The sequence below is a fragment of the Ceratosolen solmsi genome, unplaced genomic scaffold (assembly GCF_000503995.2).
Source record: "Ceratosolen solmsi marchali unplaced genomic scaffold, CerSol_1.0 scaffold11, whole genome shotgun sequence".
Classification (NCBI taxonomy): Eukaryota; Metazoa; Arthropoda; class Insecta; order Hymenoptera; family Agaonidae; genus Ceratosolen; species Ceratosolen solmsi.
In genome coordinates, this window is record NW_011948416.1 from 11,027,676 (window position 1) to 11,099,764 (window position 72,089).

At 25.1% G+C, this 72,089-nt stretch overlaps 2 protein-coding genes across 2 annotated transcripts in view; one reads left to right on the forward strand and one right to left on the reverse strand.

Annotated features, from left to right (window-relative positions):
- Positions 1 to 3,272: 3,272 nt before the first annotated feature.
- Positions 3,273 to 8,666, reverse strand: Rh5 (Rhodopsin 5). Its single transcript, XM_011495887.1, has 8 exons — positions 8,581 to 8,666; positions 6,283 to 6,474; positions 5,291 to 5,506; positions 4,979 to 5,109; positions 4,516 to 4,688; positions 4,233 to 4,390; positions 4,070 to 4,165; positions 3,273 to 3,546 (listed from the first exon to the last, which is right to left on the reverse strand). Exons 1-8 carry the CDS (start codon positions 8,664 to 8,666, stop codon positions 3,423 to 3,425), a joined length of 1,176 nt encoding a protein of 391 aa, XP_011494189.1. The 3' UTR covers positions 3,273 to 3,422.
- Positions 8,667 to 62,490: 53,824 nt separating this feature from the next.
- LOC105359319 (uncharacterized) overlaps positions 62,491 to 72,089 on the forward strand; it is a 123,658-nt gene continuing 114,059 nt past the window's right edge. Inside the window, exon 1 of the mRNA XM_011495888.1 lies at positions 62,491 to 62,702. The gene's annotated coding sequence lies outside the window, so the exon portion shown is untranslated. The remainder of the gene's footprint in view (positions 62,703 to 72,089) is intronic.

Genomic DNA, 72,089 nt, shown 5'->3' on the forward strand with positions numbered 1-72,089 from the left:
GCATAAAAAGAATTCCTCCGTTTCATATAATTGAAGCGAAGGCCGGTAACATAAAAAATTAAACTCCATAACGAATTGCTTAACCAACTAAATTATCGATTCATTCTCCAGTCAATTTATTAGTCAATCTGACCATATAATACGAGAGTTTTGTATTCAATGATCCTACCTAACTTGTATTATGTAGGCTTTGTGAGGCTTCGACGCCACAATTTAACCAAAAGCCGTCTTCCGTTGTCAGATCAAATTTATCGCTTTCGTTAAATCAGTAATAAGTGGAGTATACTGATCTTTATCACGATAGCTTATAATTTAAATTGGAGTGTGGAAATGTGAGAAGATAGCGATTAATTAGATTAAAATCCAAGTGCACGTACGCAATCTACTTATTACCAATATATAGCGATCGAGGGCGAATTGACTAAAAACTTATTTGTTCTAACGGCAGGTTCAAACAAAAAAAACAAAAAAAAAACAGAAGAGTATCTATGAAGCAATTTCTCGTTTCTTCGCGCGCTCTTGTATGGGAACTCTTCGAATCTTGTTACAAGCATTGTCACACATTGTCATCTGAGTGGGAATTTTCACTCCACCATGATAATAAATTATGCTCGAATGCAACCATTGACCCCGCGGAGTCACGATGGTTTTGTTTGGCGTTTACAATCAGGACAGACTCCTTCGCCATAAAATAAGACCAAGTCACGCGGAATGTCTTCACTTTGTTTTATGATGATACAATAAACGTACACAGTTTTATCTAAGTGTTTTCACTCATACATCTTTAAAATCAACGTACATGCTTAGGAGCAGAAAAAGAAAAATCACTGCTTTCATAAATTTATTTTTAACATGAGCACCTAATTTTCGAGTGATTAATGTTATATTTTCACTTTTATGATTCATATTCTTTATGATTTAGATCGTTGCTTCGCTTTTACCACTTCCATTACTTATCCTGTCTCAAAACTTGTAAGTAGTAATCTTCAAGGCTTTCAATCATGAAGTATTTGATTCACTTATGTAACAGGATATCTCTGTTTTAATTTAATGGACATTACGTCCGAATGAAATTCATGCATAAGTTGCATATATTGTATAAGTTATGTATACAATTATCTAAGTTATCCAAAGTACATCATAATATCCAAAATTCCATTCGGGGCTAACCGGTTTTTCAATATTTGAATATTAAAGATAGTTATTTGGTATTCATAACATGCAAATTGTAATTATTATGAACTTATAATATTCATACGATAATTAACTCCTTATCATAATTAATGAATTAAATATATTATAATATTTCAATGACTCTATGTGGAAATAAATAATACATGTTCTATGATATTTTATATAACGTTTTCGTATTTATTAAAAAAAAAGGTAACTAAATGTCTATCTTATCAAAAATTTCTTTCAAATTACCACTGTAAAGATAACCCATTCTATTTCGGTTTTTTTTTTAATTTAAATACAAATTCATGAATACGTAAACAAAAATGATTAATATAATGTAAAGTAAATATCATTTAATGTAATAATACTTAATAGTAGTACTTTTCCATTATTATTATAGTTGTTCATTCCACCGGCTTTATAGTTTTATAAATTTATAGTTCGACATCTGAAATTAATTTAATATTTTTATAACTGAAATTTATAATTAAGAATTTAAAAATAATGATTGTTTGATTTAATAATTTTTTCACTCTACGTTATACTTTTAGATTTCATCTGAAACGTATGACTGAAAGAATGAAATTATATTCCAAAGCTGACAAATGTATATTAATGTACATGCTACGTATTAAATAAAATTGTTAAATTTTATCTCAATACTATCTTCTATATAGCAATATGTTAATTAATTTATATGGAATTCAATTTTATTGAATTTCAAAGATTTAAAAAATGGTAAAATTATAAAACAATAATATTTAGTTTGTTACACTTGAAAATATATTTGAAAACATAAGTTTATTGTTTTATTGTATTTTAAAATTTTTAATTTTTTTTATAAATAATAATAGAAATAATAATTATATAAAAGAAATATTTACTCAACATATGCTGAACAATTATCTACAAATATGAATTAATTTGGACAGACCAAATTTAATGAATGCTTAGTTCATTTCATAAATGTATGATATGAATACAATTAATATATTTATATTTAAACATAATTATATATATATATATATATATATATATATATATATATCCATAGCAATAATAATCTAAAGGCAGAGAAAATATTTTGCAGTGTATTTATTTATTCATATACTTAAAAGTATAAATGCTTAGAAAATCTTTTTCTGCATTGAATTGTAGTTTTAATTTAACAATTATAAAGTGATCGGTTATAAAATTAATAGTCATTATTCTATATTATTAGTAATAGATTAACGACTGATTATTAAAGAAGAATATTTCAAACTATTTTTTCAAACTATCAATTTAGAGAATTTTTTGTCAAACTATTACTGACATAAGCTGAATTTTTTAATTTGCAGTTATCAATTTATTTTGAAACTACATAAAATTTTATTTCTTATTTTAATTTAAAATTGTGATGATATATTTTTTTTAATTCATAGTTATTAAATACTAATTGAGAGCGTGAAAAAAAAAATTAATGAGAAAGGTATTTCGGTTTGCACAGGAAATTAAAAAATTTCCTATTCACAAAGTAAGATTTTCTTGCAACTTATACAAATTTATGAATACATTCTTTATAATAACTTAAAAAAACTTATGATACACTTTTCTAATACTACTTACTACATTACTAATTATCCTATAAGTTTATTTAATTCGATATTCAACTCGTTCATACATCCGCTCATAAAATACAAAGTCTAATATTTCGAACAACTTTATAATTATTATCGAAATTGTATCATAATTGCTGTACATGTTTGAAAACAAACTATTTTAAAAAATCAAGGTTAAATATAAATATAAAACAAGAAAAAGTTCGAGCTCAATATCTTAGTCGATATAATGAAACTTTTTCTTAAATTTTTCATATAATTTATTACTATTTTACTAATTACGAACATTGAGAGAAATTGTCTTCCATCGCCCTCTGTTCCCAAGCTGTTTATACTATTATCCTTGCACTCTATCCATGGTAACATTACTTATCTCGTCCTTTACCTGACCCTTACAGTAGCATTGAATTTTAAACCTCATTTCAAGCAAAATTCGCTTTATTCGCTAAATCTTATTATAAGTGCAATTATTAACACCAGTTTGACATTTTAATCGATTTTTGTGTCTGGCTTCTTTTATTTTATTCCAGTCTAATCTACGGTTGAGAAGTAGCGAGATACTGTCATAATAATCGTGTGGTGGCCGATAATCATAGATCTCGCCTTTGCCAACCGTAGACTACCCCTCGTTTTGCTTAATGCTTAAGGGTCATCGGCTTTAAGCTTCTCCGTCGTTACGGAAACAGTCTCTGCGGTTGTACTAGCGTTGCCATCCGGTTCGTTGATGCCCATCCATTGGCAACGCTTCGTTAGCTCCTGTCGGTATCTGTTATGAAAGTGACAAACATATCTTTTAAACACTTTCGGTCATAGATGAACTTTTACATATTTAACGAAAGATGGTAATAGATACGTATTTGATAATTGTATTTTTCTATTTTTTAATTTATTAATATGACAGAGACGATTATCGAAGGTGCTTAGATTTTTATAGTGCTCATTAATTTGGAGAAGGAATACGTTGAAATTTAATTTAATAAGTTTTATAAGCAGCACGGGTTACGTACTTCTAATCGAAATAATCTAATAAAAATTGATTCAATTGAGAGAATTATTGCCTGGAATATTAGGAGTTCCGTTTTTAGATTCAAATAAAACAGATAGAACGAAAGAGAAAAAATGATTGTTTATACGATGCAATAAACACAATTCATGAGTATAAGTATTGAAAATACATTATATTAAAGTACACGATAATTATTCTACTAATAAACTTACATATATACATTAATATTAAAGAAATTCCTATTTTATTTATTTTTAATGGCACCTTCGCATGTTTCTGTTACCTTGGATGATTGATTGCGTATACCCAGGGATCAATGCAAGATACGACCTTTGCAAATACGGCTGGGAGCATACTCGAAAATGGAGTTATTAATTCTCTGTGTAAAAACGAAGGAAGAAAATTTGAAAGATTCCTGAATTATTTATTACAAGTGTAATTCTTACCGGTTGCCAAATGTACCGATCATTGTTACAACGGCGTACGGTGTCCAGGCACAAACAAATAGAAAGAAGATTGTAAAGGCAACTTTGGCTATTCTCATCTCGACGCTTCTCTCTTTATCTTGATTGGAAACCAGAGATTTAACATTCATTTTTTTAGCCTACGTAAATTAAAAAAAAAAAACGCGAAAAAAAGAAAGTGTTTTTGTAGTGAATGACCGCATCAGGATTGCTGCATAATATCGCAATTAAATTTGGTTGGTGAATTTTCTTCAAGGAAACTTACCTGCTCCCGAAGCATTTTCTCGTGTCGCTTAACGGATTTAATTAATTGCGAATAAAAGTAAATTATTAAACTCATGGGTATGCAATAAGACCAGCAGAAAATTGAAGCTACGAATACTTTAGTATCCGGATCATCGGTCAAAAAATCGAAGCTGCAAGTCGTCAAAAATCCCTCTGTAATTTGGCAAAAATAAATGTGACGTTCAATTATTGATTTATTCGAATTATTACATTAAAATTCACTGTATATTATAATGAATTTGTTATCCTTTAAAATACGAAAATATTTGTAATATTGCCCGGGAATAATCATTGAGTTACTTTGAGCATGCAAAGTGTTGAGAACAAAAGATTTAATTAATCGCAACAGGCTATGTAAATGTTAAAATCGATAAATTTATAAGGAGTGAAAAAAATTAAAGGACTGAAAAATGAGGCAAATTCGCAAATAAATAATAATTCACCTGTGGCATATCGGCCCCAAATTTTGGCGAAGGGCAGAATAGTGAAAGGCATCGACCAGAACCATGTGAATGCCACTATAACGGCAGCTTGCTTACCGTTTAGCCTTCCGTCAATTGGACAGGAAATAGTCCTAGTGAAGAACGAGAATGAACCTGTCGTGCACTACATTGTGCATTTCTTAAGGGAATAAATGTTTGTTTTTTTTCACTCGCGGATAATGATGAAGCACGCAGTCAGACAGACACGAGCCCACGTAGCTTCAAGAAAATAGATAATTGACAGTCATTGCGTAGAGCTCGTAATGAACGTACCTGTATCGATCGTAGGCAATAGCCGCATTAGTAATGGCCGAACCAATTCCGGAAATACTGCCGAGCGCTGCATAAATGTCACAACCTAGATTCCAACCGATCATTCGCTCGACAAAGCTATTTGCTATTAACATTGGTATCTCCAGCGCCATCACGAGATCGAATAACGCCAAATTTATAATAAAGAGGTTCGAGGGAGTTCGCAATAGTTTTGATCTGAAATTCATTGAAATGTTTATGAATTATTTCTTACGCTCCATTATAACATGTCTGGAACACGAATGAATGGATTCTGGGAATGAAAATTTCACACATATAAATATATTTGCAACTACATGTTATGTAATTGTTAAAATAATTATAATGATTAATTTTGTACGATTTATAAATATTAAAATAATATTTGCGAATTGCGTGTGTGAGGGGTGGTGAGGAGTCGATGGAATATTATAAATTATAAGGCCAAAATTACCAAAAATGTATTTTACCATCGTCAAATAAATCATTAATTAATAATATTCCCAAGGAATGAGTTTCAATTTATGTGTCATTTAAGGGACAAATAATTTTTGACAATTCGGCTTAATAATTCGGCATATTATATTTTAAAATTCGAACGCACATTTTCCATTAAAAGTTTACGTAACGATGTCATTTATACGGCAAATGCATATTTCACATAATTTAATTATTTCTATATCGCTTGAATGAATTTTCTAGTCTTTATATTTATTCGAATTTTGAGGAAAATCTCCGTTACACCTATTAATTATTAATTGTATTATTTGTCTATTGCTTTTGCTGCCTAATTCTTTCATGTAAAAATTTATCAATAATTTATTTACATCTTTGGATTAAAAATCAACCTATTATGTGCGCACATTTTCCCATAAAATTTTATCGTGACCTTCTATTTTTAAATTTCCTTCGCAAAGACTTTCACATTTTTTAAAGCTCAAATATGTGCTTTGAATGGGGATTTTCATAGTTACGTGCTAAATATCCAAACGACGCAACCGTTGCCGATGAATGACATAACGAGCAACATGAAGTAAATTAGAGCGAGACCGATGTGCCAGTACCGCCCTGGTGCTAAAAATCCACGCCAATGGGGGTGAACGATGTCCATGTGTTCCGGTGGATGATTCCAGCCGAGTAAATGTTCCTGCACTTGTGGTACTTGGCTTTAAAAAAAGCAAAAACAATTCTAATTATTATTACATACTTGATTGGTTATATAAATCGCATTATTTATATTATAAATTCGGTGGTATTTTGTATTAAAGTTAGTATTATACGATATGTAGCCACGTAAGAGATTATCTTTTTATTTATTTATTTATGTTTTTTAAACAATAATATATCGCATGATCACACATAAATTGTTGTATCTAGATCGCAAATATATTACATAACATATTAATGAAAATTTTTAATTATTTTTTTATCTTCAAACTTAATACTCCAAAATTAACAAAAATTCACACTCCCGTACTTATTCTACATCATGTATCATTTGTTATACACTGTAGCTCTTTAGAAGATTTTTATTTGCTTTTTAATAATGGAAATCGGTATAAATGAGCAAACGAGGTAGGAATACATCTTCTTGCCGTATGAAGAGGTGAGGAAAGTGTGAATCTTGTTAAAAGTGATAAACTCGTGAATGATGGGCACGAATAGTTGGGTATAAATAATAATCTTTACCGACTAAGGTAGAATTGTAAGTACGGTAGAACTCAACATTCAGCTGTTTGTTAATGACTCTAGGACAAATGTACTACACTCGAAAAGGATTTTTTTTTATTTTTTACTAGAATTATGGGTCGAGGACATATCAGAAACCCCAACTCGCTAAGCGAGAATGCGACTGTAACTGTTTCGTTGGTCTGTCTAGCAACTAAGGGCTTCTCTTAACTTTATATGTACAGTAGCGCAAGTTGAGAAATACTACTCCAACTGATCACAACTGTCTTATCATTAAGCTGGTTGGAACAGGACCACAAACGAATAGGCAACAAATCGATAAAAGACCAACTCTATAGATATAATACAATCCAAGATTATAATTTATTCTATTAGACAAGTCGAAGCAAAGAAAAAGAATTAGTAATGAAGTTTTACGAAATATATCTTCCTAGACGTCATACATCCAGATTATACAAAAAGGTATTATAAAAGATATTGTTGTTTCTATCCCTGAATTTCCTAAAACGTCTTTTATTGATGATGATAGAAAAACTTGATATTAAATATTAACATAACTAATCACAATTCATATGTAAATGACAAAATTATTGCCAAGTGACATAATGGATAGATTTTATAGAATTAAGAGAGTGCAAATGTCTACAACGATGCCAATCTATAATTAAACTCTCATTCACATGATCCTTTCGCTCTTTTCTTAATATGAAATAAAAAAACGTATAGCACTCGTCTGAAAGAAGAGGCCCAACAATATATGATCTATTAGGGACTATTCACGAAAGGACAACATTCTTTCTTGATACATAATTATGGATGTCCAATTATGGATCAACTGACTGTCTATGGAGTCAATTGGCTGTTCAACCGATGACACTTGTGAATATTGGTAATGGAAGTAAGTTTTGTCCTAGGATATCGTCATAAGTATAATCATGTGGAGCAAACTGTGAGATCCGGCTAAATAAGACCTTGGAGATGAATAAAATGAGTTGTACTTGAGTAAGTAGTCGAACGTATACTCTATTAAATTTCTGCACGGTACCTATCCGTCAACTAATTATATTAGAATCACTATTGCTACCATAAACCTAAATCTTGACTTATATTGTGATTTTTATACGATAAGTTTTTGTAACAATGCACCATATTTATAGGAAAAGATGAAATACGGTTCAAACGTTAGGAATTAAAAATGAAATTAATAACAATCAAAAGTCCAGTGTTATATGAAATATAAAAATACTTATAACTTGTAAATAAATAAATGTGACGTAATAATGTTAAATACTTTATGCAATATTACTTTCATTGGCTAATTGATATCTAAACTCTTTGAATGCGATGATTTTACTCTTCAATAAATAAGTTGAATAAGTATTCATTATTTTTAATATAATAAAGTTCACTCTAGAAATAATAATAAATTGACAATATTTCATTTTGGCACAATGTGCATCCATTACACACAACTTTGGGTAATTTTAATTAAATACTAATGGAATATGAGCTGTAATATAATTGTGCTTTAAAAACAATCATTGACTATTTGAAACAAAATTGACTATTAGAAAGCATCTTACCCAACACCAGCGACTCCCAGTGAGCCCAAACCGCCCATCCCCACAAACGCCATAGGATTCAACATGCGACTCTCGTTGAAATACATTCTTCTCTATTGGTCACGTCCCTTTATTCCTTTGGTCTTTCTGTGTCCTCGGTATTCTCACTCCTCCAGATAAGTTACACTAACCCGTATAGTGGCTGAGTTGCTGTAATTTCAAGATAGCATTGTACGACGTTCTTATTTCATTGTTAAGATTTGCGGTAAAGTTATTTAAGTTAATAGCTTAATTACGTTCATTTATAAAGAATTTTCATTCTCCTTGTAAGAATGTGATTTTCGATAAATAAGTTCCAATCATACTACATTAAAGCGAATTGAAACGAATCTCATAAGAATTATTGATTAAATTAATAAATTCTTGGTAGTATATAGTGTAGGAAATAAATTAGTTATTTGAATCTAATTTTAATTAATAACTTCGGCATTATTAACCAACGCCTCCTTCAATTAATTTTGAATAAAGTTTTATTATAATACGATAAGACTATTTCCTCTTAATATAAAAACTTATATTCGTGTTTAAACATTAATGTTCAACTAAACTTGGTGCAATTTATAAATAAATATATTATTATTTTAATTTTTATTTGGTATTATGTTCAATTACGTAATACATTAATTTGTATCTGTGTATTATTAATATTAATCAATGAATTGTATTAAAATGTCACATTATCGTCATAAATATTTTCACAGTATGAGTTTTAATACCAAAATAAGTACTTATTTAATTTATTTAACAAAAAACCAATATTCCTTTATAAACTGTGCATAAGATGAAGGCAAATATGATTGTCAGCCACGTTTTCGACAATTAAAATTCACTTAACACAATACTACACATATGTAACTAATTAAAATCTACATTAACTTAATATTCTCTATACGTACGTTTCAATGATAGAAATAACAAAACAAAACAAAAAAAGCTACGACAATCTCACCTCAATAGATTCTTTGTGGCATATTTTAAAATTTCAATTTTTATAAGTAACTGAACTCGCAGGTATTTCTCGTCCGACGATATTTGTACATAAAATTCGAGTAGTTAGACGTGAGGTTGAACTTTTGAAGTGAGACGCGGTGCGAAGGTTGGGGGTACGTTCCGCACCTCACTTAAGGCACAAGCGACAGAACCATTGTCTTTTATATCAGAGCAGCATAGTTCCAAGATCAGTGCTTGCGTGATACATTAGTAAACTTAATTCGATTGGGAGGGATCGTGCATTGAAGGAGGAAACCCCTTGAATTTCTGCTGAGACAAGCTTGTCACGCGATGTTTTATTTTTGTGTACAGGCGTAAGCGCAACAAAATACGTATAACCGCGTGTCCGCATACAAAAGCCCTTCATTAGTGTGCTTGTGTCCTGCCCGCATCGCTTGTGATTTATCAGATTTTACGCGCAAATATAGAAAACGGATGTGAAGGTAAAGCATCACGACAGTGACCTCTTACCTTTGACTTATATCTAAGCTTAAGTCTTAATTGATACGTAAATAGCTTTAACGTTATAATCTTTTTGATTATACATACATTTGCTGGTAGTAAATACGCCTAATATTATGATTATTTTACTGCATTTCGTTGATTTGTATTTTTTCCTAATTTTTAATTAAAAATCATATATTCTTAGTTTAGAGACAGAAATTTATTTTTTACACAAATATTTAATAATTGAAAATTTAAATAATAATTTAATATTATAATAAATGGCTTTAATAATTTACAATATGAATTTAAAGCATACTTTTAATCGATTATAATTTTTGATTTTTTTTTTTTATTTCTACATAATTGATAACCAAAACAATCAATATATCATTTTAAAGAGAATAAAGTATCTTTTGAAAAAATTATGGTTTTAAATAGTAAACGTACTGATATATTATTGATCGAATATTTTACAGATAATAAAGAGATTTGTTGTAAAATTTTTACTCTTCAATATGATTGTATAAATTATGAATATAACAAATAATCAAGTTCGCTCAAAGTACAATGTAAAAATTAAAAAATTAACAATTTTATTTTTATTAAGCCTTAAATTAACTAAAGGTGGTGTCTTTATCATAATCATCCACATATATTTATCATTGACCAATTCTTAATTTATTCATAGATCGTTTGATAATTTCTTAAAACCATTCATTGAGCTTAACGGGACTTGCCGAATTAAAACTTGCCGTTATTTATTGAAAAGAACATGATTTTTTAGTTGCGTATTTTTAAGTAGGAAATGCAATATTCGATGATCTTATAAAGCAATAATTTAAAAAGTGATTAGAAAATATCAAACCTCTTTGTTTAAGAAATGAATGAAATTGCTTCTCACAGGATAAATTTCTTTGAATATGCCAATGTCCTTATGCAACTACAAGCCGTTAATCATTCAAATTATGTGCATAATCATGAGAAAACCATTATAAAGAAAAGTGCTGAAACATCATCCAAAAGAGAGTAGTGTTTGTTGTTGGCTCATTGTATAAAGGAAATGAAAAATATACGTACTACAGATGAAGTGTGAATCTCGAAACAGAATGCAAGCGATGGATCGATGAAGACCGTTCGCTAATTGCTGAACTCTGGTCTGGTGTTTAAACAAGGAGAACGTAACCCCTGTGAGACACGAAACGTGAAAATTGTCTCAATACGAAGCATTTTTTCCTATTCAAGAGTCTTCCTGATTATGCAGATTTTTATCACCGTATACTTTGTATCGCGGAATGTGAAGTCGGTACCTTGTTATTTTGAAATCAATCCGTCTGCTTGATAACTACCTGAGCATGCACACAGCCAGATTTGAATATTTTCCATTATCATTGGTAAATAATATGAACCGGAGTTTCAATATTTTCAAACAAAAATTAATTTAATTTCCAACGAGGACATTATCAAGAATATGCGACATAAATAAAATCGAATCATTGTGTAAATACTGTATTCGTGAAAAGCGAATCTGTCGTAACAGCTATTATTAATTTAATTTGTCATTTCGTTTAATATTAATCCAATATGTAATTCATTTATATTTCTTTATATATATATATATATATATATATATGTAAATTGTATTATTAATGATTATTATCCCAAGATATTTTGTAATTTATAACAAAATAATATTATAACGCACACAGACAATGGAAATAAACTTAATAAATACCTTGAAAAAATCTACTAACTTTTAAATTACTAATTACAATGCTTCTACAAAAAGAAAATGTTTTCATGAAATAGATAGGTTAATAGTATATACATATTTTTTCTAGAAACAATGAATCATACATATTTTAAATAGTTTCTTTTTATGATGTATTAATGTTATGTTAATAAGTGTTATGTAACATCTAATTTGCATAATCGATGTGTTTTTTTCATTAATTTTAATAATTATATTGTATAATAAGAGTGCATTAAAAAATTTATTAAACTTCGTTCGCATAAAGACAAAATGTCGTTTAAAAAATAAATATGGTAATTTTTTTAAAAACAAAACTCGTATCGGCCCCAAATCTCTAAAATATATTTTTTTAACTGAAATTGACGATAAAGTTCGAAGTAATTGGTACCTAGCATGCCTTTAAAGTAATTACCTGCCACGTCTACACTCCTTCACTCTTTTCTTCTCCCATTGCCTCACACTAGCTCGCATTCGCATTTACATATTTGCATGTAGACTATGTTATTTTACAATTACATGCGCAAGCGCCAATATTACAACTATTTTTTGCATTAATTTTCAGTTAAACTCGAGATGAGTGCAAAATCAACCAAGTACTTTCACCTCTTTTCTATCCTAATGAGTCGAAATTATTGCAATTTTTAGATAATAGAGCCTCTTAAAAGTAGAACGTTAAAAAATATCTCTTGACATAAGAAACTTCATTGGTGGAACGATTTTAGAGGTTAACATATCAGCATTTTCTGTTAAAATGAAACTTGCTATTTATTGCTAAATATATTATTACTATTCATTATTTGCATTAATAATTTATGGATGTTCATAAAATTTATTAAAATATAAGAATAATCTTAATAATATAATCGCTTCATAACTGTTCATAAATTTTATTCAAAGGCATCATTTATAGACTACAATGAATGCGATAATTTTCATTTTATTAAAGAATTACAGAAAGCATAGCCATTGATATAACTTTTTTATGACATTTTTGTTTGTAAAAATAGATTTATTTTGATATTACGTAATTTAACGGTAAATACTTTTCATGAAAAGCCATTATATATTTACCTTCACAATACTCTTCCTGTCGTACAATATCAGAGCATAATCTCTGCTGTAAAATATATCTATATTTTTGTAAATTTAAATAAAGGAGGTGAAAGTATTAGTCCTCTAATTTCTTGTTTACTATTCCGAAATTACTGATCATCATAATGTATACATATTTCTAAAATGTAAAATTTATTAAGCCTCTGTTAATCTGATTTTTAATTATTGATCGCATTATTTAACGATTAATTATATTATTAAATTTATCTCGTTCACTGCTAAAAATAGCGAATGATTCTCTAATCATGAAAATTATTTATTAATATAGTAATCCATAAGTAATAATGAAGAAATAAAATTTTGAAATAGTAAAAAACATGCGAAAGCGTGTATAGTAATAAAATTCTACTAACGAAGCACTAACGAAGAATGGAAATTAGTTACGCATAAAAGGTGTATGTACTGCTTTCAAATGATAAGAATTATTACTCAACCATCTAATACACACGCAAAAGCACACACACACACACACACACAAACACACAAACACACACACACACACACACACACATATATATATATATATATATATATTAATATATATATATTAATACATATATATATATATATATATATATATGCATAGCTGCTATGTAATTTACAAACTCTCTCATTTATTTCGGCTCTTTTCTTCAGTAACTTCTTACCTCGTTCGACACTACAAAGGAGATCAGCTCAAAAGTAGTTCTAAGAAAAATGAGAATGCGAAAAACAGAAATGCAAGAAAATAGAGATCGGGAGAGTCAATTCAATGAAATTCTTTGAAAAATCTCCATAATTTTGGAAATTGCCTTTTGATGTGTGCGATGAAAGAGTACGCATTCTTGTGTACCTTTTCCTTTTCGCGACGTTCTGCTTCACTTTATTCTTTTATTTGCTGAATTTTCTGCCTACCGTCTCATTCTTGCTTTCGCCCTATCTTTATCTAGAACACTGGGGCTTGCACTTCTCTATATTTACCTCCACTTCGTCTGTAGGTTGACTATCTATTTTTTCAAAAAGTTCTTACTTTTTGCTCTTTGATTCGCTATTTTACGTATTCCGTGTACAGAGATGCACGAGCTCACAAAATTGAATAACTTTCATGGAATCGACTAAAACTTAGTTATTTATTTGATAAGGAAGTAAAAATTGAAATAGATTATATCATCAGAAGTTAATTTTCAACTGATATTACATTTGATTAATTCTATTGATACAATAGTCGAATGCCATATTTTGTTATGCTCATTTTTTATTTTTTATAAATATTTAAAAACAAATGTTGAAAATAATTGCATTATATTAAACACAAAATTTATTATTTTTAATTATGAAACGGGTTCATTTAATATGCATTTCCATATATATTTAGAAATATATATTAAGTGTAGATGAAATTTATCTAAAAATTATCTACTTCAATTTTTCATATTCATTTTCGTATAAGATTGGTGCAATTCAGAAATCGATAAATTAGACAATTCAATTAAAATACGTCCATAATTTTTTATGTAGTTGTATACAAATTGTGCGTACAGTTTTGCGTATATCATGAAATTATAAAATTTATAGTAAAATAAAATTATTGCAAATGACACGTATTTACATTAAAAATCGTATAATAATTGTGATGTTATGGTATTATACGTATTAAACACGTATTACGATAATATTTATTGATTTCATCAATAGCCTTGAAATTATTAATTGAACGCTAAATACGAGAAATACTTAATATTTTTAGAGAATTTATTTATAAAATAAATTACTGGTTTCTAAAATTTTGAAAATATTACTGGTTATTATTATTTTTCATGTTGTAAATTAATTTTCTACGTACGTTCTTATACGTACGTATTTTATAATTTATTTTCTATCATTAGATTTCCAAAGCAATTCTAAATTCATGTAAATTCTATTTAGAATAATTACATTCATTGTTTCTCTTTGATAAAATTTTATTTTTAAAATTTATTATTCATGGGCTTTTAACCGACAAGTTTCAATTTTATATTTATAAAACAAAGCGTTGCATTAAATCGGTCAAATGAATAGTAAATCTATTGTTCCAATTTTATTCATTGTATGAGTAAACTAGTAATATGTGAGTATTAACATTTAATCAGTTAGTATTTACTCACATTCTTTTAACTTTATCGTATTTTTCTGAAAATGGAAATATGTTCAGCATTTATAACAAGAATTATATGTTTTTTATACCTTTAAAGATAGTGTAATTTTACAATTTTTACTGAAGTTGCAATTAACAGATCACTGATATATATATATATATATATATATATGATCTTTATAAAAATATTCTACTTCTATGCACTTTGTATGAAATTAGTTAATAGTACTTAACAGAATTCAACCGTTTGATTAATTTTAATTTCATTAGCAAAATGAAGTTTGCTAATAAAAGCAATTAAATTAATTTATTCAAATTACAATTATTTGCTACAGTTCATTTTCTATATGTAAATGATAAATAAAAATAGTAAATTACAAATAACGATCTATTGAAAAATATTAATTATTTTCGTGTGTGTGAAAAATTGGATATAAAAACTTATTCTTTTGCTTATATTTTCATATTCATGTATATAATTTTAATGATTAATTTTGAATTCCTAGTTACATTCATTCATTAGTATTAGTTGTTAAGTTTTTTTTTCTAACTCTGGAATTAGTAAAAACACTCCTTGCGCTGATTAGGAATAAGATAGAAACCTCCACAGTTTTGATTGGTCATTGGGATAGAGACCCGGTGGTCCCTTAACTTGAGATCCGTGTCTAAAATTGCAATTGTGTATACATGAATACATATATATATATATATATATATATATATATATGACCTTTCTTCTACGGTTCTACACTAGCTAAGCTAAGAAACAGCGTATACTTATACTATATAAATATATTATGTACATTTACCAAAAAATTTCACTCGTGAACTTGCACACACTGTTGAAATTTATACTCAATATTTAATGAAATAATTATATTATTCAACTATATATATCATTAAGTAATATTATATGATTATTAATCAATAATGAATTTCTTCTGTATTTATTTATTATCGAATAATTTTAATTAAATAAGAATTTAGTATTTCAAAATTTAGCAGCGATAAATTATTTATAAATTTCTATTGACTTGTTATATATGCACAACCTTATTTAGTGTTCGAAAAATAATAATATTAATACTAGATAAATATGGAAAATGAGAGTGGAACAGCGAATACAAAGGAGATAACGAAGTTAGCTTCTGCATCAGAAGTGGAAAAAAAATTTACATCTACAGATCCGATCGTCTGGGCGATGATCCTTCTTCAAAATATTTTGCCACAATTTTTTTTTATCATTCTCTATTATTTCTTGTTTACCCCCATAAATATCGTGCTTTAGTTCCAAAAAGCTTATTATACTTTTTTTTCCCATGTAATGTGTAATCGTAATATTGCAAAAGTTTTTTTCGCTGGTAAATGTATAAATTTATGAAAATATCATTTTGTTTGTAAAAATTATTTATTTATTTGGATAGTAAATGCAATTCAATATCTTTAACATTAATTACATTATAAAAATATATATATATTCAACAAAGCGATTTCAATTATTATTTATATCAAGGCAGAAATATATCTCGTTTAACAAGTTCATTATCAGTATTTTTAATTTTATTTTCTATTTAAGATGAAAATTTTATATAGGAAATGATTCTTATAAAATTTCATTCCTAAATATTTACAATAATATTTAAAATTAAATATAATGCTCAATTCATATTCTTTTCATTAATTCTATTCAAATACAATTATTCGTTTGAATCTGTTAACATATAAAGGCACTATTTATTTATAGTAAAATACTTAATGCAATATAATATTATCGTTGTTATATATCATTGTTATTGGTAGATATTGTTGTTATAGTTTCTTAATGAGAAAATTAATTTTATTTGGAAATACGAAAATTCATTGCTTCAAATAATCTTATACCATCATTTTAAAGTTTATTGACAATTATCTCTATTAACTCCTTTAATATTCACTCTTCAACTTATTGCTTTTTTTCTCAAATTCCTTCTTCAAGTATGAATTTAATTTTTATCAAATACTTTGAAAATATTCATTCAGTGTATAATATCGATAGCAATTATATAAATTACTCTTTTTCTAGATTTGAGCTAATTGTATTTGATGGTCTAAAAATCATAAAGCTCAAATAAATAATTTTGGCATTATAAATCATCATAAACAATAAATGCTTAAGAAAAATACAAAGTTTTATATATCGTATGAAGATATAACTGCAATTCTAAAAAATATAGTATACAATGTCAAAATACTCATTGTTAAAAGAAACATGAAAAAATTTAATGGTTGACCTTTATTAGAAAATTTGAATGCTAACATAAACATATATTGTTCGCATGATACTATCTGCGGATTACGTACTTATACTGCAGTGAATACATGCATATTAAAATTATGGATTTTACAATCACACAAAATCGTACTTTCATATTTCTAGAGGGAGAAGATGAAAAAGATTATTAAAAAAAAATTTTTTTTCATCGATCTACAATTAATATACATTAATAGAGAAGTAATATTGTACGTATGCACTTTTAATTAGTAGTTGTATTCAAATTTCAATTAAGTATTAAAATAAAAAAAAAAGGTAATTAGTACTATTAAATCAATAAATAAATCATTACGATTATACCCACGTAATAAATTATATAAATATACATTTTTGTGACATATTTAAGGAAAATCATATCTATAATGACTCCCAAGAGGACTTCAACTAGTATTGTATTGTTCATGTGCCATGTCGTGTGGAGCCTCCTTCTGGCGCTTTGAATTTGATTAATTTTTTATCTCAAAGCCTACGAGTCTCTGAGATTGAATATATGTATGTCTTAAGATAAATTTTACGGATGCTAAACTCTTTACCCAGCCATCTATCATCGTAATTCGAAATAAATTGATACATCTGAGTATATTTCTGCATATTTTTGGATTAATAGAATAACTGTTTTGTTTGAAAGTAATTTCAAATGTGCAATACTAGAAAAGAAGGGAATTGTGTTATATTCAGCTATTAACATTTTGACTATATCCATTGAAGATATATATATATATAAAGGAATTTTAGGAAGTATCAGTAAATCATACCTACAAGATATTCATATGATTTATTTTAGCGTTTTCACTCTGCTTACAAACTGCACTCTTTTGACAATCTTTTTAGTTACACTTTTTTAACTGCTAATTTTTTTTTTCAATTTAGAATTACCTCTTTCGGAATTTAAATTTTTCTTAAGTACTGGATATAAATTTGGAACTTTATACGTATATATTGAATACTGGGAAAGTACAAATAATTTAAAAGAAAAAATATTTATTTTAAATGTATGAAATAAACGACGCATACGCCCAAATACATATTTATATTGATGTATGTACCCACTTACATCTTTCCCATTAAATAAAAATTTTCTTTAATTATTCACATCTTACTTATTTTGCAAAAAAAAAAAAATATATATATATATATATATATATATATATATATATATATATATAGATATATTTCTCCGTAAGGATGAAATGAACATGAAATATTAAAACGTATCACTAAGTAATACAGTGTAATATATTATTAAAGAATGTGTTAAAAAGATGAATAGGGAAATTTTATATATTGAAGTGCATGGTATAGTATGTACCTGCTTTTCTCGACTTCAGACTGCAGAGATTATCGGAAAGCTTCTCGCCTAGATGGTAGTAAAAAACTCTTGGAAAAACCTTTCGAACATTGGAAAAAAACGCGAAGGCAAAAAGGAAAGGAAAACATAGTCGATTGACGACGCAACGTTTCGACAAGATTTCAAAAAAGAATATTCCGACCCTGTAATACTAAATTTTCATCACTATTGTCAGAATAACTATGTTATCAACGCCAACTGCATTCTATAAATGACACTGCAATACAAATATTGCCAACTGATCCATTATTTCAGGTCGAAATAATTATAGTGAAAGTGAAGTATTATCATATAAGTCAACTGTTCTTGTTTTTTTTTTTTTTTAAAGGAGAGGCACTATTGCAGTGACATTTCCTAAAATCTTTATATATAGGCAATTATTGTCCGTAAAAACATTAAATGGACAGATTTTGGATATCAAAGTATCAAATGACAAATTAAATCGATGGATGAAAGTTTCATCTACGCTTTTCTCTTTGCTGTAAATTTGCAAGCTTCAGTCATTCTGTAAAAAATATAAATCTCATATGATCTGAGAGAACTATTTACTATTTCACATAATTACGACAGTTCAGTTAAATATATCATAAATCTTGCTGTTATTCGAATTTTCTCAATGTTACACGTTTCGTAAATCATTACGTAGTTGGTTACTTTTTGCGTTATTGCAAAAAACTGATGCCAAACTATCATTATTGCAACATCCATAATGGTAGATAAAGCAATTGAAGATCGTTGTAATTTGCAGATATCGATAGGAGGTTCAAATGCTGATTTGGCGATAACTTCATCAGGATTTACGTGTATTTCCTCTTCGTTAATAGCGTATCTCATGTAATTTAGTTTCCGTTGACAAAAGTAATATTTACTGTAGTTAGACTTGACCGTGATTACTCATTTCGCTAAGCGAAGATATATTTATCATAAAAAGTTATACTTATCATAAAAAACATAGATGTGACTCACATAGACGAGTAAGTTACTAGAATTAATTAATATTTGAATTAATTTATCCATAATAAACATATCAATTTATCCATAATTTAGATAAATTTAAGATTAAAAAACTTAACTACGAACTGTCTAATAACTCGGTGAAAGCTTATTATTGAAATAATTTCTTTTGATAGTAATATAAATGCATAATTCCTCGTTTATTTTATTTTCCATGTTTTATTTATTAATAAGTGTCGATTAAATATCATCCGATAAATCTAGACCTATCAAATCTTCTTAAAAATTGGTAATGAAATAGAGTAAACTAAAATTTAGCCGAAATATAACATTGTTGGAGCAACAAGAGGATCGTCGTTTCATTCGTCGCTTCATTTAGAAGAAGTTTCGCATGAAATGAAATACACTAAATGTGCCGATGATCGAAAAAGTTCGGATACAAGTTGGGACTTCCTAACAAAAATGCTAATCTCAAATCATTCGATATTGAGAAAACGGATTCAAATGGCGATGAATTTTTCTAAATTTTTTTATGCATCAAGTACATTAAATGTTTTCCAGCTAAGAATATTAAATACTCTTAGTTGTTTATATTGTTAGCAGGCGCAGGTTTGCATAGTCTCGTTAATACTCAGCATTAAACGATAATATTGCCAAAGTTCATATTCTGCGGTCGTAGAACAGTTGCTCCGAGAGCCACGATTGTTCTAATTAATTTGACCTTTGCCGCTGTCTCTTTCTGCTGGCCGATGGTGACATCCATTTGGTGGGCACAAACGGAAGTGCCATTTAGCTGATCAACGATGGTTTCTACGATCGGCCTATTAACCGCTGTGCTCGCGTGTTCGGATCTACCCGGCATTCGTTTTAATATTATTGACGTAGTGATAAATATATTTATGACATTGAAAAAGAAGAAAATATTATATTTTATTATATTTGAGGCTTGCAGTTGCTATTTGTAATAATAATTGACATTGTTAATAATGCAACGCCTATAGAATTTTAGCAGTCACTTGTATAATTAGCGTGACATTATTACGCGAATGATCGTGATTAAGATGTGTGATTATATCGGCATTGTTCGGTCGTAGCTTACAAGACGCATTATGGGATAAATTCGCTTGAGATGAGTATTTTAGTCTAATCGTCTTAATTAATAATTGAAAGTGGAAGAATTTATCAATTAAATAATTGAAAATGGAAGATGCGTTTGGAACGCGAGATGGTAAAGATTATACACACACTGTCTCATGTGGTCGCTTTTGCAATTAATAGCCATACCGACAGATTGTAGTGTAGTCACCCTCTTTTATTTTCATTACACGTATTCTGTACGAATAATTTCTTTTCCCATCTCAATAATTTCGTTTATATACTGTAGATTACATTAATTTCATAGACGAGTTCATTATGTTTATTGTATGGATGAACGTATGTTACGGAGCTACTAAAATCTTGTATTTCTTATTGTAACGTAACATGTCTCATTCGTTTATTAATTGTAAATTTTTGCCATTTCAACACCTCTTTGAATACAATGAAAAATATGTGAAAGTTCGTATTAAGGAAACATATTTTACTAGACCACGGCACGGTCATAATTATTACATAAAATATTAGGGAAAAATTTATAAAATTTTATATAAAGACAAATATCAGACAATTGAATTCCAAATGAGAGTTTTTTTTTTAATTATTCCTTTGCCTAGAATAATATTTATAAGAATTAATCGTTAGTATATACCGAATTTAATGTAATTTATAAACTTAATTTAGAGAATCGATAAACACTTTAGTTTAGTGTTATTCCATTACTGTTATTTCATATATTGCGAATAATGTATTTGAATGAAGCTAATATGAAAATTCGAATACAATACAGTAAAATTTATTTTTGGTAATTCGAATACTGTTAAGTCAAGTAATTAATAATTCAAACTATAAAATAGCAATTAAACCATTAAACAATGTGCAGTGATTATTAAATTTTAATAACAATCATGTATATGAGTAAATAGTACAAGTTCGTATAAAAAGGATTGTAAAAATAAAATCTTATAGCTTTCTATAAAACGTAGTACTACGTGTATATTTAAACATGTAATTGTTTTAATTATATGTTTGAATCGTCTTAGTTAGAATGGTAATTATAACGAATTTATAAAAAATGAATTAATAAAAAATTATTAGACTTGATTTTTTTTTTCTGAAATATTTTAAAATATATAATACATTTAAATGTTAACTAAGATCATTGCAATTGGCATTATCCCTTTAATAATTTAAATTACCACGTTGAAAATAAATTAGTGTAGAATACAAGAGTTTACGCAAAATTTGTACAATACGGTTAACATAATGTAAGTACTGCGATGTATTCAAAACTACTCAACAAAAAGCTTTTTATTAAGTCTTTACGAGGATTCAGTTTATTATAAATTAGCAGTAACATTATATATGCATATTTATGTAAATTCTTGCAAGTAAGTAAATATCTCAATCATAAAAGTTAATAAATTGCATATACTGCTAAAATAATTATTAATATTTTTAGAAAAATAATTATGATTTTTGGTATTATCATGACCATACATATTCTTCATATGATATTGTAATGCTAATTATCGCGATAATTGAACTTGTCATTGTAATACTTGCTATCTTCATTATCATTCTTGCTGTTTGTATTGTTATTTTATTAGTTTTATCATTATCGTAATTATTGTAATTATCATTATTATTATTGGCAGGGACTGTATAAAGATACTATAGATCGATATTACGAATTTTAGTGTTTTTAAGGTACAAAAAGATACTTACCGCGTGTTCTCGACTACGTAATATTGTAATACTTTGAGATCTGGGCTGACGCGTTGCGGCAGAATAAATAATGTAAGTACACGACCGTAAGTTCAGAGGTCCTTCGAATCGCCTGCCTTTATCGCTCAGCCTTAAAGTTCACGGTTTTATTAATCGCGAGTGGTATATTCGTCGATATACTGGTCCGAGAGCGACCGATACTCCATCAACTTGAATCAAGGAATTTGCGAGAAAGAAAAAATATACGTAAACTTGGTAAAATCGATAGTTAGCTCAACTACTAATTAACGTATATAAATCAAGAATATAAAATATTTTTATCGCATAGTGAATAAATAATGTTTGTTTATAATAAGAATTATAATATTTTTATATGATAATATAATTACATTATTATCCAACTATCATATGAAAATTTATACTTTTTGTTTTGAAAAATATTCAATATCGTCATAAATATGGAAAATGAAGTTTAAAAAATGTCATATAATAGTGTGAATTTTTTGCTTAAATTTCATCTACAATATACGGTGAGAATAACAATTTTAAAGATACAATTTTAGCATGAAATGTAAATTGTATATCTTATATGAAACATTATAAAAATGTTGTAGATATATCATTGAATACAATTAAATTTAAAGAAAAAAGCTTAAATAAATACCTTTAAAGGTAAAAAGAAATTTTATATGAAAGACTTGGTAGAATCGTTTGTGAACTTTTACAATCGATATTCGAAGCAATGAAGGTCGTTATTAATTTGTAAGAAGTATTGTCGTAACAATTCTAAACACAACAAGAATGAAAAAGGACTATTATAAAATCTCTCCAATTTTAAACTTCTCCTTTAGCGCGACATCAGCCATTTCATAATGCGTTAATTGTTTGGTCTAATTATAGTTTCATGCTATCAATGCAAACGCTGAACAAACTTGAAACCTCATAAGCTCGCGGACTTTATTAGTTAGCCATTTCCGGAAAACAATCTGGTTTTGTGTTACGGACCTCTAAAATTGTACAGAAAATAGCACCATAAAGTCTCCCTAGAAAATGAAAAAAAAAAGAAAAAAATAATAAAAAGTTATAAGTAACTTTTAATAGAATATATATAAATAATAATGAATATTATGCATCAAATTAAGACGATGGCAGTATTTCAAAATTTATAAATTAATGATAAGTAATTAATTTGTACATTAATTTCTATTTCTCTAGATGTATATTCATTAATTTACATCAATATGCATTTCTATTAGACCATAATCACTTTCTTATTGCTGTAGTTTAATAAGATATAATTCATTTTTGCAATTTCTTTATTTAATATTTCATTCAATTTGTCAAAAATAGCGTTTCTATAAAACTATTGTTAACATTTTGTATGCTTCACAATTTGAAATTTTTCTTTCTACCGATACAAATTTTGTTTTTCAAAATGGTCCACTGATAATTAACCCGGTGCATTGCAAATATTCTTAGTGCCATTTTACTTCGATGGTTGTGGTTTATCAGTATTATCAGATAGCCATTTAAATTTTATTTCTAGTCGTAAAACTTTGTGTACGGAAGAAAATACAATACTTATTCGCATTCTCAGTCTTTACTCTATTCTAGCGCAATATTTGTTAATATTCTCAGAAATTATCGTAATGTACTTTATATTCGTTTGTAGAACATGTACTTTAGAAAATAAAAAGTCCTGGCTTTTATTCACAAATTATAGAAAAAGAGAGCTTTCCTTTCTATTGATGAAAATGAATAAGTTTCTCCGACTTTTCACTCATACAAACTGTACTACTGAACATAACTTAATAGTAATAATTTAAAAGACTATATTCACTTTGATAAATAAGCATTTCCATCTTACTAAGTCTTCATCGAGTTTGACATGAAAAAGAAGTATATCTACAGTAATGAGCATTTAATATATTTGTGTTTATTTTCATATATCCACTCTATATCCAACATTGGAATTTGCAATTATAACTATGCATCATATCACTATTACAATTATAAATATTTAATATATGAGTTTTTAAGTATGAATATATTATAGATAAAATTATGAAAAATATTTAATCAACGAATATAATATTTCTCGATTATAATAAATTGTGAGTTCATTACTATACTATGTGTCAAGGTCACAAGGATTTCAGTATAAAGAATATTGCATACAAATTTCTCGTTTTCATGCTCGGTGTTTATTAAATTTATGTTAAAATTTTTGAATAAATAAAATTTAATTTATTTTACGATCAGTAATATATTTAAAACAATTGTGTTATTAGTTTATTATTGTATTATCGTAAAAATGTTATTACAAGCGCATTTTATTATCGCAAAAAAGTAAAAAAAAAATAGTTTGTGTATAAAGATATATTGTACATTATTAAATTATAATCGAATATATTGCATAGTTATATAGTGAATAAATGCATCTGTACATATTCGAAAGAAATAAAACTTTGCAGATCTGCGACTGCAGTGCGTCATACATTCATATCATATTTTTGACAATAAAACTGCATTGATTTGCGGCGTCTGTCTCTCCCTCTCTATCCCTATATATGACGTTCACTCAAATTGTTCTTTTTTTCTGACTTTCCACGTGCGGTTTACAAAACAGCCGCAAGAAACTTCTAATTTCGAAAAAGTCGATGACTTATAAACGGGAAAAGTTTCGCTTAACCCTCAACCTCCTCTTTTCACTGTCTCGCCGATTTGAGCGTAAAATATCGTTACCAATTTACGGGTGAATATCGACAGGAATGAAAATAACCCAGCGCTTATTCTTCCTATGTTAAAGTACCTTCATTCGATTGGACGTCCTATTTCAAATGTATTCAAACAGACCACAAGTTATTCATATGGATATATGAGCCACATATATGAAAGATCATTAAAAGGTTTATTAATTTTTTTTTTTTTTTTTTTTTTTTTTTTTTTTTTTTTTTTTACTAAATTTCTTCATCTAATTGTAAGGAACCTATATTAATATGTCTGTGTGTGTGCGCGCGCATATGCGCGTATGTATGTGTATGTATGTGTGCGTGCGTGTGTGTAATTCTTCTCTTAATGGTTATGGTTTTCAAAGATAAATTTAGAAAATTCGAAAAATATGAATATTCCTTCATTTATTATAAATTTCATTATCAATAAGTAAATCAATCAAATTGTATAAGTGTACTGAAAATTGAGAACACAAGTTCTTTTAAATTAATTATTTAGATATATATTTTATTAATATAATCTCATTGTTAAATACTAAATTAAATACTAATATGAAATATTAATTAACGAATATTTCATAATTTATGATCTTTTTTATTTAGAATTTATATGAAAGAAACACATAAGAAATATTTAGATACTTATATATGCAGTATCTAAAAAATAATTTTTATAAATGAATATCTCTTTCTATAGTTAATATAACAAATGATGGTATAATGATTTTTAAAATGCTATTCCTTATTTCACTGAGAAAATAATATCTTAAGAAAAATTAAAAAGTAATAAAGTTTTATTAAGCTTGTCACGTATATGTCGTAGCATTGATCGTGATAATTACGGTATCAGTCCGAATGGAATAAAAAAAAAAATACTCGTCAGAGTAAAGCCTAGACCATTTAAGAATCTTTTTCCTTATACGTAAAATCTTATATATATAAGTTACAAATACCGAGTCATGTGCATATTCAAATGTATATTATTATTATTACATGGGTAATGGTGATAAATTTTTGGTTATGGATAACCATTTTATTTTGTAATTATCTAATATAATTGTCCTACATACGTTTGATTTTTTTTTTTACAATGTTATTATGAAACTAAAAACTATCTAAAATAATTAATACTGTATTCATAATAATACCAGGACTTTGTTTAACTTCTATACTGTTTTATAGCTTTTTATTGCATATAATAGATGGTAAAAACACACTCGATAAATATATGAATTACTAATGGTCTAGATAAATACGGAACCGATGATCAAAATTGTTAGTACTCGATTATTCATTCTAGTAGCTGGAAATATTGAGAGTCATTACGTAAATGTTAAATTTTATATTTATGTATAGTCATTATGTTTTAAAATACACTAAAAGCATATAATGTATAATATATAATGGGAAATGTTTGCGGTTCAAGAACGTGTCGTGGACTATTTACTTTTTTTCATTTTCATCCACTTTTATTAATATATTTTTTTCATCTAAAGCCACAATTCCCTTTCAAAATAAGCTTGTCTAATAAATTGAAAATTTTTTGATTATCTGCTTTTATTCTGGCAGCAAGTAATAACTTCCTACTTCTTATGTCAACAATACAGTATTAATAAATAAAAATAATGAATTAAAATTATTAGACCACTTTTCACAAAACTATTTTCAATATTATTATATATCATTGCATGATACAGACTGCCACAGAATTTAACAAGGATTGAGGACAAACTATACATAATAAAACTATAAATAAAAAATTAAATCGTCACATTTATTTTGACATACATATTATTTCCCATAATTCTGTTTGAAAAGCATTTTCGAATTTAAGTACCTGTAACTGCATAATTACTAGGATATCAGTTTATTTATTTAATATATTCAATTACGCATACGATGCTCGCTATTAGCAACTTCCCTATAGTACGAACAACTTTCTACATAGAGATCTTATCAAAATTTCTCCTCTATCTAATTATACGATTAAAAATTGTTTCAGCCGACAGCCGTTATATAGTCTATACAGCTTTTCACGTCAATTAGTGGATTTTCTCGATCGTGTTAAAATCTGATACGATACCTTCATCCATTAATCGCACATTTCATGCAGAATATCGACTAATTCGTCTACCCAGGAAAAAAAAAAGAAAAAAGAATTTACAATTTATAATGTACAGATCTATATGTTAATAAATTAAAATAGAGGGCAGTCGCTTTTAAACGTGAATCATACATACAGATCCACTTGTCCATCAGTAACGAACTGCTAAGAAAGTGACAACTGGCACTATTGGATGTATGGGGTGGCTCGAGCGGCCTGCCAAAGCCAATCACACGGACAGGGATTAAACAGGGGGTTGAATCGTTTAGCTCATACAAATCTCCGGGGCTTGACGGGATTTTCCACGACTACTATTCGAAACGACGAAATAGGCGAGGTATGTTACACTACTGTACAACAAACTATCTTTGAGGAAGAATCTCGATCGACGATATTCCAAACTTGCGATGCAACTATGGCAAAGGAGGAAGACAATTTAGATCAACTACGCTCCGACTTTAGACATAATCATATAAAAATTCGATGTAGCCGTAAGCCTTTATTACATTAAATTAACATATTGTTAATATATTGTGGTAAATAAAAAATAATGGAAAATTGGACAACCGCGATTCGAAGGATTACAAGAGATACAGAAAGGATTTTCAGGCTTGTTTATTGTACGCACAGGTATTACTGATACCACTTGATTTTACTTTGATAATTAAGGTATTACAGTTAGCCTTGTTTTAAAAAATAAAACATCGAAAGCTAATATATTTAGTAGATATTTATTGTAGCTTTAATAGGAGCACTTACTTATTACAAATTAAAAAAAATTTAGATAATAACAAACATAGAGGTAAATGTTTATCCGGTAAGCTTCATTTTCATTACAAGTCATATTAATGGAGATTGAAGAAGTATACGATCACCATATAAATAACAAGAAAGAATTAAAAAAAATAACTTAAATAGTTGTTGATTTTATATCTAAAATCTAGAGTTATATATCTGCTCGCTTATTAAATTAGAACACTAATGAGGAAAATTCTAAAAATATATATCCTTAAATGCAATATATATAAATGCATATGCAACATTGATTACAACTATGGATTATAAAATATAGTTTCGTAATATAATTTTGATAAAGTTGAATATTTATCTATTTCATCAACATAGAACATTATTCAATATATATTATATGTGATGAAAGTAAATAGAAAAATATTATTATACACATATGTCAACTGTTACTATCAAATATTTATATCATTAACTATTATTATTTATAAGTAGTATTTGTATACTAAACTTTCAAATTGTTTACATTTTTCATAACAAAATTTTAGACATATAATATATAACATAACACAATATCTTAATAATGATATATTTAGTAATTTACATCGAATAACTTTCATTTACTCACAAGCTTTATCATGTAAATTCTATTTTATTATATATGAACTAATTTCCATTTACTGGTTTAGAACGTCATTTATATCTAAAAAGAATTGCTCTTAGAATCGTAAATTATTAGATTCGATTATTACGAGAAATACACGAGATATATATTATTAATATATATCTGCTTGATAATAAACGCTCTTAGCTATATGCCGAATTATGCATTGGCTATACTCAGACGGCAAGATATCATTGATATAATTCAAAGTAACGAGCCTTTTCCGTTATTCGCTCAGCCAATTTTCGAAATCAAATGGATATTCTCTTTCATCTCGCACTCTAATTTTCTCCCTTCTTTAATTCGTTTTTTATCTGGAACGTCCGAAGTAAGCGCAAGATGGGAACAAAAGTAATCCTCTTAATCGTCTTCTTTCCTGCATCTTTCATCGAGAAAAGCATTCGCGAGTATTTCTGTCATTTTTCATAATATCACCATCTACTTCCATTTTTACTTTTTGTTCTAAAAATATATGCGCTCCCGCGCGCGTATACGTAAAATTGTGCATGCGTATATACACAAAAATAGCTATATACTTGCATACACATAAATAGAAATAAATGTATATACATGTAGAAGGGTGATTAGGGAGGGGGGATGAACAGAGAGAAAAATAAAGAGAGAGAGGGAGAGAGAGAGAGAGAGAGAAATAAAAAGAGACGATGGAAATCTTCCATTTTTCCCTCTTGAAATATGATGTCGTTTTGGATTATCGATGTTTTTGACAAGCGTGAAATTAAAATCTAACCGATTTTAAGACAAGAATTGTAAAAGAATACGAAAGACAATAATTAATTATTGGTAAAAATCTTAATTATACGGGACTTTAGAGAAGATAAAAATTCTTTGGAAATCGGATGTCAAATTTTTTAATTCTCTGTTTTAAAAGTTTCTATTAAAAAAAAAAACATATAGAAAATATTCATACTTCATAAAAATTCATTAATTAATCATGTTAATTAATCATAATTAAAATAATAAAATTAAAACAATAAGTTTAATTTAATAGAACAGTTAGTTGTATATAAATTGTGACGTATTTCAAAATGATTTAATTCAGTCTTAAACGATTAAATTGGAAATTTTTTACAAAAATATTTTATAAAATTTGTAAAATATTTAAAAATACTTTAATCACATAAAATTTTAATGTTTGACGATTTGTCAATATCCATTATTTTAAGTATAATATGTTTTTAAAATGTTCATAAATAGAATATTATCTATTCGTGCTTTTTTATGTTAAGCCGATAATATATTTTTGAATTTACGTTCTATACGATAAATATAAATATACTTATCAAAAATACATTATCTGTTGTTCACTTGAGTGCAAAGTAATGAAGTCATAATACATTATGATAAAGCTAAGCCTATAAATTACACAACAGGATATTTTTCTTCATTAAGATTTACGTTAATCCTTACTTTTTAATAATTTAGATAGAATTTTTTATTTAAAAAGTTATACATTAATATGTAAATTGTCAAAATATTCATTTTCTTAATTGCTAAAATATTACAGAATATATAGATATTGCTTTGTCACCTTTTAATACGAACTTTTCATTAAATGCAACAATTATATAGTTAAATAATTTACCGGCTTCATTTAATTAATCTAAAATTTATTTATAATTTATTAATAATTATTTACAGTTATATAATTATTATTAGATTTTAAGATCATGAATAAAAATATTTAATTAATGACAACGTAGATGCGCCAAGTGTTTATTCCTATGTGTAGGTTAAGTGATCAAGCGCTATACAAGCCTGTGTCTATATATATATATATATATATATATATATATATACAGATGAATGGCAGAAGATTACTGAAGATAGATATGATAAACAAATACAGTAAAACTAAATCCCTTGAGTAAAATATTCCGAAATTAAAATAGTACTCAATTTGGTTCACCTAAAGGACTATTCATGAAAAACCATAGATAAAAAGCGTAAGAGAAAACATATTATAAAGAGCCATTTTATGATGAACATAAACGATTATGAGATAAATTCTTCTTATATAATTTAAGAACAGTGATAGAGGGTATTTTAATAAAACTATTCGGAAAAATTACAATTTTAAATAGTAATAATAGAATGTTTGAACAATTAAAATAATAAATAGAGTGTAAAACAAAATTTTATAATTTTATATAAATTTGGCGACAGAACTAATACAATTATCTAATAAAATAATTATTAAATCTAAAGTTGCTAATATTCTAAAGTAATTTATGAATTTTAAAATACTAAAATATAGAATTTATTTTAGTTACATGTGCTCCAACAAAAGAAGTATATATATATATATATATATATATAATTTATAGATCTTAGCGTTATAACGGTGAGAGAAATAAAAAGTATATATTGAGTGTATATAAAGAGCGCATATATTTTATTTCAAAATTTAAAAAATTATTAGCTAGTTAAAAAATTCATGCAATGTTAATAATAGTAATTAATTTGAAATAAAAATGTTAAAGAATAACAATTTTAATGAATTCGGGTAAATAAAATAATTAATATCATTCTATAACAGAGAAATATTAATTATAAAATGGGTAAAAATAAATTTATATTATATATATGTTAGTAAAAATTTCATTTAAAAAAGTGTTCAAACTAAGATGAATCTGATACCAGACAAAAATGATGTAGATTTAACGGAGTATTCGATACACGTAGGTAATAGATGTATGAAGAAACCACTTTGATAAATTATTAAATGGCTATGCACACTAAAGTGAAACAAAATATGACATAGTCTATACTATTGATCTATATTGTAACTTTTGATCACGATAAATATATTTTAAAATTAAATAAAAGTTTGGGAAAAAGAAATTATTACCTTAAATTTTTACTATTTTTTTTATATATTTAATTCATATTTTGTATATGTGTATGTATAAAAAGTAGTATTCTCTAGAAAAAATTGTTTTTTATAAGAATTATTTCATCATGGAAATTCAGCTCAACAATATTGTAATACACTACGTGTACAGAAGAAAAAAGTAATATTGGCAGTTTTAATATAAAAATTGAGAGGTAACAGAAGTAGCGAAATAGGTAAATTAAAATTTAGAGAAAAGAAAGTTGTATCAATTTATGATTTGTATTATTAGGAGACTTATATGTGGAATTTAATGCATCATTTGAAAATTAAATTTGATTTATTTATGATTAGTAAGTATCACAGCTCGGTCATTTTTTCGTATACTCGTAATTATGAATCAATAAACTATTTATGAGAGTAGTATGTATATAAGATTTGACATTCCATATGCTCTTCCTACGTTTGAACAAAATTATTGACACATATATAATTTTATGAATACTAGTGATTGAAAGTTATTGTATTTTATTCGGAAAATTATTAAATGACATCAAATTCTATTACCAAGTTTTACATATATGATAAATTAATACTTTTTTAAAAATTTTTTTTTGCATAAAAATATTAGTCTCTTATCAAATAATAAAAAAACTTATATTTTGCAAATAACTTTTTTAACTACAAGTTTTCAACTGCAAAAAAATAGTAACTTCAAATCTTATATACCTAAAATGTCTTGTTCAAATTGGGTAATTGATTTTTTAATTGCTTGTATTCGAGACTATTAATGCATATATTGATATTGCACTTTAACTAATCTAATTAACCCCTTTTATATATTATCATTTATCGTATATGAAACCTATTAAAGCAATACGTTTGAATTTAACTTTCAGAAAATTTAATGATATATTTTCCACCTGAAAATAAATTAAAATAATAAAAAACAATAAAAGGCGCTTGAGTTGTAAACAGAATTTAAACTTTCAATAAAGTTTCATCAGCGATGCTTTCGCGACATTGAAGCTACAAAGTAGTACTGAAATTGTATCGCCGAGAACTTTGAGTAAGAGAGTGAGAATACTTGGCGCGTTTAAATTTGAAATCAGTGAGCAGACGGAGTGAATTAGCCTTTATTTCATTGGAAAGTCTGGGAGAAAAAACTGAAAGGTATACAAGGTTCTCTAGTTAGTTAAGCGTGAACTGCCTAAAGCCTGCATAAAGTAGAAAGTGGCCTCAGCTTCATAAAGAATGTAGCATGCGATAGTAGAAGAAGAGACAAAAAAGAGAGTATTTTCTTCCGCTAAGGGGGCGAAGATAAGATGTTGAGATTCGTGGGGGAGGGGGGGGGGGAGACACATACGCAAGCGTGTATGCACACGTAAATGAATAAAGAGAGAATTGAGGGGCAGACGAAGGGGAGATGTTAAGTGAAAAAAAATGTGCTAAGTCGCCGTAACCTTATCGTCGCTAATACATTTTACATTTATTTAATTTAACCAGTGTAATTTTACACGTACATTATATTTTAATTAATTTTTCGTCCTTTTTTCGATTTTCCTTTTTTTTTCTAACGACAGATAGGTTTATGTTAATTTGTTTCATTGTCTTTTCCTACACAATAAATTAGATCTTTCTCTTTATCCGCATTTTAATAGCATTCTACCTTTTCCCTGGTGTCGCCTTCACGGGCGCGCCAAAACGTGGTTTTTGGCAGGCATTACTAACTAGCTGGTACAAGAATGCCCAGGAAAATGCGCGTCCGAGCTTGGCATTAGGTAAGCTCGACTGAAAAGCGGTGTACGTGCTGAAGTATTCAGCGTTGTAACAGAACGTGTGTGAGAGAAAAAGGCCTTAAATAGCCGACAACTCCAGCTATTATCCGGCTTAAAGTGTCAAGTGGAGAAAATAAAATTGAAAATTTTGAATCCTAAATTTTTGGATAATTTTGTAGTTATAAAATGAGCATAAGAAAGTAATTATTATGGATTTTATAATAATCTGAATAATTAATCACGTATGCAAAAACATGTCAGACTTTCGAATAAATCATGATTTTTTAAATGAGCGATGAAAATGTCTGTATACAAGGATTTAAATGATTTTCAATCATAATTACACATAATGTATCTACAGAATTTTTGATGGTAAAATATTAATATCAATGCAAAAGAAAGAAAATAATTACGAAAATATTATATAACCAATGATCATAAAATTAAAAATATAAATTAATGTATTGATTTGTCTATTTACAACAAAATAAAAATAAAACACTATTGCTTTTATATGCGAATATATAAAAATATGAGACAGTACATAATTAATGAATTTATAAATGACGTAAATATTTGATTTAATTCGCAAGGTCGTTTTGTAGAAAATTTTCCGATTTAATGATAAGCGAAGTGAAAATATATAATTTACTCCGAATTCCGGTAGTATATTTAATCATCATATATTTTGACTTACATGTATTCAATGGGTACATGAGGGAAAAGAGCTGCGAGACGATCGATATAAATTTACTGCGTGGAACGCTTAAAAGAACTCCCTCTTCTTTTTCCCAAGAGAATCCAAAGGACTTTAGAGAGATTAACGTATAGAGAATAGTAGTGGTAGTCGCGCAAGATTCGACAGAGTGTGGTGGCAACACTTTTCTCTAATTTACTGGCAAGTTTCTCTCACGAACTCCTAATTCACTGTCGATATCGGACAACTTGAAGTACGATAGAGATAGACGTAGAAAGACAGAGAGAGTTGTCTGGAAACTTGGTCAGGTCCCGTAACTGGAATTGACTTTGCTCCACCTGACGTCTTGTACGGTTAAAAATGACGATTGCTTACGCGACGTGTCATTGCATCGTTAAAACTTTCTAGCGAAGACTCATTCGCTTATAAGTCTATTATAAAAGGACTGACATATTTGACATTTCATATAATCTTCTTAGCTGACTTTGGCAGTCCATGCATTTTAGCTACACTTCAAATCCGGATTGCCGTGAATTAGTTTAAAGATATTTTAGAAAAGTTTTGAAATTTATTATCTCAACTTGTTAGTCATTTCTAATTCAATTCTAAGCACTTTTATTAATTTTTAATAATGATTTTATTACAAAATAGAACTTTGATAAATAGTTATATTAAGTTTTCCATGGAATGATTCTTTTATCTTTGGATATTACAATTAGAGATGAAAAAAATTTTAATTAACTCTTCCGTTGTACTTTTCTACTGCTGTACTTTAAAGAAAACGTGCTAAAATGATTCTATACTATTATATATAATATAACTATCATGTTATTATAGCTATATATATATATATATATATATATATAGAGAGAGAGAGAGAGGGGGGGGGGGAGCTAAATTAGCTAAATTGTTATAAGACTAACTAATAGTTTCTAAAGTGAATAAAGATAATGTCTGCCTTTTACGTATACATTCGTTTAACATTTCGTTTAACATTTTATTATATTATAAATATTGTATTATTTTTCACATTTGTTTTTAAAATATTGCTCAAAAAATGAATAATTTATCTTTATAAACTCTAATGAATTATTCAAATCAACTATTAGGAATAATGAGAAAAATAAAAAGAAAAAATTTCGCTTAATATCGTTAAAAATAGTAGCAACGAATAAAAGAAACCATTTTTTAATAATTAGTCAATAAATTTAATTATATTATAACCGTATTAGCTGCACGAATCACATATCAAATAAAATGGATATTATAAAAGTAAAATAGAAATTAAAAAATCTTTTGTATAAATCACAAGTGTGCATTTAATTATTTTAACGTATACTCGGGATATGCATACCACTAAAGCCTTGTAAATTAATATAAAAATATTATTTTCGTTTTGATTTTGCTAGAAAAATAAATATTATTTCCATTCCGATTTTAGACGAGTAATAAATATTGTTTTCATTTTGATTCTCGGTGAGAGTGATGATGGACAACCACAACCAAAGATTTTTTTTCCAAATTGACGTAAATATACATTTTCGTGAGATAGATATTGTGGTAAAAAATTACAAGGTTTTAGATTAAGTAAGAGAAGTAAAAGTGATGCTACACACCGAAATACAACCTGAAAAGCTGAACGAAAACCTAGATTGATGAGTTATACCAGAAAATTTTGATGGTCCAGGGACGAAAATATAAGTAATATAAATGAAAGTAACGAAAAATCAATACTTTCTAAAGTTATTGGTTTACAATAAGATGATGTTAAAATAACAAACGTGACAAAAGATTTTTCAACTATAAATGGATATAACTCCAAAGAAATAATTAAATTTCGGATTAAATATTTTTCAATTCCTAGGATTCCTTGAAAAATTACGCTTCCATTAATTACGAAATATTTAATTATTATGATATATTATACATCTTGCTTAGCTTTAAAATTGAAAGAATTATAAAGTAATGTAAAAATATTACATTTGCTAGACATTAGATCCATAATTGTTAATTAACATAATATAATCGCTTATGCGGGAGATGCAATTTCTACAGTAAACAAAAACAATATATATAAGCTCTGTACTTTGGCTGAACAATAGCTATCGACAATCTTATCAACATACAATCAAAGTCACCGACGCATTTCTCTTTCTCTCTCACTCCTTCTATCACTATTTATATAAATATTATATTTATTATTCCATTGAATTAAAAATTCTATATTGTAACACTAATCATTTATTTTTTATTTGTTCTATATTGCGAATTATTATTATCACTAATGTTAAGTAAAGTGTAATACGAAAATAATACATCCTACCTATAATATAAATTTGATATTATAGACAATGTTCTTGAATTTATATTAATTAGTTCTGGATAATTATAGTAAGAATTACTTGTCTTTATTAAATAATCCAATAATAACTAATTTATATTTTATTTTATATACATTATTATACTTGTATTCAATTATTCATATTATGTAAAAAATATTAATTTATTATATTAGAAAATATTATAAATTGTTTGAAATGATTAAAAATTCAATATATTGTTTGAAATATATTTAAAAATTTCGATGTTAAATTGAAAAAATGTTTCAAAACTAACTAAACACTTGATTTATTGATTGATTAGAATTATTATACTTATTTATAATTAGAACAATAACAAATAATGAAAAAATTTGAGGAGAAAAAAATAAAAGAAAGTGGAGAAAATTTGTTTCATTCATTTTTATAAGCACATAAAACACCGATATAATATGTTAAATAACTATAATTTACTTTCATAAAATTTAACAACAAAATTGAAACATTAATTAGATCTTTGTTTCCGTACTTTTATATAAAATATCAAAATATAACATTCAATACAGAAGGATATATAGATATAAAGGATAGATAGAATATTTGAAATAAAAAAAAATGTATAATGATGGCAATCGATACATAAACATATCGATTGAAATTCAATATTCCATAATTTATTGAAAATACTAATTATAGAAGGTTGAAATTCATGAAACATTGATAAGATCGAAATTCGAAATTAAAAATTTTACTTTTTCCTTTATTGGGCTAGCTTATATTGCTCTCTCTCTCTCTCTCTCTCTCTCTCTCTCCCTCTCTCTCTTTAATTTATCTCTGAGATTATGGTTACCGTACTTATTCATCTCAAAAGTTATTTTTCTCTTTGATTATTTAGAAAAAGAGTGGATGAGCTCAATGCAAATGCAAATTTAAGACTCAATTTGCACTCAGTTTGCTCCTCTTCTAGCATCAGCTGAAATAGGATTTGTCGAAAGTTAAAGAGTAAAATAAAAATGAAAAATAAAAATAAAAATATAAAACTAAAATGAAGAGAGTTGAATATAAAAAAAAGTCTAAAAATTATACCAATATTATCATTTTCTCTCCAATTTCATGTTAAAATGCAGTTTATGTTATTAATTATAATATTGAATATTCTGATCTCTAAGTATTACTTAATATACAATAAAGAATATATAATTTTAGATATTATATATTCTATTTATAAAGTTGAAATAAATTATACAAAATTTTAATTTAGCTTTATGAAGTTAAAATATCAATTAACTGAAATTAATTATTAATTATTAAGTTGACTTTTTTATCGTAATATTACCACATTTGAAACGGCATCGAGATTTATTTTAATTAAATATATTTTATCAATTATTTCATTAAACTGTATAATTAAATTATATTTATTAATGAACATAATTAATCGAGTATAATAAGTTTTACTATTATAAGAAATACCTAATATAATTTGACTGATTTTACTAAATTGTAAATAATACAAATTTTTATCTTTACAATATATGAAATAAATCTATAATTAAATGAAAATTATGAATTAGTCATTATGAACTAGGAATAACTCAGATACTTGTTAATAAGAATTAAAAAATAACAATTGCTAACAAATATTGACATACAGTGTAAGATGAAGTTTACATATAATTTTCAAATCAACAATTTCTACATTGACATATTTAATCGCTTTTATAGTATTTAATACATTTATTAATATCCACATTTTTTATTTAACTATTAATTTATATATAATTTATATTTATAATCTATTTATTTTTCGAAAATCTCTTTTTATCATATATAATTATGAACTTCGTATGGATATTTAATGGAGAAATTTTTATTTATAATCTATTTACTTTTTTAAAATCACTTTATATCACATTTAATTTAAACTTCGTATTGATATTTAATAGAGAAATATGATCAAATTTTATACAATATTTTACAAATTGATCCGAGAAATGAATGGTATTATGAGGATTTATAACGATTAGAATTGTAGTAGATCAAAAGGCATTTCAATCTACAAATCTAAAAACATTATAAAATATATCTTATTTTATATCATTATTTTATTGTATATTGTGTATTGTATATAACTTATTTTATATCGTATGATGGATTTCCAAAATATAAGAAAAAATTCAACTGTTTACATTTTAGTGATACCTTTATTATTTTAAATAATAGTTAAGCAAATATAATTTTATGATGAATTATTAAAATAAAATGGATTGTATGTGATTTAAAAATTCCGGAAAATATGAGCAAATACAATGTTTTTTAGTAGCGAATTAGAAATTAAAATTTTTTTATTATATTTACATATATTATTTTTATATTTATATATACTATATATTTACGTATCAATTATATCTAATATATGCAACATGCTATATAATATATATATATATATATATATATATATATATATATATATTTATTTATTTATTTATTTATTTATTGGAATACGGTATCCTTTGCTAGGCTTTTTCTTTTTATTCTGATCATTATTAAATATCGAAATAGCCTGTTGAATCCCTTATCTCTTGATTTGAAAACTCGTAGTACGATAGAGTGCGTTAATAGAGTGTATGAGCGTGTGATTTTCAAGGATTATGCCGGCGATGGACAATTCTATTTGCGAGAACGGAAATATCGCCTAGTGAACTATGAATTTTGTTCCTTGTCACGACAAGCTCTATAAATAATCTGTACCTGCATTGCGGTAAATTATCCATTTAATAATTTCATTATGCACATTTGTCTGCCACGTAGCTACCTTAATAAGCATGCAACTCTATGTATATATCGCACCATTTTCTCTTTTTCGTCTCTAAATACGTCACGCTATTTTATCAAAATGTATGCAATATTAAATAATTTAGCTGTTATTGTAACATTTAATTAAATGAATATTTGTACGACATATTATTGAAAGTTACAGGTTTTGTGTTTCTACAAGTGAAGAATTTTATTTATAATTTAAGACTAATTTTGCTTACATCATGGATATCATCATTACTGATAAAAAATACATGTTCACACTTCTTATATCAATTATTGAAGAAAATATGTTTTAAAATACTCTCTGGTACCGAGAAGCAGAAGCTGTCGAGAAACTTCGTCCTTTATGTCACCGTTTTATGACCGGTGACGCTTAATTACAAGATGTTTCAATCTACACACATAAATATATTAATTATATATGAAAAGATTTATTACTTTTAATTATTATTATTATGTATAGAGAGTACATTATTATTAGAATTTTGTATTGCCTTATATATACGCATTTATATCTGCGTGTTGGTTATTAAATGAATAGAATTTATGTCAAGATATCCGTATACCTTTTGTTCTTTGTTCTTCACGTTTCTCTTCATTTAATCTTTGTCATTAATTCTCGTCTTCTTACATTGATTCTCGAAAAATACTAGCGAAAACTGGTGTGCAATAAATAATCCAGTGATGCCCGAAGTAAAGATCGACTAATCTGTTTTATGCGTTGCTATAATTGCAGAGCAGGTGGCAGGACTAATTTGAAAGTTTTAATAAACATCCAAAACTCGGGGACGAGACAATATAAGGAAGAGTTTCATCGTACATCGCCGGTGAATTTTCAGATAGCAGAGAACAAAGGTAACCAAGGTAAAGCAGATGAGAGAATGTACACTGCGACGATATGGCTTTCAGAAGTGTAGGAAAGCTAACGCTGTAGTCCGCAAATGTTTTACATAATTGATTAAAGACTGGTGGCTGCTTGCTGTTCAAGCGCAACTAGCATTTCGTTTTCGACATAGCCATTGACGTCATTTCGTTCTCTGCGGAATTCGAGATAACGTGCAGCGAGTGCGAGGGCCGAGCTGTTTGCGCCGAAAATTTGACTGCTATCGCTTAGATACTTGTTGGTGAGCAGAGTAAATTCACTGATTGATTACGTTTGAATGAGCGTATATGCCACGAGTCAAGGCAGCTTGTGTTTCTGACTTCTTGGCTTATTTTCACAATATCGGATTCTTGTTATGGATTAGAGAATTAACCGATAATTTAATATAAATTAAAATATTTTATTCATACTAAATGTAAATATATATATATGTATATATATATATATATATATATATATGAATACACGGCAAATATATATTAGCTCCTATATATTATCAGAAAATTGAAATTCAAACTAATATAAAGTAATTGGAAATTTTTTATTTTAAACTGAATCAATTCAATTTTCAAGTAAGCGTGTACGCATACACACACATCGCATAGTACAAATAATGATTTATTCAAGTTATGAAAATAACTATTATTATATATTATAGTAAATAAATAACTTTGAATACATCAATTACTTTGAATAGTTCAAAAAATTATACATATATAATAATTTTAAATTAACTCTTTAATTCCTTCGATCTAATGTACTAATCGTATAATAATACTGAAAATTGATTTTCATTTTCTCCTTCATTTCATTTTGATTTTACATTTTCTTTATTATTCCTTATTATTATATATACTTTGAATAGTAAATTTAAGTAAGAAAATAGATAAAAACATTTATTTGTAACAGGATAATTCATTTATGTTCCAATTTCTAACTACTTTCTTTCCTAACCATTAAATTAACCTGTTACATTACGTCCTATCGGAAGATAATAATTTTTTTTTCTTTTTTGAGATTATACCTTTAACCTTTTTCATTGTCGTAATATCCTTCGATGTAATGATAGTTATCAATATTTTAATATCACAATGATAATGTAATAAATCAGAAATTATAGAATCAGTGGATTTCATTTATGAAGACAAAACTTCTTACCTTAACTTTTTTCCTTTCAATTTTTCAATTGTAACACCATTTAGTTCTATGAATTTAAAATTTCTTTATGATTCTAATTTAGATAGATGAATAAAAAGTATGGAACATTAAAAGAGATTGATGACTTTTATAGTCATCTGAAATAATGGATTTACTTGATAAATTTTAATTAAATTATTTAAATGACGATAGTAAAGTGAGGCTCGAGCAACGCTCTACCGAATAAAATATATGTAAATAATAACAATTTTAAATTCATCTTTTCAATTCGTTATCGATATCCTATTATGAATATCAATTATTTCAGTTCAATTATTCAATTCTATTGTGAAGTTCAATTATTTATAATTTTGATTATATATATATATATAATAAATTTCAATTTTATTTGGCAATACGCCAGAGTTATTATATAAATAACTTGTACATTTTCATTTTTATTTTCAACTATAAATTTTTCATTATTAACACAATTGAGAATTAATAAAGCAAAACATTTATATTTTATATCCATAATAATAAAGTTCATATTTATGATCTTGTATATTCTACACAATACCTAATGAAATGGAACCTATACGTTTTAACATTGAAATTAAATCTGTAACGAAAAGAATAAATCATATTTTCATACCTCATAATTTTACAAGCTATTTATTATTAGAGCTTTTGAAGAAATTATCACCAAGAACATTTCACTACCATTTATCTTGAAGCATTCATCGCTATTGTTTGAAATTCATCTGGAAGTATCTTGGACAGTATGCATTATATTTTAAATGATTAAAATTTATTTATAATCTAACTATATAATCTAACTGTAATATAAATTGTTTTCTTCTTCAATTTATTATAGCAAATAGATCTTAAAAAATAGTGCAAAATATTCTAAATTAAAAATTTTTTGCGAGAAGAATATGTATTTATTCAAAATCATTAATTTACAGTATATTTTACGAATTATAAACTAATCAATTTATGCGTAAAAATCTTCTTTTACTATTATATCATATCGAAAAAAATCTGCATTCTTTACTATTGTATAATTTTCTAATAAGAGATCGTGAATTATTAAAGGCGTGACTAATTTTTTTACCTTTAGATTTTGTAGCCTTTATATAAGTAAATAATAAACATATACACAAACATATTGTGTGCATATATATTTGCTTCAATAATATATATATATATATATATATATAAAGTAGTATATTAATTATAAAATTAATTACATAATAAACTTGATGCAAGAGTTTGCAACAAAGAATAAAACGTTCGTAACTATAAAAATGACTTATATGATCAACTAATGCAATATTACGAAATATCTACTATATATAAGTTATATAAAGAGATGCGATAATATTTTTATGACTTTTAACGATATTCGGTAATAAAATTTAGTTGTATTTTAAATAACTTTAGATTTCACATTTGATAAAACTTAATTTTATGAATATAAATTTTTATCTTGGCAAAGAGATTCCATAATAGAAGTTTACTTAAGAATATACAATCTTGACCAAAAACACTATCTACAAATTGATGTATCTACGAGAATTCTACAAGAATATCTACATGAATTTAATTAAAGACTAATTTATCATATTTCAATAATAAAATAAACTGAATCTTAATTTTAATGGAGAAATGCCAAATGCAAATAATTCAGGTAATGACTTATATATATCTGCATGTTTATTTCTACTAAATTAATCTAACTTTATCTATAGCATTATATTATATTTTCTATATTTAAAGAACTTTAATGATTTAATTTGGCTTAAAAAATGACTTTGAATAAAATGATACTTATGTAATTAAAAGTAAATATTAAATTTTACAAATACTCTTTTAATTACATATATAATAGCTATTTCATTTTCACATTTTCAAATATTTTGGTTAAATATCATTAAATTTCCATATTGTATGTGTGCCTGTGTGCGTGCGCTCGCGCGCGCGTGTGTGTGTGTGTGATAAGAGTTTCCTATATAATATTTTAAAAACAAAAATTATGTATTTTATTTCGACATTGTTAAATGATGTAAATTGTGTAAAAATACTAACTACAAGTTCAAGGAATAGTAAGTCTTTAGTAAATACTTTAATATCAATGCACAGTTAGTCCTTTCTAAATATAAAGATTTGACGTTCAATACAGATATAAGCTCATCGTACACTTTCCGTGAATCCATACTTTAAAGTCAAACCGTCAATTAAATCTGATAGTTGCATATAAGTCATTGTTATTTCGGATAAGGGAGGATGAGAGATATAGCCAGAGAGATAGTGATAGGAACAAACAAAAGGAGATAGAGAGTGAGAAGGCGATGTCGAATTTAGTTTCAAGTTTACGTAGCTAGAAAGATAATGACACCAACGCCAGAAGCAATTTCAAGTCGTTTGACCGCAACTCTGATTGCTTAATGATCTTTATGCTCAGTTCGGTCATTGTTCATAGTTACACTTTTCTTTGCAAAAAATTTATAAGTATTAAAACTGATAGAGAATACACAATTTACGAAATTGGTAATAATTGATTGGAAATAGATTATAGTAATTGCGCACCCTATGCATTAAAGAGTAAAATTATTTAAATTAGATAAGAAGCATAAGTATCCTTAATATATTGCTTAAATCATTCAAGAATAATGTCGTATTATTTCTCATTTTTTATATTTACAATTAATACCATGACATATTTTAATAAAAATTACTTTCGATTAAGATTATAATTTCAATAGAGTGATAAAACAAATTATTTTAGCACTAAACATCAAGCTTAAAAAAATTGTGCACTAAAATATAAATAAATAATGTGTGTGTGTGTGTGTGTGTGTGTGTGTGTGAATTTCAACATAAAATAAATTAAATAGATTTAGAATTCAAATATTTTATACAATTTTACCATTATATTAATTCAATATTTTCATAAATGTTTATAAATTGTATATACTATAACTTCAATTAAAAATTATTTCTTAACTTCTTAATTAAAATACTCTTTTATTTTTTGCATTATTGCTAATTACATAGTCGTAAATGTACTTCTATCATTCTACTATATAAAATTTATATTATATTTTATATTATTTCAAGCTTAAATAAAAATCATAAAAAATTTTATAGGTAATTCAGAGTAATAAAATTTATTTAAAATGATAAATTTAAAATTGTTGAAATATATCACATTTTTTCATCATATAATTGTTTTAATCGGCTGCGGATCATGTGCAGTTGAATTAACACAGATTTTTTGAAAATTTATTATTAATGTATAGTATTTGTTTTGATAGGAGTTTATATTTTTAATAAAGCAATTATTTTCTTTGACGTGATTTTTTTTACATTAATCAACAAATCCATATATATATATATATATATATATTTGCTATAAGAATTGAAAGCGTATTAAAGCTTGAGTTTTGCAAATAATTATGGATTTGTCGTCAAATTGTATATTATCGTAAACGTAATGAGACTAGAATATGTACTATTTTTTAAAAGTTTTGAGGAAAAATTATATTATTAGATACTTATTATAACTACTAAGTAATAAGCAACTGACTTTTAAAATACGTCTTTCAGCACATTATATCTACAGCATCTTTGTTTCTTCTCGGTTTACCAGGAAATTTGATCATTTGATCCACCTATACGTATAAACCAGGCTCGTACTTACTGGTATTAAGATCGAGTAACTTCTTTGCAGTCAGTGTGTGTGGGAAAACTAAATTTCACATACGAGAGGCAGCGTTACACCGGTAAAACGTGCAAGGAAATATGCACGAAGAGCTCCTCACCAACATATGTATGTATGTCCCGTAGGCTGTGAGCATGCAACTTGCACGCGATAAAAAGTGCATGACCGTCCCTCTGGGACAGTGCAGCCACATATTTTCAAGTGAAACCGGCAAACGATCCTGACGCGCACTATATATGCTATGTTAACTCATCAGATCAAATATTTAAATTTGTTGAAACCTCTAAAAATATTAAAATCAATATATTAAAAAATATTTTTGAGCTTATATGATACGAACAACTTTTCTTCCTATGTGTAGTGTTATTATAAAAACTTGAATAAAACAAAAAATTACACTAAAATCAATAAAATTTTCACTAGAACTTAGTTAATATAGCATTTTACTGTATTCAAATACATTTCAAAAAATATCAGAAGGTTTTCAAGCTTATTTTCGAGTATTCCTTTTTTTCATTAATACATATACTTCCTGACATATTATATTCTATTTAATTTTTTTAAAAATATTTTAATGACTACTTTATAATGATGAATAATTATACAAAATAAATTCTGCCACGCTAATGTTGCGAATAAGATTATTTTTTTAATTTAGAGTTTTTAATTTATATTGGTATTAATTCTATTAAAAAATAATTTCGCCAAAATGATTTTACATATTATAAAAGTTACAAATTTAGTACAATAAGACGATATTTATCTCAATAGATGCAGCCATTACTGTAATGTAAATGGAAGAAATAAAATTTTGCCTAAATTCTTAAATATATTTAATGCGATTATAAAGAAATAGATAAACGGTAAAGAAAAATGCGAATCGCCCTTATATTCTCACAGATTTTGGATTGAGTTGAGTCAGAAAAGATAATCCTAGTTGTAAAAGTTAATGAACTTCTCTAGACATAGAAAAATTTTATGCTTACTTTGAATTATAAATTTTAAGTGAGTATCTGTATAACTTTCTGACATTAAGCTAGTAGCAAGAATATCATATAGTCGTGTTTATACAGATATTACAATTACGTTTAAAAAATTTATCTTTTAACATTTGAAATACAGTAGATTAAATAATCTCTATTCATACTTATTCGAGCTTCGTCCAATAGATACCCTTGTATGTATGTATCTATATTCGTTAAACTTTACATGTACTTTTTTCATTATTGCTTTGTGTATTCGCATTATTAAGGAAAATAAATGAAAATCAATAGAAAAGCGAATGAAACTCGGAAAATTGGTATATTCTAACTTTTTTTCAAAGAATAAAGTGAGTCTCCTCAGATTGACCAGAAGACTAGAGAATGAAAACCAGGACAAATCCAATGTTACAGCCACCATCGCAGCCTATGTCGGAGGAACTCGTCGGACTCCTCTGGGAGCATCGCTAAAGCATTAAATCGCCGTTTCCAGGGCGACAAACATAGTCAACATAGTTTAAACTATCCGGTCCTATATTCGCCTTTATCACAGCAACGCACCGATTCTTCTGAGCCTGAAATGGCAACGAATACGAATACATAGGTAATACGTAGCCTTTCTCAACTTCTCGGAATTCAACTTATGTGCGTTGAAAATAATTTAGATAAGTAATAGCAATTAATTTATAATTCCTTATCTATTTATATATATATATTATACATATATATATATATATATGTAGTAAAATTGAACATCGTTATATAAGTTTTAGAATTTTTTCATTATAATCTATGCGAGGTTAATATATTATTTTTATTTATAATTGTTTTGAAATTTGAGATTGAGACTATTTCTTAATTAATATTGAAAATACAAATGAAATATAATATATTTAAGATTCATTTTCATTTATATGGTACAATTTATATATTTAACATTTAAAATTTTTCACTTTAGCCAATTATTAAGATATATGGGACAGAGAATCAAGGACTAAGTATATATATGTATCTGTATATGTAAGTTTATATTAAAGAAACAATGTGTAAGTATAAAATTAATATTTTTTTAACATATATTTAGAAAATCTATGATAACAAATGTAAATTATCATATATTTAGAGAAATTCTAATCATTTTTATACAAAACACATTTTTCATTCCTAACAACATTATATGAAAATATTTTTTATTTCGTTTGCATTTTAAAATTTGTTTTTATATTATGTAAAAATAATAAACTGAATGGAGGTTTAAAAAGATAAAAGTTCGTAATATTTTGAAATAATATTTTTTATTTCATCATTAATATAAATAATATACCAATAAATAAAGATATATAAAATAATTCTAAATTATTTTAGAAATATAGGTCGTAAAACTTAGGTCTTCGTACATTGGTTATATTATCAAATCAATAGTTTATATTTTATTTTAACAGCTATGACTCGTAAAATAAGAATATTTTATTATTTGACAAAATTTATGCTGAGAATAAAAAATATAAGTTTACATAAAATACACCTATTAACAGCGCTAAAGTTTATTACGCAATCTGTATCCACATAGTCTATCTTAATGATCTATCCATTTATCTGTTTATGTTTTTATCTATTCTTTGCAATTTAGTCATTTAAGAATAAATTATTTTATAGATGTTTAATGATCGTATATTACAATTTCATTGGACAATGGGAAGTATTATTTATAATTGATAACAATAATAATCACATACAATAGAGGATTGTATATAAATTGTATATAAGTGAGCTTTTATTAAGCTTCTTTTGGTACTTTTTACAATCAATTCTATTTTGTATTATTATTTTTCTCTTTAAGTTTATTTTAATATACTTACTTCACTTTAAATGTTAAGTATTAAATTTGATTAGTTGATTAGTAAATTTGATATTAAATAAACGATGTGTTGATCAAGATAAAATTAAAGGATGTTTTAATAAGAAACATTTTTTTTTTTAATATTAAACTTAAATTTGGAAGCTAAAATATTTAATAATTAAAATCAATCAGAAATATATGTGGACTTTATTTTTTGATACCAAAGATTATTTTATGAAGACGATACAATTAAAATCTTTTAAAATTATATAATTCTTTAAAAAACAATCTGCATTTATTTTATTTTTATATTTGAAAACTACTGACTTTTGTATTGAAATATAGTGCTGTTATCAAAGTAATAACTTAAGTACTAAATAGAAGTGAAGAAATTATTAAATTTGAAGAAAATTCAACATGACAATAGTTATGATCATTAAACCATATTATATTTGTCAAATATTTAATATATATGTATAGTAATAATAATAATAGTAGTACGCAAATTATTACCAAATCATATGCATTTTAGTTATTTATTGTAAAAATGTATCATCTAAATATATTAGAAGTGACTGATAGTTATGTATATAAAATACACGAGTATTAGTTTTTCAAATAAATTTAAATATAATACGATAAGATTTAAGTTGTAAAGATAAGTTTTTAATAATATTTTAGAAAACGGTAGATCGGAAAATTATCTTTAAAACTATGTTTAAAACTATATTCTAATGTAGCTGAAATTTATCTAATCGATTTTCATATTATTCTAAAAATCTATATTATATTTTGTAAAAGAATAATTAAAAGGAATTAACAAATTTGCTATCAGTTTTATATTTTTAATTATATATCTCGATTCAAAATCAATTATATAATTTTTAATAACTGCACTTTTACTAACAATTACTTTTATTGAAAATAAAAGCTAAATTATTTTCTATTATTATACAAACCATTTTCAATTTGACTGTCTCCATATTTACGGATATTAGTAACATGAAAAAGAACGATGAAAAAGACTTAAACATTTTACCAATGATATATGAACCATTTAATCACATCTTATAGGAAATTTAGAAACCCCAAAGCTATTTAAATTAAAACTCAGAAATTTATTGTATGTTAAATTAAATTCTTTAAGTTAATCTATAATTCTAATACAAATATTTATGCAACTTTATTAGGAAAGGAGATTAATTTACAAAAGTGACAATATTTAAATCCTCATATTATTATATATTAAATATTTAAAGGTTTAAATATGCTTGAAAATACAATATGTAATTTTAGTTTTATTACGTATTAACTGTTCTGGAATTCATGAAACAAAACCTCACTGCTTTATATAAATTCAAATATAATATATTTAATTGCTATTTCCACCATAAATACTATTAAACATAATTCAAATTTAATTTATTTAATTACTATTTGTACCATACATATCACTAAACATAATTTACATTCAAAATTTTAATATAACAAATGCCTATTCTATTTTATTACATATATCGAAAATTGACGTAAATTGAAATTTTATTACATAAACTATTGAATTATTATTTTTAACATTACATTGGTTATACTTATCTATGATTTAATGTCTTCTATAACTTTTAATGAAACATCAGATATTGAGATATAAAATTTTGCTTGAGGTTTTTATATAAAAGTAATTCTACATTAAAGAACATATTAACTACATAGGAAACAGAAAAATTATCCTAATACCATTAGTGTAATTAAATTACGATTATGATTTAATAAAGATAGGAATATAATTAAAATACTAAACGAAATAAAAGATGTATAGAATTTTCACATAAAAAATCAAATTAAGAGCATCTTCGTGTGAATAATGATGATGATATTAAACTAGATTTATCACGAGTAGCATATGATCAAATATCATGAATAAATTTATTGAAGAACAGAAAAGGTAACGTCTTTGTTTTTATAAGATATGAAAATGATCATATATAAATAATAATATATATCACATTGACTATTGTTATATTAAGAAAAAAATGAAACGGATTTTCTAATAATATTAATATAATTCGCAAATTGTTATTTGTGAACGATATTATATTAATTATAAAATAAAATTTGATTTTAAAATTATTATTAACAAAAATTAAAATAACAAACTTTCAACAAATGTAAATTTCGAATCTGTCATGTATATATATATATTCAAATAATTAATTATCAAGTTTTAGAAGTCAGCATAACAACACTCGCTACGACATTTAATTCGTATTATAATAATTAACAATTAAGCTTATAATTCCATTATCAAAACAATATATGAAATTATTGTTTTTAACTTTATCAATATTTTAATTTGAATATTAATCGAGAATTCATAGTACTTGATAAGGCACATTATTTAGCAGAAATTACAAAAGATATTTATATCATAAGTCGGTAATTTTATATTGAAATAAACGTTAAATCAATAAATATGTTATGATTCTAACTAGGACTATATATATGTATTTTCTTTCATATTAAAAGCTTTAGAGAAATTTATGTGAATAATAATCATGATTCATTCAAATGACACATTATAAATCAGTTTAAAGCATATAATTTATAACATAGTATAACGTATAACATTAGCATCACATTTCGATTATTTTAATATTTCAATAGAGTTAAAAAATATATATAAACGTAAACATATAAATATAAATATAAAAATATAAATATAAATATAAAAATTTTATTTTTTATTTCAAATTGTAATGTAGTTAGAAATATCCATTGAATTTAGAAATACATTTAATAAAATAGATACATGTACATTAAAACGACGCAAAATAGTCTTTGTTTATGTTTAACGCAGAAAAATGATTTATTTAAAATTTTTAACTAATGAGATATTAGTAATTATCATTTGTAGTGATTAAATCAATGCAACACAAACGGTATTAACCTATCGTTATTATTGAGTACAAATTATAGAATTTTTTAATATTATTATTTACAAATCATTTAGAGTAGGAACTCAAGCTTTTTTACCTTACAAGGTTTTTCCAATGTGATATTTTTTAATCAAATGAAAATGAAATTTTATTACAATAGTCATTTGAATTTTTATATCATAATTTAAATCGTTTAAATCAAAATCAGTTTAAATATTAACTGCTTTCAATATAACAGTTTTTGATTTGAAATATTTAATTGGCAATGTTTTTATTCTGCTCCTAGAATATCGGTATTAGTTAATAATGTTTACTTATGTTCTTTTTATCATTCATATATATATATATATATATATTTATATATTTATATTATACTTGAGAACAGAATAAAAATATTTCTATCTCAAAATTAATAGCGATTCACAGTGAAGCTAATATTATATTATGCAAACTAAAATTTCTATACATTTAGTGTAATTTAATGAATAAAATAAATATTAATTTCATAAGAACATAATAATATTTTTACTTAAAACGCCATTAATTGCAATAGAAAGTTTTCGGTTAATAAATATTAAAATTAACTGGAGTAAAGTTCATTTTTAATTAATTTTTTTTTAACAGTTATAACGTAGTAGGTTGATTTATTATTTATAATATATTAGATCATTTGTTAGACTGCTGCAACATTGAATTTAACTTAAGTATAAAAGCTAATTGAATTTAATTAATTGACAAGGAAAATTCATGCACAAAGTGTGAATATATACAAATTAAATAATAAATTATTTATATTAGTTAGAAGTTCTATTAACTTCATTGTTTATGTTTTCTAAAAACATTTAACGTATTACTGAGCTGGTGTGATTGTAAAATCTAAAGTTTTTTGCAAAAATACAATTTTCATATCGTTACGATTACAATGATTTAAAGAAATTTAATTTTTGGTACATTCTGTTGTTTTGAGAAATGTATTTTAAAAAGTTTATACCGATAGAGATTCAAGTCTCGGTATTACGAAATTCAAAATGGGATAAATTTAACTTAGACATTAATATTGTCATTAATAACAGTCTCTATTATTATTATTTTTATTGCTCATTTTTATTATAATTATTTATTATAATTATTTTTGTAATTTCGCGTTGCATTGAAAGTTTAAAATTGCATTAATAAATCTATTATAATGAGTAAATACTTCCTTATAATTAGTTCGTTCAATATTTTTATTTTATTTATATTTTATAAAAATTTGAGATAATAGTTTTTACTATAGCTTGATAAATTTATAGAGACTGTATACTAATTTTTATTACATATGACTTAAATGTAAGTAAAAACGAATATGCGAATGTCTTTTCCATATTTTCAGTATTTTTTTATTTTAATTTTTTTATTTGAAACTCTCATTACTAATTAATTTAATGCTGCTTACAGAAGAAGAATTCTTTCATACAATAATATATTGAGTTTCCGAAGTGCTTCAGAAAATCCAAGTTTTACCATTTAAATAAAAAACAAAAAAAAACCGTATTGGTAACGTATGTCTTTTACAGTTTATATTAGACATTTTTATTTGTTCAATGAGTAAAAGACAAATGATACGAAAACTTAATTATATTTCAATACTAAATTCAATGCAGAAGTAAATATATGACCTCTTTCCTAATATCCTTCTATTGATATCAAGCCTCCAATGATTGAAAATTTAAAATACGATTTCCTCCCGACGTACCCCCCCCCAGCGTACACGTTAGTACTTTTGCCCCTTATTTATTTATTTTTATCCCCCGTTTCATTTCGTTTTGCTGGCTCATTGTGTACAGAAGCGAAGGCGTGCTCACAGCCACGAGGAAGGGTGCATGTGCAGGTCGTCCATTCTGCGCATGAGCTCAGGTGTTTGCGTGGGAGGTCAGAGGGAGAACATACTCCTAACGCAACTACAAGCAGCGTAGTCGGCATTTGCCGCTCGCGAGACGAGTTCGCTCGAGTTTCTCGGCCGATTCAATGGCTCATGTCGGCTTTTCGCTATCGGGAACGAGCGGATTCTCTCACGTCAGCAAGTTGTCAAGCGCGAAATGCCCGATCGTATAGCGGATACATGTATTATTAATTGTTTGCTAATCGTAAGTTGCTCTTCCCATTGCGTTTCCCATTATGCTTCGGATTGTTACTCGCGAAGGAAGTTCGGATTTCATTTAGTGGATTTTGTGATTTGAAGGCATTGCATGTATTTTATGCGACAAAGCATGATTTTTGTGGCCGACGAATGTGAGGAAGTTAAATATGAAGACTGTAGCAAGAGCCAGCGACGTTGAATAGGTGAATAGTACATTAAGAAAGCCATATTGTGGAAGGACATTGCCGATTAAAATTTTTAAATTGTCTCTATTATATGATATGTGCATTTGACTCGAGTAATCATTACAGTAATTCCGAGCTATTAGATTTATTTAAATAGCCTTTGGTAATTTGGTGATAGGAATATTGTACAAATTATATTTTTTAATACCTATTGGAATACCCATTCGAATGAGATTATAAGAAATAACTTTATAAATTATTATTAACGTAAGATAATTAAGCAGTTTTATGTACAATTTGAAAAGCAATTGACAATTCATTAATAATAGTATAATAAGTTCTAGATTATTTGTAAGCTTATAAATGTCATGATTAGGACCGCAAAAGTTTTTTCAATCTTATTATAAAAATTATTATGGCTTAATATACTACTCACTAGACACAACAACAATATTCATAAGATTATTATGCAAATAACCACGTACAAACCCGAATTATATTAACAAATTAACCTATGGATTACATAATAACAGAAAAGGACGGATAATCCTAAATGTAATTAAAATAGAATTATATAATGACTTTTACAATTATAAACTCACAACTATAAATAGTCATATCAAATTTTAAATTGTCTCATGTAATATTTATATAAAATTTTCAATGGAATGATAGTTAAACTAAATATTTAAAGAAGTTTTTTCGAGATTAGAATATTAAATTTTATATAATAAAAATTATTTTATAAATTGAATTTGAAATCGATCTATTTTTTAAATAATAAATGTTATCAAACAAAGGCATAATTTTCAATGTTATTCATGTCCGTAAACTTTTAATTAAATTTTTTAAATCTTTTAAATTAATCTGTAGAGTACTTGTTTAAATAATCATGAATCATTATGAAACACTTCACACATTCAGTTTCTTTTAGTTATACCCGTAGTTCTAATTATAAGTAATTTATTTTAAAAAACTTTTATTATTGATTATATTCTTCGGTGTAATAACCTTTCTTGAAAAAATGTAATTAAACAGATTATGTGCATATTGAAAATAATTATATCGTGACAGTGTTTGATTACAAAAATACACGAGGGGTGCAGTGATAAATGTGCGAATGAAAAAGAGTTAGCCATCTATTTCTAAAAGACCCAAAGACGTTGAAATAGAACTAACTGACTTTATAAGTGAACAAACAAATAAGCTGCATCGAAATAGAATGTACGTAAACAATTTAGCGATCAGTAAACTACATTTCACTCCCTTGCTCTCTCTCTCTCTCTCTCTCTCTCTCTCTCTCTTCAATTTGATATATTACTATACACGTGATCTCCCTCCTTCGGATTTAAAGTATCAAAATAAAACGATTGACACTTGCTTGGTGAGAAGACATTTCTGCTCTAGTGAAAGTGAAAGTGTGCTTTAATCGAAGAATAAAAATCCTAATTGAAGTTTTTATTATTTCTTACTACATTCTTTTTTTCTCGCATTTAAATTATTTGAAATCACATTTCATATCCATGAGATTCTAAAGAAAATTCAACTTAAAGCATGCTTTTAATTATTTATTTTTTTACTTTAAACGATATATTAACAGAAAGATAACAAGCAGAAACTATTGATAGAATACATTGAAGTAATGACATTAAAATAAGTCGTTTTTTTAATTCATTAAAATGAAATAGTTAAATTAAATTCAATATTATTAAATGAAAATCAATAAGTCAAAACCAACATGAAATAAAACAAATACAATATCTTTCAGTTTTATAAAATTAAATAATAGACATTATCTTGATATAAAGAATTTTCACGTACAAAATTATCATATTTATGTTGAATTGTGATATAATTGCATTAGAATTGTGAATAAATTGAAAATAATTTTCCATAAATTCTTCATTTAAATTAGAGTAATGTCTCAATTATATTAGGAATTAGTTAGGTTAAATCTTGATAAAAATTAAGAATCTATAACCTTTGAAATAATTTTTTATATTTTTATAACGAAGATATAGAAATTTTTTTTTATTTTGTATATGAAAATGGACATGCGCACACAAGCAACAGCTAAGCAAATTCATGCACCGACTATATATTTTATTTGAATATAATTCGTTTTAAATACTAAGATGTTCGTTCTTTTGTAAGTACATAGAAGATATTAAGTTTTCATTTTAAAAGTTAGACGTTCTTAATCGAAAAAACTTAATAATTCTTTTAATTAAGAAAAAGTTTTCACAAAAAATATTAATTTTCTTCATATGTTTTCATAAAAAGTCACGTTCTACTCAATTACAAGTATCTATTAATTTTTAATTATTTTCTAAAATAACTTTAGTTTGTTCGTTGAATGTCTATTACACTATTACAATATACACTATAAGCATGTGCATGTAAGTGTATATACTTTTCTAAATATAATTGAAGGTTATTTTGTGTGATGATATACTTTTGAATGACAAAAAATGGCATTGTCACTTTTTATCTGTATATAACTTATTCTTATTAATTCAACAAATATAGATCGATATAAAAAAAATCATATAATAGCAAGAAAGTAAAAAAATATACTTTACTTTCAGTATTTCTTTATATTGCCGAAAGAATTGTACGAATACTATGTTATATAAATTAAAATTTGACCCGGAAATATGTGAGAGGAAAAATTACTTATATACATTATAAAATATTATAATACACTTAATACTGAAAAACCATAAATCTGATGCCAAAAAGCAACAGAATGTACAGCACAGAAAATATTTTTTTGTTTGGTTTATAATGCACGTTCTACATACATAAATATGCATACTTTTACAAATAGTAGTCACGAAAAGTATGATTATTTTTGAGAAACGATACTTGTAATGAAAAAGTTTTTAAAATGATATTATTTATGTACTTATATAGTTATTATATAATTTTAAAAATTTATTTCAGAGATGTAGATGTTAGCATAAAAATAGTTTTTTTTATAAGCAAAAAAAAGGTCTAAGTCTCGTAAAAATATTATTCTCCACAAACGAATAACTTAAGAATTTGTTATTAAATTTAATTGTTATTAAATATTACAATTAACAATGAAATATGTATAAAATGAAGCATTGCATTAATTTCAGTTGCATATTAAATTAATGTCTTATAAATTGAAGAAAAATCCGGTATTTTATTTTTATGTTACATGTCACTTCCCTTAATTGGATAATATTAAGTAAATAATTTAATATGACGAGAAGAGGAAAATATTAAATCAGGTATCTAAAATCAATGAATTTACCTTTAGAAAATCCAAATTTTTTTTATATTCAATCTATAAAGATTATAATCTGACTGATAAAATTATATTTTATATATCTAATATCAATTTTATTATTTTTAGAATAAATAAGAGTAAAATGAAAAATCAATGTTCAAATTTTTTTCTTACATTTATAAATTTTCATAACTATAAAAAATATTAAATTTTATTATAATATTAATAAATATATTAGAAAAATAAAATTATTATACAATTGTAAAAAGAACTTTACTTCCAATATCGTCCTTTTAAAATATTATTCTTTTCATATATATCTTTATTTATTTCTTGTTTACTAACATAATTATATAATTTAATAATAATGTCTTTGAATTTAAACGACATTGTTTAAATTTAATTTTCTAAAAATTGCACAAAAAATATTATTCAAATCATAAAGTACATTTATAAATTATTATGAAAATTATAAATATATTTGCATGCATCAAATTGAACTTTCCTTTAAAATTTTTTCATAAAATTTTAATATATTAAAGACTGGAGCATTTTCATTAAAAATATGCGAATAGATTTTCCAATAAAATTTATCAATATATTTCTCGAAATATGAAATATTATGTAAATAAAGCAAGCTCAATATATTTAGTTAATTGTATTTTATATATGCAAACGTCTAATCAGTTGAATGGTATTCTAAAATAAAATATGTTCAAATTAAATTATAATTATTTTAACAACTTGTATAAAGTAGTTTTTTTGTATTATCCTTTACATCACGTCTTACATTATTTAATTGTCAATATTGTATAGAATTACTAAAATTAATGAAATGAAAATAAATCTTGTTTTGAATCTCAAGAAATAATAATGACAACTGCATAGTTTAAGACTTTTAAGAACTATATATATATATATATATATATATATATATATATATATATATAATCAACATGGTCTTCCCGAAGAGTATAATCACAATAATATAGGCGAAAATGAAGATATCCGGGGTAATATTCGCATTAAAGATCAACAAAGTATACTCCAGTTATGAGCAGATCTTTAAAAAAATTACTAATAGAATGTTTAATATAAAAATTTTAATATTGAATCATGTAAAATTTAATAATTTAATCATGTAATGAAATGAAAAATACAGAAAGTTACATTGATTTATATTGCAAATATTATTTAAAACTTAAAATTTCCTTGTAGAACAACCACTTATGTCATGGAACATATTTGTATAAACTTCTATATCAATTTAATAGTTTTAAGGCAGACGAAATTGGAATGCTCTTAGTCTCTTTTGTTTTTATTTAATAATTTTCTAATTTTCATTTAAAAAATTTATTAAAAATAGCCTCCCTCTTTTATAATTTTATCGCTGTATTCTTTCATTTTTTTACCTGATAAAGTAATTAAAAAATCCAAATTATTTTAAATTTCTAAAAAGTCTTAAAGTATTATAAATATGTATTTTTATTATGTTTGCAAGTTTTTGGTATTACATAAATTTTCATAAAGTAACCTGATTTTAATATATGATATATTTGTATATATAGGTTACATTCTACTTATTAAAACTAAATATTTACATAAAATTTATTTATTTTACTGTCTTTATATATATATATATATATATATATATATATATATATCTAGTATAATAATTTGTTTTATATGCAAGTACTAAAATCTATTTACAAACATTGTTTTCTGTTTTAAATTATGGATCAAACAAAGATCAATCTCTATTTAATGATTTTATAGAAATTATATGATTTGTTTTATTTTATTTTTAAAAGTAAAATTTATAAAATTTATTTGCTCATTTATTTAACAGATTAGATATTCATTAGCATACACTAAAGTATAACGTAAAAGTGCTGTTATATTTATAAATTAATATATTAAAGTTATGCCTGATTCATACACTTTAAATTCCCTATATCAATGAATATATCATATTATTATTATTCTGATGATAAAATTTTTAACAAAGCTAGTACCTATAATTATTAATTAATTTCGATATATTGATTAAATAATTTTATGAACAAATACAGTTCAAAACATCTTCAGAAATATAAGCATTCTGAAGTAATTAATTTTTCGAAAATTTATTTATTATTCGACATTATAGGGATACAAGAAATAAGGTTAAGTACTGATAATTTACAAGTATATAAATATGAATATTTATTAAATTGCATTATCATACAAATCTAAAAAGCATTTTAAACTTGATATATTACCATATTCATTATTTTAACAATAATATCGTTAGTTTACATAAATTGCTGATAAAAATTTGCAGACTAAAGAAAAGAAGCAAACGGAAAATCGATTTTTAGTATAAAGACAAATTTTTTCTATCTATTCCACTTAAATTAATATATTAAAATTGTAAAAAAAATATATATATATATCATTACATGCATTATTTATTTTTAAAATAAAGTGTTATGCAGATACGTTTCTTCGAAAAATATTTTTTCCTTCATTTTAATGACGCATATTGGAAACATTTTATTTTCAAACAAATTCGCAAAAACTCTAAATTTTTAATAAAATGTGACGTAAATAAAAAATTGTGTTTCTTTTAAATTCGTAAATATTATTGCTTTTAATTTATTTAATCCTTATAAATAACCAATTAACCAAAAACATATTTTAAGTTTTAAAACTATACAATATTTACAAGATAGTAAATAACATTTTATTATTATATTTCAGTATATATAAATTCCACAAAATCTTTCACTTCATGGACATATTTAATATGAATATATATATATATATATATTTTTTTTTTTAATATCTTACAATCGTACAAATTATTATTAATAATAAATATTTTTATTATCTGATTATACATATCTCATGAAATATGGTATTTTTTTATATGGGTGTATTTGCGTATACGATCGAAACATCTTTTGACGTTTGATACTTCATTATACGTATGTTACTTTTTACAACCTTGAAGTACTGAGTTTCCCTTTACTACTATGTACACACCTTCAAACAAGCACATAAATATAATTACATATGCTACATATATACTTATATTTGTTTGAAGTCCATGGAAAAAATACATATTTACATAAAGACATTCTTCGTTTTCCTATCATTTGAAAGTCAATTTTTCCAATCATGTATATCTAGATAATATCTGTTCATTAATTAATATTAACATTTATTAGAGAATATATTAAGTGTATTTTATTTTATTACAGTAATGAAACATTGTGAGTAAAAAATTTCGTAATATCCTTTTATTATCAAAATTTAGGAAGTTATGTAGTAAAATTGCGATATAAAAGTTTAATTATTAAAATAATTTGAAAAAATTGTAAATTTAATTGATCTATAATTTACAAATAGAAATATAACAATACAGTTAATAAAAATATCAAATATTTTCAATTTTCAATACAATGTATTATTTTATTATCATATATGTTGCATTAGAGTAAAATAAAAATTTTTTATGAACTTTTATAAACACATTGTGCACATAAAAATTAAAATTTGTGTATTAAATTTAATATAAAAAATATTTTTCTATTCTAATAAAATTATTTAAAACATCTTAATATTTCATTAATTATAACTTATAAAATATTTATTTAGTACATCGTTATGGTTAAAAAATACCCAATAATCTGACCTCCTTACAATTATTGGTAAAGAATATTAATGAATACAATCAATACACAAAAGTTTACCCAAAATGAAAAACGTTTATGGTATTTTTAATATTTATTAAATAATTATTTAATAAAAATATGTATAGTTATAGGTAAATCTCGGCAAATAAATGTTTCTTGCTTACTTACTTAAATAAGTGTATACTAATGTTTCTACTTATCTATTATTTGATAGAACATTAAGATTATTACAAGCATAATAGAGAAGAAATTCGTATCTTATAACGAAATAATACAATTATAATAATTTTTATAAACAATTGCTATTTGCAATGAAGTTGAATTTTATTATTTTATAATAGTTTATTTAAAACACCAATACATATTTTATAAATGAAATCATCAATCAACTAATCTTACCAACAGTTGTTAGCAAGGGAAATTTTTTGAGTAAAATATACAGATATCATACTGCTAATATAAACGTCAAATGTTTCTTAGGAAATTATATTCATTATTCATAATACTAGATATGTGTATTGCATGCAAAAATATAAAATTATAATTATTAATTATAGGACTTTCGATATATTCAATTGAGAACTTATGATTTAGAATATAAATTGAAATTGCATATATTTAATCTGATTGTAAATATATTTTATAATTTTAAATCTACGTGTTTTTGCAAAGGAAGTTATTAAAATTTCATATGTCTTGGCAACACCTACGAGTGACAGTTTTACGGGACAATGTGCCTCTTACGTAATCAGCTTTTTTGATTGTACGTTGCTGCGTCTCTGACTCTCAAAAATTTGAGAAAACTCGATTAGATTATGTAATAATAATGTTAAGCAATGCTTTTAATATTATTGCTATTAACATTTTTATTTTTATTTTTCTTTTTTCATAATATAAACAAGATAAAAATATTACCAATGTACACGACAATTAATGGATCACGATAACGATAACGACTTACTTATAAATTTCTTAAATATTTTTATACCCAGAAATTCTTATTATGAAGTTAAATCATTGTAAATTCATCTCATTCACAAGTATTTGATAACGAATCTTGAATTTATAGATAATCAATTTATAGGTAATCAATTTATTCAATTATCAATAATTAGTGTTCCATGCATTAATTAGAGCACCTGTAAATTAGTTAGTAACTTATCAGATTTACTTATAAACTTTACTTTAGTTTTGAAGCAATTATATTATTTTCACATTTCATTAAATATTAATAAAGATTGTGATTAATTTTTGATATCTATATTTTATATTTATATATGATCAATGACTTGATTATTGACAAATAATTAAGAAATTACAACAGCCAAATATTTAAAAATAAATACTTTATACGAGTAGGATTTAGCCAACACTTTCCAAGTTACCTTTAAATAAGAAATTTAAGTAACTGCTTTCGGCTAATGGTGCAATTTTAAAACAATTTTCACGGCGCAAATTACAATAGTTAATGAGCGAAGAGGGACCCGTAAGCAGCGCAAGTACCGAGACGTTCGTTCTTCGCAAGCTGACGTTTTGTACGACGGAACATTTCGAAATTTTCACGGTCGTGTAAGGGTTTTCTAGTTAGATGTGATGTCCTCACCGAATCGGAAAGACGAGCATTTTTACGCCTGTCACCCTTCGGTTATCGAAAAGACATCGTCGTAGACGCCTTCGACTAAATCTAATTGACACTGGCATAACAGATATACGTGCTACACATGTAAAACGCTCGTGTAAACGCAGGAACGTGCGGAAACTTTCATCTTGCGTATCAAAAATTGTTAGAGAAAATTTTTCAAGTCGGTTGAAAATGAATGTGTGTTAGCACTCTGAAGTTCATTGACACTTTGGCAATTTTATAGTTATACTTTTACATTTCCTATGATGCAGACGAATAAGGCGGCCTGCAAATTGGTATAAAAAGAACTTCTTACGAGGAAAGCTGTATTTCTCAGCTTTCTCAGCTTTAATGATGTAGTAAAAAGAACTTCTTGCTTACACTAACTATTTGACCATTTATCTAGCCAAACATTAACGAAATATAAAACCATTTTTATATTATCTTTTTTTAGTTTATTTACTGGACAAAGTACTGTTGCACAGCTAAACTCTTGAAACTGTATATTTAATATCAACAATTTTAAAATGTATATATTTTAACTAAAAAAAAATTAAAATAATATATACCGATTATTAATTGGATAAATAAAAATTTTAGCATCAAGATATAGCATAGCTTAGTAGTAACATTCGGAATTCTTGGAGTCGGTATTCGATCGTCATCATTGCGAGCAATAAGCTCATCAGTTATTCAATAACATTTTCATTAACTTATTTATTGTTTTAATTAATTCTATGAAATGTAATTTCAAATAATAAACTGTATTTGAATAAAAATATTATCTCCCCAATCTATTGATATTTTCACCAAAGAAGTTTTAATATACTACATGTATTTATTTATAATTTCTATAAAATAGATGTAATAAGACTTTCAAAAATAAAGCATCGAGTAATGAAAATAAAAACTGAATTTTGCTTTCTTTATTTGACTCAAATAGGACTACGTTGTTCACAACTAAGCTTAAAAAAATTATTAAAAGAAGAATATTACTGCAGCAAAGGCCAAGACATATTGAAAAGTATAACGGCTGAGCTGCAGACAGTATTACGTAAATAAAGATTTGAAGGAATTGTTAACATACCAGTAATGGATTTCGTGACCACACCAATGATGCTGTTACTGTCGATACTGCTCCTATTGAGGCAACAAGGTAAAATTTTACTTGCTAATTACTTCTTATTTTCTAACTAATTGAAAATATTTTTTGTCTCATATAACAAAAAACGGTGAATTACTCCACAATTATCATAAAACAGCCTTTCCACTTTAGTGTTCACAAATGTGCTTTTCAAATATATCTATATCTCATAAATTCATTTTAAACTGAGAATATGAAATATTTGAAAGTAAAACTTTTCAATCATAAGTTATTGCATTCAATTTATTTTATAATATATCATTGTAAAATAGTTTTTAAAATGTTTTTCTTTCACTATTTAATCAATAGGTGGAATCATCAATATACAACTACCAACGGAATACCGTTGGAAATTAGGTATTTTAAAAAATAATCCTAAAATCACAGTCCGTCATATTGCCAAGAAATAGTTGCTAATCCATGAAAATAATAAAATACAAGATATATAAAAGAATAAAAAATAAGAAACTCCAATAAATATTACATCAACTAAAAATGTGTTCAAATTAATTATAATTTTCTTTAACAATATTCATTGTTGGTTTAATCAACTTTTAATCAATTTAAGGAATTATTTTAAAAAGCCATACTAACTTCATTGTCTATTGAATATTGAACATATTGAATATCAATGTATTAATCTATTTTTCTGTATGGCATAAGTTGTGTATAACTTATGTCTATAGATTGTTGAGATTACAAATAGAATTTATAAAATCTATAAAAATTATATTTCACAATTAAGCAATAACAATTTAATTTTGAAACAACCAATTGAATGCAACGTTTAAAGCAACTGAATTTTTTAAAATTAGTAAAAATGTATCATTAGAATGCGAATAGAATTCGTATTATATTACTTGTGTATTATATTAAAAATTAATTATTCAGTTCAAATAAAAAAGAACTAATGAAGATGAAATAATTGTATAATAGTACACAGGTTTAAATGGAATAATTCAGCAAACTAAACTAATTGAATGAAGTAAACATAACTATATTCAAGTACTAAAAATCAATAAAAAGAATTCCTGTATTTTAATTTTTTTTTTAATACAATAGAATTGTAATTTTTGTATGAATTTTACAATTTAAAATAATATTAATAAGTGCATGTTTCGGTACTACTAGAATGTACATTATCGACATTATTGTGATGGTCGTTTTTCTGAATCATTATAATATAAAACGTACATCTTACAATAAGTAAAACATGTATTAATTATTCAATATAAATTGTAATAAACTTTAAAAAAGATTTTTATAAATTTAATGAAAAAAAATGTTTTAAATTATTTCATTAATTACTTGTTGGGTCTTTTCTTAAATCAGAATAAATTTATTTGTATTAAGTTTCTTTGAAGTTTAAATCCAAGTATAAATTTTATGAGTTTTTCTAAGAATAACATTCTTTACAATAAAGCAATTTTTCTTCAAAGGAAAAACTTTATTGTATTTGTTGGCTGAATAAATTTTTATATTATTAAAAAGTGACTTTCATTTAAACAAAATATATATGCAATATGTAGATAATGTAACTTATTTAACATAAATAAGTGACAATTAATTTATAAATAATATTTTAAACAATATACCAAATTCTTTTTTAAATTGAAATAATATTTTGTAATGCGTATACTTTATATAGTTTTTCCAAATATCTAAACTATCCGATTAACTATCATTAATTGCAATTGGCATAATTATTTAGGTATAACAGTTCAAAGCTCATATTATATATAAATTCAAAATGAGCTTGCTTTAGTAATTTTCTTTGTTTTTCTTAAATTGTATTTATTAATTTATTTGTTTCAATCAGTGCATCCTTCTGAATTTATGGAAATTTATTCTAGAATTCATAATAACTAATCATGAACAGAAGATATTTGTCCAAACTATTTGGTTTATTTTTGTTACAACTGTTGGTGAAACACCATAGAAACATACCTTAAATATTGTAAAAATAACTTTATTTTGTCCATATGAGTATAAAGCAACTTACATAAATGCTCATATCAGAATAAAACTTGCTTAAATATGACATATACTAAATTTGGACTATAATTTTGAATATAGTTACGTCATAATTAAATATTCCGTAATAGATGATAATTAATATTTTATTGTATATTATATATGAAAATTATTTAGCAAAATCAGTATTACATATTCTAATCAATTATGTTATAAATGACTATATATGAAATAATTATTTTATATAGTATTTATTTAGTATTGTATTATTTATAATCGAAGTTTTGCAATGAAATATTACATTTTATGTACAAAATAGCACGGTATTTATAGTAATTGAGGTGCCTTTTCAATATTGTATTGCACTTGGTCATTTGTTATTCACACTCTCTCTCTCTCTCTCTCTCTTTATCCTTCTGGCTTTTGCTTCTTTGAATTATATACATCGAGTATCCTCGAGAAGATCGTGTACTTAAAGTGAGGTGCATCAGGGAAATTCAAACCAATACACAGGTGGCACACGAATTTTATGAGCACTCGCGCGTATGAAAAACAAAAATCTTTCAAGATAGAATTAACTTTATAAGTGAATATAGAACGACAGAAATACTAGAAGAAAGCATAATGTAATTTTCGTTGATAAAAATATGTATTCGTTGTTCGTTCACTTTTTTTTTATGATGATATGTTCCATTAGACGATTGCTTATGTAGCAAAATTTTTATTTAAATTTATAATATTACTGATTATTTTAAAATCCTAAATTTTTAAGTAATTATTAGTATTACTATTGTTATTATTATTATTATATTATTATTAATTTTATTTATTATTTATTATTTAAGATTATTAAAAAGGAAAAGTTTATGTGAACATCTATGCATAACTGTAAACTTATTTAAAATATTCAAACACAATTAAACAAAAAAAAATATATATATATATATTTATTTATCTTGTTATTTTTTCAATTAATGCTTACTTTTCACATATGGAGATATTTTATTATAAAGACAAAACATATTTCACCATAAATAATTACTCCAAATCATGGTAAACATTATATTTATTTTTATAGTATATAAATTAAAGAAATACTTCCATAAACTAAAAAATCTTCAACTACACGTAAATACTAAAATATCTCCTACTCTTTATTTTTATATATTAAATTATTATAGTTAATATTACTTTAAAAGAATATAAATCCGATTGAATATGCAGTTCACAAACAGTATTATAAATGAAAGAGAGAACGCAAGAGGCCGAAGGATTGTAATTTAAAAATGGTTATTTTCCTATTCAGATTGGACTCTGAAGTTGACTGCCGCTGATTTTTTCACGTTTTCAAGTGTCTCCCAGCTTAGGTTACTATTTTCCTTCTCGGAATACTAAGGAAGAAGCGCAACTCCCTAGTTTTCTTGTAACCCTTGAAGGTTAATGGTTCGACGTTAGTTAGTTAAAAGCTGACTCTTCGTTCTCGCGTTCGGTTGTAATTACGTCTTTGATACGGAAAATACGGTCGTTATGATTCCATTTTTCAATGGGAATAATGAGCTTGAAAGGCGCTGATTGAGATTTATTCAAATTTCGATTACTTTTAATACAGATGAAACAAAATTAGATTAGAATATTTAGCTATTTACGTATTTATCAATTTCTTGCATAATTTGCAGATTGAAAGATATAAATATAAATTGTACATTTCATGAAATTCTAAAGAAGAACTAAATATATAGAAATTAATACATGGTTAATATATTCACTCATTATATAATAAATTAACGCATACAACAATAACACTAATTTAACGATGGATTTTACATTATTTTGAACAAAAACGACGTTTCGCAGGAAAATGAAAAACTACATTATTTCAATTGCAATAAAAAACAATTATTAATTTACAATTATTAATAATTTTTAAGATTAATTCATTATATATAGATTAATGCATTTTAACTATGAATTATGTATATATATATATATATAATTTCCATTAATTGTTGCAAATTTATTAAAATTTTATTTAAAAGTGAATAACTACCAATATTGAAATAAATATTAATCAAAAGAATTAATAATTTTTAATAGACTTTCTTTATTTATTATTTGGTTGATATCAGGATATTTTGTATGTATTTCATCGACTATTATATTTGAAATCAGAGATAATACTGCTTTTCACCGCAGATTTTACAAAATTTCCATTAATAAGCTACTATTCACGTCTGATTATCAGTATGCCATCAATAAAGATTCGTCAAGGCATTATGTTAATGATTCGTACCCTTTAATACTATTTCATGATCCGGCACAAAACAAAATTTCTCGAAAAAAAATAGTGATTAAAATTGATGACTTTTTGTTTAATACTTCTACAATACTTACATTAATCAGTACGCATAATTTTATTAACAAATATATTTGGAGTTACTAGTTATTGTTAACTTTAATTAACAATAAAAAGATATATTAAAATAATTATAATTTGCCAAATTTATAATTAAAATTAATATCTTAATAATTTATTAATCATAATTTTAGATGTGGTTGTATGGTACTTTTTTTAACTATAGTCTCTTTGACTATAAGTTTTCTAAATAATAAAATTCGAAAATCATTTCTGCTTATTCTACTGTTTGTTGTAGAACGAATTTTGATATTGTGATTTGATTATACGCCCATGGATCTACATTCTTAAACTTGACATTTTTTATTTTAAATTTTTATCAATTCATATCTCTTTTTATAAATATTACATAAAAATTACTTTGATCATTATTTTTCTTTTAATTAATAAATCTTTTAATTAATTAGCATACAGATTAACAGCATATAGAATGATTCGGAATATATTCGTTTCAATTTTTATTTATTAATATTTATAATTGGATCTTTAACTTGTCTCGAAAAACCCTAATTTGACGAAATTTGATGACGAAAATGACGAAAAAAAATTACTATATTGATGATTATTAATTTCAATTTGAAAAATTTTTCATCCAGTTATCTTTATTATATAAATAAACGGATATACTTTTTATTTATTTCAAATTTTAAGGAAAAGCAATTATTTTGAAAATATTTTGATAATATTGAAATCTTAAGATCGACAATAATTTTATAAAAATGTTTTAATACATGAATAATAAAACTCATGTTATTGCATATCAAGATCTTTGAATTTTTAGAAGTACTTTCAAACATAAACTAATTTACTATTATCAGTAGTTCTTCGTATTTAAAAAATAAAATAGTAATTGGAGTTAAATTCACAAATTGACAAGATAATTTTTAAATTGATTTTGGTTTAAAATAAGGATTGAAAATTTTTTTATAATTAAATAAACAGGAATATTATACTGAAATATTATCAATAACTACAAAAAATTAACATAATGTTTAAATTATTGTCTTAATTAGATTTACAAAGAAAGTAAAATTCTTTTTTCCTTTAAAAATTAATCGGTAAAAAATATTGTATTGACATTTGTAAATTATTTTTAACAAGATAAAAAGAGTGTATATTTCAAATATGATTAACATTTATTATATTCTATTTTATGAAATTATTTCGTTAACAAAGATTTTATATTTAGATATTAATGGCTATTAGATTATTTTAGTACGAGAGAAAAATATAATTTACATATAAATAGTTCATTATCAGTAGAGTTATTAACACAATAATAATTAGATAATTGTATTTATTCATAAAATTGACCTGCACATATTATCAATTTTAGTTATTTGAAATTTATTAAATAAAAAAACCATAGTTTAAAAAATATTTTTTTTAATTCTAAACAATACTTTTCGTAAAATTTTTTAATACTTTAACCTTATTTATAGTATAAAAATATAATTCTAATAATACCGCAGAGCTAATTACTATATTTTAGATTTTATTAAATCTATTTATGTTGTTAATTAAATAAGCAGTTTAAGAAGAAAAAATTAATAAACCATACGCTAGAAGCATTCACTTGGAAAATTCACAATCTTCATAAAATTATCATAATTTTTTAGATAATTTACATCCAGAGTTTATGGAAATCATAAGTTATAAAATAAGAATAGTAAAAGTGCAGATAATGTTGTAACACAAAAATAAATATTATATAAATAGAAGCAAAATAACTGTATAATTATAGAACGAAAATAATGTATCGTTAAATAAAGTAGAAGAAAAATGAAAAAAAAAGAATAAAAAGTTTGCTCTTTGAACCCAGAATGTAAACTGGAGCATTTCTGAAGCTGGACATTTCAAGATCGAAGAACAACAAGAGATCACAAAGATTGTAAAGATCAGAAAGATTGTAAAGAAAAATATATTTATTAAGCAATGTTAGCAATGTTTTTTTATTATTGATTGAGAATAAGTAATAAAAAACTAATATATATAAACATAAAGTTATAAAAAGAAAAGCGAAAGGGTTATAGTATTCCTAGCCATCGAATATATAAGAAATAATTATGTACTTAAAGATTAGAAATAAGTTTCTAAATTTATGAATATGTAATTAAATAAGTACATGTATAAAGTACGTATAAATATAACGTTTTAAATAATTATTTTTAAATAAAACTTGCAAGACTATAACATCGTGGATGTCTAATTATATTATATTGAAATAATTTTTATATAATAATTGAACGTTAGAAAGAGACAATCTATCAATGTTATATTAAAATTTACTTTAATCTATCGGTAGGCGTAATAATAATCTAATATAAATTGATATAATAATTACTTCATTAGATTACAATTTTATTTGATTACTGTTAGTTATTGAATAATAGCACAATATTTTAAAATTGATTACGACTGCAATTTCATGAATATTTTAAGTTATTTCTACAAATGATTAACGTACCTTCCGTGATTTTCGTCATGCACGATAACTTCTGCGGATTAACTCACGCCAAGGTTTTTTTCCATGTATTCATGTTTCAAATACACTACTTTAAATTGCAGTAATTATTATGTTCATTACAACAACTATTAATTTTAAATAAAACGATGGCATGAAATAGTAAATGTTTACATTAAATTAAAATATTCCTATAAATATAATTGACGTAGTATTTTAAAAATAACTAAAAGAATAATTATAAATGTTAAGGAAAATTCTTAATTTATAAATATTGGTTCTAGCTAAACAGATTTTTTTAGCAATTGAAATTTTTATAAATGACTCTTATTAGAGATGAAAATATTACAAATATTCTAAAATTATTCGTTGGAATACTTTTCTTTGATAATAAAACATAATATAAAAAACCACTAATTTATACAACTATATAAATGAGATGTGAACTGGTTAATGAAATTTGTATAAGAAAATTTTAGAATAGTAACCATTATTTTTTATTCATTAATACATACATAAACTTTTTCTTTTCCGTTGGAATGAAATAAAATGGCAGTTCTATAAGTAAAAATAGAAATACATTAAATAAATTTTCAATGGGCTTTTGAAAACAAAAAACAACATTTTGTGAATAATTTAATATAATAATAATACAAATATTAATAATAATATCTATTTATTAATATATATATATTCAGAATTTTGAATTTCAAATTATGTTTTTCAAAGCATTTATAAATTTAAGCATCTATTGTAAAATATACTCAGCGCACTTATAATATTAGTTTGTTTACATCGCATACCAGAAATAGCAGATATTTTCAACATTAGCATCTAACCATTATATGACTTGGTGAATAAAAATCAATAATTATATATATATATATATATATATATATATATTAGTGTTTTAAATATATCATACGATATATAATTAATTTATTTTCATTGCCTCTATATTTTGTCAAATCTCAAATCAAATCTTAAATAACATAAAGTGTTTAAATTCCAATTTTGTAATAAGTACTTAGTTAATGAGTTTTTTAATGTTAATATTTTTTCAATGTCCAAAATAAGAACATAGATTACAAATACTATTTTTAATAACACCGAATTAATTAAAATGTAACAAATATGAGTTCACAGATGAAAAAAATTAAGACAACAGTTTTTGTAAATTTTCATAATTAAAAGTTGAAAATTCATTGTTTATATCAACATGTTTTTTTCTGTACATCCTTGTCTACGGTATTTACAATTACAATGAAAAGTTTATCTATATGATTGCTAATGTATTAGTTCGTACACTAATGGATTATTAGACCTGTGGTTGGTCAACAATTGGTAAGAAAATTAGTTCATTTAAATTATGTGTTCTTATAATTGGAAAACAACATCACATTGAAGTATAGCGAGTTGAAGAGTTTGACATAACCCGAGTCAATAATAAAAGTGTAATCCACATATTCTATGAACGCGTTTTAATAAATATAATAATTAAGAAAGAAAAAGGGGAAGGAAAATAGAGGAAAACAAAGATTACTAAATAAATAGCGATTAAATACAAAGAAAAAAGTACTGCAATCGATGTTTATATCAATCTTTGTGCAACAATACATATTATAATGCCTGGCGCTAAATACGCTGTACCTGAATAAATTGCCAGCTTACCAGTGACAGCCAACTATAATCCATCAAGGAAGTTAAGCAGATTTGTCCGTGGTAAGAACGTGGATAGGTAACCGCTCACGTTCCTTTACCGGAGAAGTTCATAACCTTAATGTGAATCCGTCAGAATTTAGGATCTGGATATATGGGGTCAGGAAATATAAGATTCTGATGGTGTAATTCAATATATCGAGTAAAAGATTAGAAGGCATAGTAAGATGGCAATAGAAGTTAAATGGTGCAATTTTCATGTCACAGCAATGGGATATTATGCTAGTTTAAACAAATGATAGATTAGCAATTTGCTAATTCAAAAACAGCGATGAAAAGTATAAGTTTATATTTAATGTTCTACGCAGAATTATATTTCAAATATATAATTCAAAAAAAAAAAAAAAAAAACAAGAATAACGTACTAGAATTAATGCTAGTGACCGTAATTTATAACATTAAATTACTCGATGTAGATATGATTTTGAAAGCAATGTAATTACATTATAATAAAATGTAAATAATATTTCTTATTAATATTAATATATTTAATATGATACAATTCATAAAAGCTAATATTATCACTTTATTGAAGGAATAAGATAAAATTAATTGCTTTACAATAATTTCTCTAGAGCTAAAGTTTTTAATTATATTTTTTAATTTGTTTAATGAATTAATGACCACATTGTATGGCCGTAGATTTATTCATCTTATAATGTGTTTGCCTCACAAAGAACATTAATAAACGAAATTTCAATTTGTGAAATAAAGTAATATTTCCTCCATCGATATAATAATAAATAGTTTTGAATTAAATTAAAAATGTTTGGGTAAAATTATCAAAGTAAATAATTTAAATCAACGAATACAGCTGAAATGATTATAC

Bases quoted from the DNA above. Each gene is read 5' to 3' on its own strand.
- Rh5 (XM_011495887.1), bottom strand. From the start codon at position 8,666: ATGTATTTCAACGAGAGTCGCATGTTGAATCCTATGGCGTTTGTGGGG. The intron at 5,110-5,290 runs GTACGTTCATTA...GTTCTTCACTAG, and splicing joins ATTGCCTACGATCGATACAG to GACTATTTCCTGTCCAATTG. The intron at 3,547-4,069 runs GTAACAGAAACA...CTTTCATAACAG, and splicing joins TACGCAATCAATCATCCAAG to ATACCGACAGGAGCTAACGA.